This window comes from Heloderma suspectum, chromosome 10 (assembly GCF_057233095.1).
Source record: "Heloderma suspectum isolate Gila_16-S chromosome 10, 16-S_ref, whole genome shotgun sequence".
Classification (NCBI taxonomy): Eukaryota; Metazoa; Chordata; class Lepidosauria; order Squamata; family Helodermatidae; genus Heloderma; species Heloderma suspectum.
In genome coordinates, this window is record NC_139467.1 from 5,471,296 (window position 1) to 5,542,458 (window position 71,163).

Here is a 71,163-nt window from a genome sequence, read left to right on the forward strand (position 1 = left end):
TTGGAATTGGAATGTAAACTGACCTTTTCCTGTCTTGTGGCCACTGTTGAGTGTTCCAAATGTGTTGGCATATTGAGTGCAGCACTTTAACAGCATCATCTTTTAGGATCTTAAATAGCTCAGCTGGAATACTGTCATCTCCGCTAGCTTTGTTGTTAGTAATGCTTCCTAAGGCCCACTTGACTTCATTCTCTAGGATGTCCGGCTCAAGTTCAGTAACAGTACTATCATGGCTATCAGGGACATTCAGATCTTTCCTGTATAGTTCTTCTGTGTATTCTTTCCACCTCTTCTTAATCTCATCTGCTTCTGTTAGGTCCCTGCCTTCTTTGTCCTTTATCATGCCTGTCTTTGCACAAAATGTTCCCTTGAGATCTCCGATTTTCTTGAAAAGATCTCTACTCTTTCTCATTCTGTTGTTTTTCTCCATTTCTTTCCATTGTTCATTTAAGAAGGCCTTCTTGTCTCTCCTTGCTATTCTCTGGAACTCTGCATTCAGTTGGATATATCTTCCCCTTTCTCCCTTGCTTTTCGCTTCCCTTCTTTCCTCAGCTACTTGTAAAGCCTCCTCAGACAGCCACTTGGCTTTCTTGCATTTCTTTTCCTTTGGGATGGATTGAGTTGCTGCCTCTTGAACAATGTTACGGGCCTCTGTCCATAGTTCCTCAGGCACTCTGTCTGTCAGGTCTAATCCTTTAAATCTATTTGTCACCTCCACTGTATATTCATAATGGATATGATTTAGGTCATACCTGAATGGTTAACTGGTTTTCCCTGCATTCTTCAATTTAAGCCGAAATTTTGCAACAAGAAGCTCGTGATCTGAGCCACAGTCAGCTCCAGGTCTTGTTTTTACTGGCTGTATAGAGCTTCTCCATCTTTGGCTGCAAAGGACATAATCAATCTGATTTCGATATTGACCATCTGGTGATGTCCATGTGTAGAGTCGCCTCTTGTGCTGTTGGAAAACAGTGTTTGCTATGATCAGCGTGTTCTCTTGGCAAAGCTCTATTAGCCTTTGTCCTGCTTCATTTTGTACACCAAGGCCATGCCTGCCTGTTATCCCAGTGATTTCTTGACTTCCTACTTTAGCATTCCAATCCCCTATGATGAAGAGGACATCTTTTTTTGGTGTTAGTTCTAGAAGGTGTTATAGGTCTTCATAGAACCGATCAACCTCAGCTTCTTCGGCATCAGTGGTTGGGGCATAGACTTGAATTACTGTGATGTTGAATGGTTTGCCTTGGATTCGTACTGAAATCATTCTATCGTTTTTGAGATTGTACTCCAGTACTGCTTTTCCCATCCTTTTGTTGACTATGAGTGCTACTCCATTTCTTCTAAGGGATTCTTGCCCACAGTAGTAGATATAATGGTCACCTGAATTAAATTCACCCATGCTTGTCCATTTTAGTTCGCTGATTCCCAAGATGTCGATGTTCAATCTTGCCATCTCATGTTTGACCACCTCCAGCTTACCTTGATTCATTGATCTTACATTCCAGGTTCCTCAACAATATTGTTCTTTACAGCATCGGACTTTCTTTTCACCACCAGACACATCCACAGCTGAGTGTCCTTTCGGCTTTGGCCCAGCCGCTTCACTCTTTCTGGTGCTACTTGGAAATACCCTCTGCTCTTCCCCAGTAGGATATTGGACACCTTCCGACCTGAGGGGCTCATCTTCCGGCGTCATCTCTTTTAGCCTTGTGATACGTTCCATGGGGTTTTCTTGGCAAGAATACTGGAGTGGGTTGCCATTTCCTTCTCCAGTGGACCACATTTTGTCAGAACTCTCTGCCATGACCTGTCCGTCTTGGGTGGCCCTGCACAACATAGCTTATGGCTTCACAGAGTTACGCAAGCCCCTTCGCCACAACAAGGCAGTGATCCATGAAGGGGAAATCTTTAAATATACTTATTTAAATATACAGGTCTTAAAACAGCCCGCCCAGCCACATTGGTGGAATGGCCAGCACGCAAGGCCTGAGATCCAGGTTTGAATCCCGAAGTGGCTACACCCAAAGGGATAGCTGGGTTAGTCTGCTGCAGGGAAAACAACTGGGAGTCTTACCTTGAAGACTAAGATGTTATCGGAGCATTCTGTAGCATGGCCCTCAAGGTGCCACAGGTCTCCCTTGTTGTTTCAACTTATGACAGATTCCTTAGGTGGCCTCATTTACCCAAGCTGAAAAATGGGAACAAGCAAAGGTCCAGCTCTGCAAGGTTGTTATGAAGTACTAGAGTGATGGCGCAAGGCTGCAATCAAAATGACCACTGATGGAAGTGGGATTCAGACCACATCCTCCTTTTAGCTCAGAGCGCAGCATCTTCTACCGATCTGTGCCATTGTGTCATGCAGAGTGAAGATATCGCAGCTGGTTATACTGTTTTGAGCACCTGCAATGTGAGTTGATCAAACCCAGTTTTTCTGCAGCGAGGGCCAAATCCTATTTTTGCCTGGTAGCACACGTGTGGGAAAGGCAGAGAGCAGCATTCTGGATTTGCCTGGGGAGCTGTTGAGAATTTTGGGCACGAGGCACTCTGCACATGGGATGAGGGGACTCTCACAGCCTGTGAGCCTGTGCGCTTGTTTCTTCACCCCCTCCTGTACCTGCTGTCTTTGCACATTTGTAAATGAACAGATTATTACAGTCACCTGAAATATCCAGTGCTCCCTCCCCCAACGGAATTAAATCAAATAAGCAAACCAGTAATGGTTGAAGCTTATGTTGAGCCCTGCGACAGAGTTTAAGCAAGGGTGTAGAACCTCAGGCCTGGGGCCAAATCTGGCCCTCTGAGGCTCCCTGGATGGCCATGCCTCCTTCCTCTAGCCCCACCTCATTTTATTTGCTTGTTTACAGTATTGTTACCCGGGTCCTCAATTAAAAAAAAGGCTCCCAGAGTGGCTTACAATCAGTCATCAAAAAATACAGGCCCTGCCTGCAGCTTACAGTCTAAAAAGACATGACGCACAAGGAAAGAGGGATGGGGAGGGAAGAGGAAAAAATGAAGTGGGCCATCAGCAGGACTGATGGAAGGGCTCCACTTCCCCACTCATCTCCCAGTGGAGGACGAGTCCAGCTGGAACAGGCCCTGATGTCCCCTTAGCCTGCTCCTGCCTCTGTCATCAATTGCCCTGCGGGAAATGAAGTCAGTTAGCCCCAAGGGAGTGGGGAGAGTTCAACTGGAGCAGGCCCTGGTGTTTTCTTTGTCTGCTCCTTTGACCCACTCCTGCCTCCTTTCTCTTGACCACTCATTGTTTGCTGGTTTCCTGGCTTTTCTGCAATTTTTCCCTAATTCTAAGTTGTTGAAATGCCTCTCCTATCTGGCAATAAGCGCTTTAAGCTACCATATGCTGGTATATTAGGTATTTGGGCCATGCCCCTTTTGCCTCTGGCCCTGCCCACCACTGGAATGTGGCCCCCGAGAGCTTCTCTGAAATGGAATGCGGCCCGCAGGTGAAAGAGGTTCTGCACTCCTGGGTTAAGAAATCCCTAGTGCAGTCTTCCCCAACCTGGTTTGGACTTTAGCGCCCATGAGCCCCAGCCAATGGTCAGGAATCCTGGCAGTTGTAGTCCAAAATTTCTGGAGGGCACCAGGTTGGGGAAGACTGGCCAAGTCTGAAATGAAGACACAAGTCTGTGGCAACAGGGGGCTGCTGGCTGTTCACCCCTCACTCTTAAGGGCCCAGTGACATGGAAGTGCAGTGGCAGTTGTGATGCTCAGCAACCTCACATGCCCAGCTGACGTTTGGAACGAAGAAACCGCAGTCGCGACCTCCCCCTCACTTCTGCTGGTGGCGTCATTTTATCTGACACTCACCGCCCTCGGAAGTCTGTTTCCACAATGCAGCGGGTGCATGCATGAAAACCTCGAGACTGAGCTCCCCCTTCAGCAACGGACCCAAATATAGGAAGTGGAGGTAGCGGGGGGGGGGGAGGCCACAGAAGGAGGTCCCTCTGCCAGGTGCCCATCGCTGTTGAGCTGGGTGCAACTGCCTGCCGTTCACGTCTTGGCTAGTGAGAAGCCACGGGATTTCCTTGGTGCTGTATCCACTCAAGAGAGCAGGAGATTGGAAAGATGTGCCTGCTCTCCATGGCTGCCAGTTCTCCGTCCCCAGAGGGAGGAATATCCAGCTTCAGTCCACCTTTGCATGGTAAGTATCCAGGGTGCTCTGTGTGCCCATATAGATTCTTTTCTTTTAAGGAAAAACAAGTGTGTGCAACATCCTCATCCTCATAATTATTGAAGGCAATATTATGCTTGCCGAGAACAGAACATGGCAATTTGGCCCACAGCTTAGAGAGCTTTGAATGCAGCAACCGGCCAGGCACACCCAGGAAGTACATGAGCATGGCAGCCTTCCCCGAGATGTGTTGGTCGGTCATCTCTCACCAGCTGGCTGCTATAAACACTGCAATAGCCCCCTGTCTTGGGTGTGCTCCCCAAATGGTGTAAAACCCCTTGTTTAAAGAGAAAGAAAAAAGGAGGAGGAACTCTCTCTTGGACACACGTGGGTAACATTCCTAGAGTCTTAACTCTGATGCATCGGTAAGGAACCTCGGCTCCTTACCATTCTCCTGTGAAGACTAAACTTTCCAATGCAGCAGGGCAGGGGTACGGGGGCCGGGGCCGGAGCATAATGCAGGAATCCCGGCTTGGATGCCCATGTATTCCTCACCCTTCAGTATTCCACTGAGTCCCGGCCCTTTGGCTGCAACAGCTGGCACGGGCAAAGCAAGAGAGAGCAAAGGAATCTGACCTGCTGTTATTAATTCGAACAAGCAGTATTTAGAAAAAATGAGCCAGGAACAGCTCCCTCCCCGCCACCCCCAGTCTCAAGTTTGGAGTTTCTAGTGAGGGGTCACAAGGGAGTGAGGAGTAGAGAGGCCACTTGCAAATGGCTGGAAAAGAGGGCACTAATTTGCATAACATTGGTATATGCTGATGTGTATGTATAGAACATGTAGAAATGTAGAAGTAATCACTGTAATTTCAATAGAAGTACTATACACCTCACCATAGTGGTGGGAAACAGATCAGTGGAGGCGGGTGGCTCTGGTGTCAGTGAGGTGGTGAATCCACTCCAGGTTTCAGTCAGAACCAGTCAGAACTCTAACGGAGCTCTCCAAGGGGCAAAGTAGACAGAACGTTACAGTTCTGACTGGTTCTGACTGAAACCCGGAGTAATGCATTGCCCCACTGGCATCGGACCACCTGCCTCTGCTGACTGTGGCCAGATGAGCTGCTCAGCCTGCTGCGGTCCGGGGGCTCACTGCAGTTGGCTGCTTCAAGGCCCCGCCTGCTCTCCCTTCGTGTTATGCTTCCTGATCTTTAAACCGGACTTGGCCTGGACAGCCCTTCAAAGAGAGGACACCTTCACAAGCAGAGTGTCCCCTGGTAGCTCTTCAAAGAAAGGACTGTCCCCTGTAAAGCAGGTCACCTGGCCACAGGCCTGTAGCCATGGCGGGGGCTGTCCCCTTAAATTTTCTCTGCCCCCCCCTTTTTACAAACAATTAAAAAACAGTTTAGAATTTTGTTCTTAAAGGCCTGCAAACCAGATGAACTCCCCCCCCCTACTTTTTTGGCAGCCCCCCCCCCCCGAACTTTTAGGCTGGCTACGGGCCTGCCTGGCTAACCTGTATGAAGGGTTGAGCATGTACATTCTTGACATCTCCTGCGGCTGAACCTGAAAGGCATCTAAGCCGCCCCTTGGCCTGAGCGTGCATCTACCATGCTCCAATTTCCGCACATACGTTGCAAGGGTAACCAACTGTTTGAGGCGTGTGGAGCGGCATCAGCAGTGGAGAGGGTTGGCCATTGGCTGTGGCCTAGTGTTGTCACAGGTGGCAGCGGGACAACAGCATCAATCCTGGCCGCCACCTTCCTTGCTACCACGCGCGCGTGGGCTGGGGTCGCCCACACGTGCAAGCGGCAGGAGTTGTTGGCGAGGTCTACAGGCGCAGGTTTTGTAAATGCGTGGAGAGAGTCTGGTGTTGCCAGGAAGTCAGAGGCTCAGAGACCCCTTCCTGAAGCAGCTCAGATGTTTTGAAGCTAGAGCTGATGATGCAGAAAGAAGGGGATACACCGTGTGCGTTGATTCTCAAGGCGATGGGCTCTTTCCTTTTTTTGGCACATCTGGAGGAAAACAACCAGGGTGGCTCGCTGCTGAAGCCTCTTGCCCCTGAAAGGGCTCACTGAAATCTGGAGCAGGCTCTGCTTTCGGCAGCAATGTTTTTGAGGTGCCGATAAAGCAGCGCGTGCAATTGGGAAAGTTGCGCATCACCGTCCACTGTGACGTTGTGTCTGGGCCGGCATAGTCGGCCACCTCCTGGGGGCCCACACCGCGCAGGGACTCCCTGGCAAGAGAGCCCTGGAGCTGCGCCTTCTCTTCCCCATTGCAACCGGCTTGTTCACCTGCCTCTTGCTCTGGCCCAGACAACGGTGGTGGCAAGAAGGAGCAGCAGCAGATGCCATGGCCTGCTGGCTCCCTGGCTGTGGTCAAGGCCCATCTCTAATCTTGGCAGCCCAGATTCTTCTAAGCGCCAAAGCAGGGGGGCAGAACCTCTTTCACCTCGAAGGCCAGATTCAAGTTGGGAGAAATTCTTAGGGTCCTCATTCTGTGGTGGGCGAGGCCAAAGGCAAGAGAGGTGGGGCCAAGCAAGACATTTAAAGGCATTGTAGTCTTAAGGCGGAAGGCCATACGAACCTGCCATAAGGTTTTGCTTACATATAAGAGCAGCAAAGATGGCATACGATAGTATAGATAAGTATGGGAGGGATTGCTAGGACAGGCAAAGACTGGTTCTATGAGCCTGGTCAAAGATTGGTTCTATAGACCTAATTTGAGCCAGAGTTAATTTCAGGAAGTGATTATTGGGTAGCAGAGTTATTTGACTTTGCTAAAGAGAAAAGTTTACAGGAAAAAGCTGTGGTCGATGCACCTATTTTAGAGAAGTTGCCAACCGTGGGGTATAGAGACAAGATGCTTAAGGAGAAGTTGGGGGCTTTTCAGGTTTCTTTGTTATCAACAAAAAATGTCAGTGATGACATTGGTAGATGGGAGGCACTTAGATTTCAAGCAAGGGGCTTAGAAGGAGCTAGACCGCCTTATGATAATCAATCAGCAAATTTAAAAACGTAATAGTTACCAAGAATGGAAGCAGGCATGGAAATTGGCATAGTACAAGGTGTCAGACAAGGCCTTGTCCCAAATGCCATGTTCTGCTTACATTCAATATTCCTGGGGTCTTGTCCAGTCCCATTCAAAGGGTCTCTGAAATAAGACAGATCTGCCACCAGTGAATGTTGTAAGCTAATTCTGTTCTTTTCCAAGTATGAAAGGTGTGCATGCATGTCATTTTTTTCAAGTCAGTGGATCTAAGCATCAAGGCAGCCCCTTCCTCCAGCCTGTGCCAGATTTTAGTAGACAGGAACTGGGAACCTGCCATCACTTTAAGCAGGTGGTTTGAGGGGGGAAAATCACCAGTAAATTCAATTTCCCCACACCAGTAACTAAGCCTTAGGAGAGGCATTTCAACCTTGGGGGGGGGGAGGGGTGGAACCTGTGCAAAACTCAGGAAAGCATCACACAATCGGTGGCTGGGGAGAAGGTGTGGGGCCTGGCGAATTCCAGCAGGCCTGGGGCCCCAGGTGGCCCTGATTTAGCTCTCAGGGCTGAGGCTCAACCCCACTGCCCTAGAGGAAGGGGAGGTGTCCCTTTCTGGCCTCGATGAGCCACAATTGAGGCCTCCAGATAGAATCCCAAATGCCCACGTGTCTTTGTGGTACCCACTGCACATGGTTTTTGATGTGTGCGTGCGTTCCACATTTCTCGCCATACGATGCAGCCGTCACCCTCTTCCTTTTCCTTCTAGGCTCTTCCCTTGGTACTGTCAACGTCACTACCGGCACCCCCTGCCCAACCAACACATCCCGTTGTGGCGTGGACTTCAAGTCAGGCGGGCCCCTCGTGGTCTGGCTCTACGGCTCCATATTCCTGCTTGGCTTGGCCACCAATGGGCTGACCCTGTGGCCGCTGCTGCACCAGGTGCGCCTGGGCAACTTTCTGGCCATCTACCTGTTGAGCCTGGGGCTCTCTGACCTCCTCTACCTTTCCACCCTGCCTCTTTGGATGCTGTATGTGCTCCGTGGCCACCAGTGGACCCTCGGCAGCCTGGCGTGTCACGTGGCTGGCTTCCTCTTCTACTCCAACATGTATGTCAGCATCTTGCTGCTGTGCGCAATCTCGCTGGAGCGCTACCTGGCCGTGGTGCACCCTCTCCGTACCTTGGGCTTGCGTAGCCGCTTCTCGGCCGCCGTGGCCTGCGCGTCCGTGGTCCTTCTGGTCTTCCTGTCCCACCTGGCCATTCTGCTCCATGCGGGAGGCCTCCAGAGCAGTTCCTGCTTCGACAGCTACCCGCTGCAGCCCGGGGTGGCCAAATTCAACTATTTCCGGGTCGCGGCGGGCTTTGCTCTCCCTCTCTTCATTCTGGGGGTCTCCTATCTGAAGGTCACCCAAGGCGTGCGATCCAGTGAGAGCCTGCTGGACTGGCAGAAGGTCAAGATGAGGCGCCTGTCCCTGGGCATCATCTCCATCTTCTTGCTCTGTTTTGCCCCTTACCACCTTCTGCTGCTGGCGCGGAGCCTGGCCGTCTCCCTCTTGGACCGCTGCTCCCTGTGCACCTTTGAGCAGCACCTCCACCGCCCCTTCTCCCTCTCGCTGGCTGTGTCCAGTCTGAACAGTGCTCTAGACCCCGTTCTCTACACCCTGGTGAGTGATGGGGTCAAGGGAGACCTCAAGAGGGCCTTTGGCTGTAGGTCCAAATCTAACCGGACGCGATGCACCCCCTCCAGCCCCTGCACTGGTGGCGCTCCAGCGGGCTCGGACCGGCCGGCGGGAGACGCAGAGGCGCTGGTGTGAGAGCAGTGCATTCCCTGCCGTGGTGGATGGGTCCACTTTGAAGTGCAGGTGCTCAGAGTCCAAACAGCAGGCAGCTGCGGTGACCCATGTCAGCAAATTGGTTCTAGTGGTTTTCACCTCCACCAGAAACAGGTCTTCTGTGAAGTGAAGGGGTCTGGATTGCCCTACCTGGAGGTGCTGCCAGGGATGGAACCTGGGGCCTGCAGCATGCAAAGCAGGGCCTCGGCCACAGAGCCACGCCCTCCAGCCAGGTGACCCTTCTGTTCATGGTTATGCTGCAGCTTTCCTAAGCGGGTAGGAGGGGCAGCACTGACCCTCTTTATTCCGTTGAGCGACACCAAGATGGCTTTGGAATTGGGCGGTGGGAAGAAGCTGAGTGGCTGCTGGGAGAAAGGGAGACGATGTTGATGACCGGTGGCTGAAGCTCCTCGGGCTGGTGGTTTGCGGTGGTGTAGTGGCACATTATTGAAGTGCAGGCGTTCATCATGACAGTCCCCACAGCCACCCCCTCCCCCAAGGAGAGTCCAAAAATGCAGGCAACTGTGTTGTCACATACACCTTTAAAGATTGTTCAGAAGCTGCAGCTTGTGCAAAATGCAGTGGCCAGATTGATAACTGGGGCTAGAAGGTCCGCACATATGAGACTGACTCTGGCCCGCTTGCACTGGCTGCCTATATGCTTCAGAGATCAATTCAAGCTGCTGGTTTTAACCTATAAAGCCCTACACTGCTCAGGACTGCAATACCTGATGGCACATTTCTCCCAAAATGAACCTACCCATACTCTGTTCAGCGTCTAAGGTCCTCCTCCGAGTGCCTCCTCTGCGGGAAATGAATTTTCCCAGCAACAATATATTGTTCTGGGTTGTAATGCAAAGTATTTTGGGGTGGCTTGATCATAAGACCTTAAGAAGAGCCCTGCTGGATCAGACCAAGGGTCCACCTAGTCCAGCATTCTGTTCACACAGTGGCTAACCAGTTGTCGACCAGGAACCCACAAGCAGGGCATGAGTGCAACAGCACCCACCCACCCATGTTCCCCAGCAACTGGTGTACATAGGCTCCCTGCCTCTGGTACTGGAGGTAGCACATAGCCATCAAGCCACTGATAGCCTTTTTCTCCAAGTATTTGTCCAACCCCCCTTTAAAGCCATCCAAATTGGTGGCCATCACTACATCTTGTAGCAGCGAATTCCATAGTTTGACTTTGCACTGTGTGAAGAAGTCCTGCCTTTGATCTGTCCTGAATCTCCCGCCAATCAGCTTCAGAGGATGACACCGGGTTCTAGTATTTTGAGAGAGAGAAAAAATGTCTCCCTATCCACATCCTCCACACCAGGCATAATTTTGTAGACCCCTATCATGTCTCCCCTTACCCTCCATTTCTCCAAGCGAAACAATCCCAGCTGTTGTAACCTTCTCCATAGGGGAGATGCTCCAGCCCCTGGATCATTTTAGTTGCCCTTTTCTGCATTTTTCCAGCTCTACAATATCTTTTTTTAGGTGTGGTGACCAGAACTGTACACAGTATTCCAAGTGTGGCTGCACCATAGATTTGTATAGGGGCAGTATGTCCCTTTTTGTTTTAACCACCCTAAATAATTTGGTGTCATCCACAAACTTGGCCACGTCACTGCTCACTCCTAATTCCAGATCATTTATGACAAGGTTGAAAAGCATTGGTCCTAGTACAGACCCTGTGGGACCCCACTATTTACTTCCCTCCATTGGGAGAATTTACCAGTTATTCCTACTCTCTGCTTTCTATTCTTTAACCAGTTACTGATCCATAAGAGGACCTGTCCTCTGATTCTATGACTGCAAAGTTTGCTCAGGAGTCTTTGGTGAAGGACTTGGTCAAAAGCCTTTTGGAAGTCCAAGTAAAAATGGCCTTGAAGGGGCAATGAAGACCCATGAGCTTTAGAAAAGACCTGCTCCTGGTGGAGATGAAAACTCTTAGAACTGGTCTGTTGTTATGGGTCAGCCCAGCTGCCTGCAATTTTTGGACTCTCCTTGGGGGCTCTGGGACCGTCCTGAAGAGCGCCTGCACTTCAGAATCTCAGAAGCTAAGCAGGGTCAGCCCTGGCTAGTACTTGGATGGGAGACCGCCTGGGAATCAGGCTTCCTGCACTGAGCAGGGGGTTGGACTCGATGGCCTTGTAGGCCCCTTCCAACCCTACGATTCTATGATAGAAGTTACCACTACACCACTGAGTAAAACCCTCCTCCGGAAGCACACTAGGAGAAAGGTGTGGCCAGGGAAGTACAGAGAGGAGAAAGTTGCAGTAGCTGAGGAAAGGGATGACCAGAGCATGACCCCATATTTAGCCAAGAGGCAGATAAGAGAATTTAAATAACCTCCTTAATCACCCTAATCAAATCAATTGAAGTACTGGATAAAATATAATAGGACTTGATTTCCTGGCTTGTTTTTTCCCCGCGGTTCTTTTTTTGAAAGCAGGCTGTTTCTTCACTCCCACAGCAGTTCTAAGGAGAGCATGTTCCAGAATGTGACCATCCTATTTAGTGACCTGGTGTCAAGCAAAAGAAACTTGCAAGTGTTTGTTCTCCATTGTTGCTATAGGCATGGCTCAGATGCAAGCCACACTTCCTCCTTCTACTCAAGAGTAGCTGCATTGCTGCCTATGTACCCATTCCAGAAGGTCTCTGCAGATGGCAACCACATGATCTCAAGGGCTGGATCATCTCCTTGACACCTGGTTACTAAATAGGATGGTCAAAGAATATGATTGTGCTACTGCAACAGATCAAGCAGTTTATTGTATTAGAGAGATACTATTGCTGAATTCCAATACACGTGCACACACTGCTTAATTCCTAAAAATGAGGGGTAATACTATTCAAACCTAGTGGACACCCAGCCATCGAGCTGCACTTACATCACCAGCAATTCAAGATGTGAGGTTGCAGTTACACAATGGTAAGAGGGATACACTCTGCGTACGTTCAAGCGCTAGGCAGAACTTTCACAGTATACTTATAGTGGAAGTTACACCACATCTGTCTAGGCTCTTGAGGAGTAGTTGGATAGGTCAGGTGAGTGCCTACACTGTCCCCCACACTTCAGAAGGTCTCCCAGTACCGTCGTCCTGATGTTTAATGAAGATGGGGGGGCAGAACTATGTCTCCCAAGGTGTTTCTCATCAACTTAACATAGGCACACAAGATAGGAACCTCTCTTATTTAAAGGTCCATCTCGCAGCCATTCTCCAGGATTTCAGACCAGGGTCTTTCCCCCCTGAGCTCTACCTGGAGATATCAGGGAATGAACCTGGGATCTTTTGCATGCAAAACAAGCACTCTTAGTATCTACCTCTGTACTGGATTTGATTTTGGAAGAATGGTGAGGATTCAGGTGTGAACTTGCACAGAGTCATATGTATACTTAGTTAGTAGAGGAGTTGGCAACCATTATGAAGTTAGAGTTGGTTCACGTAGCTGTGTACAAACATAGTGAAGGTCAGGGATTTTTGCTATTAACAAAAGTTAGATAATGCACAGTACTTGTCTTGCACACTTTGTACTTCCCTTCTGATAAAGATGTTCCTTTCTATGCTGTGAGAAACTTTATTTCCTGCCAAGAGAGAAAGACCCCCCCCTTCTCCTCCTTGGTGAAGGGAGGGAGGTGTTTGTGTGCCTTGTGGCAGTCTGAAACTCAGTAAGAAAAGCCCAATAAAATCCTGGGCAGATTAGCCTGTTACCTGTTCTCACTTTGGGCAGAGGAAGGGTGCCTGCCTGCCCAGAGAGCCGAGGCCCTTGGAACGACACCCTGTTGCATCCAGGGAACAATGCAACACCAATTGAGGGGATTGTGATCTACCACTTCAGGGGCGTGTGTAAACTTTTCTTTGCTTTGCATCCATTTCCCATCAATAAACTATATCATTCTTTCACACAAGTGGACATGGGTCACATTGGTATCTTGGGATCTGTTTAGTGTGGGTCCTGGCTGGATCAGGCCCCAGGTTTTAGACAACTTCCTCAACCTGGTGCTCTCCAGACAACTCCCATCATTCCCAGCCAACACATCTGGAGGGCACCAGGTTGGGGAAGGCTGCTGGTCTATGTAATTGTGTATAAGAAATAGGGATGTCAAAGAAATCTGCAACAGATTCAAATGAGTTCAAATTTCTGTGAATCTGTCCTGCGAATTCTGCAGTGGACTGGCTTTTTCCAAGTCATGCAGATTCTGCGGGCTTGAGGACCAGTTTTTCACCTGGGGGGGGGGATTTGCACTAATTCAACATTAGTGCTAATGCCAATTAGCACTATGCAGATTAGCGCAAGTAGAAGGACATTCTGGTAAAAAATCAAAACCCTTTCTCGTCAATGAGCGAAAGATGGAACGAAAGATATCTGACAAGCCGCAAAACACAGATGGAATGGATTTAACAAAATCCCTGAAAAGAAAGATGGGAGGTAATGGTTCAGAGAGAGTGGTGCAGGGTAGGGGGGAAGTACATAGATCTGTAACGCATGCTGTCTAAGTATGTGTACAACTGTGGGTCTCCTCAAGGCCAGCAGCTGTTGTTTTTGGTTGAGCAGTTAAAGACTTTCTAAATTTAATAGCTTTAAAATTATAGCAATGTATTTAATTGTAATCGGTATTGCTTTGTGGGAGCTGTGGGGAAAGATCTTAAATGATACAGAGTCCTTTTTTAATATAATGAGAAGATCTATCCTATGCCCATGTGGCTAGAAGTCTCTTCTGAACTAACTGAGACTTGCATCCAATAAATATGCCATAGAAATAGAGGCTGCATGCACAATCTAGCCAAAGTTAAGCATCTTTTGGTTCCATTGATTTCAGTGGTAAAGTTAAGTACATACCAAGTCAACAGGCTTTAAAAGCATTTAACATAAGAACATCAGAAGCGCCCTGCTGGATCCAACCAAGGTTCCATCTAGTCCAGCATTCTGTTCCCACAGTGGCCAACCGCTTGCCCACAGGAAACCCACAAGCAGGACAGGAGAGCAACAGCACCCTCCTGCCCAGGTTCTCCAGCCACTGGTGTACACAGGCATCCTGCCTCTGATACTGGAGGTAGCACAGAGCCATCAAGACTAGTAGCCATTAATAGCCATATCCTCCAGGAATTTATCTATCCCCCTTTTGAAGCCATCCAAATTGGTGGCCATCACTACATCTTGTGGTAGCAAATCCCATAGTTCAGCCATGTGCTGTGTGAAGACGTCCTTCCTTTTATCTATCCTGAATCTCCCACCAATCAACTTCATGGAAATTCTAGTATTAGGAGAGGGAGAAAAATGTCTCACTCTCCACTTTCTCCACACCATGCAAAGCTTTGTACACCTCTCCCATGTCTCCTCTTACTTGCTTTGGAGGGATTGTGCCTGTATCCCATAGGATACAGATACGGTTATCTTCACAGTATTGCAGAAGGGGCGGGGCCAAGGCAACGGGGGCCGCTGGCCTAGGACTGTACCCACCTCCATCCACGCACATGTGTGTCTGAGCTGACTTTTGAACCTGGGTGTTCCCCGTTCATTCTCCTAACTGATATGCTCCACCATGGCTGGGGGACATGTGGCCCTCCAGCCATTGATGAACTACTGCTCTCATCAGCCCTTGCCATTGGCCGGAAGGTTGGGGCTGATGGGAAGTGGAGTCCAACAACATCTGGTGGGCCAGAGGATTCCCCAGCCCCGCGGTACGCCGAGCAAAAGGTGCCAACCGTTTTAAGAAAGACGTCCCACAGCCCTGGCGGCAGAGGTGGCTCTATCTTTGGGGCGCATGGGGTTCTGGTCCTCTGCCTTTTCCCCACCTACTTGTAGCAGAGAAGTCCCACCACAACCAGGCACATTTGCTCCAATGCATGGCATGCTGCTGCCGATTGTCTGAAGATTACGCGTGGCAATCCCAGTAGAATACCAACAACCTGCCCAGTCCCCTGTCCTCTGCCCCACCAGCCCCATTGGGCCCCAGACGCCACTGCAGCCGGTGGGATTAGTCAGAGCCACGTCTTCATCTGTCCTTAAAGCTTCTACTGGTCACCACACTACTGAATTAACAAGGGCTCCAAGCATTCCACAGCAGGGCGTGGGTAACCCCAGCCACAACGTAGTGGTGAAAAAGGACAGGTATTTTTCACCACGGCTCCCCAGAAGCCGCAGCTGGCCTTGTAATAGCTGCTGATCCCCCTCCCTCCAAGGCCAACGCTGCTATTCCTCCCGTCCTCACCACTGCCCACCCCCCTCCTTCTCCTATTGTCATGGCTACCATCCTCTCCATCACCATGGCTACCTTCCTCACACTATTATTATCACAACCATTTATAAACCATTGTTGCTATCCTTCCTCGTCACTGTCACTTCCACCAGCCCCTTTCTCACGGCCCGTTTGAACCATCGCCACACCCCCAAGTATTTTTAGTATGGTTAGTTTCACCATCGTGCCACCCTGAAATGGCTAATGTTATCCCCCCCCCCCCCGGTAAGAGCCATCAACGGCAATGACTCTACCCACCAACATCCATGGTCAGGATGGGAGCAGACCAGCCTCACACAAGTTCACTCCCCCTTTGGCCAGAGGGGGCTGTTGGAAACAATGAGGTAGCAATGGGTCCCTGGATACCAACACACTCTTTTCCAGACCCAGCCAAATTTGCTCAAAACTGTTCAGACAAATGAGACAAGATTTAGGCAAAGTTTGCAGCAGTCAGGAACGTGGAACTCAAGAAGGTGTGCTTTGTTCAGCGGAGCGTGCTTTGAGATGGAAGTCTCCTTGCGCTACCAGTCAACAAGCACTGTGCAGCTATTCTGTCTTTTCCGCCTTCATGGATTTTGGGGGTGCTTCCAGATATCCCGCTATCACCCTGCCTCATTCGCAGAATTTTACAGGGGGTCCAGACCATAGTGTCTCCCACTCAAAACCCTCCCATGTTTTCCTACCGCTTCTTCTGTCTTGTTTCTTACTGCAGAAAATTGGCTAAGGATAAAGAGACAGAATTGCTACACAAGGCCATCTAATTGGTGGTGCTAGGAGCCCTCTGAAGGAGCCCCGGGGTGGTAAGAAAAAGAAGGCAGGAGTGATGGGGAAACATAGGAGGGTTACAAACGGAAGATCATGATGTCTGCCCACCTCGTGGTTAAATGCCATGAACGAGGCAATGGTGGCACAGCAAAAGCCTCCTCTGGAACCAATCCAAGTGTCACCCTACTCTTGTTCCACCAGGGATGTTTCCCCAATGACATTTTTCAGAAATGACAGTGGAGGCTGGTGGCTCCAATGTCACTGGCCTCTACTGAGAAATAGTCAGATCCCTTGTAAAAGTCAGCATGGCATCTGCTGTCCAGAACAGAGCAGTAGCATAACAGAACAGCCGGATTCACAATCTCCCTCTTTGAGCCAGGATAAGAAAACTGGGGTAGATATATGTCATTTTATCTGGTTGTCCCTACTTCTTATTACATATATCAGGGGTGGGGAAACTCTTTCAGCCGGAGGAGCAAATTCAATTCCAGAGAACTCTCTGCGTTCCAGTGATGGGTGGGGCCAAAGGCAAAGGGGCATGGCCAAAAATACAAAAAAATCTACCCTAGCATATTTCAGCTTCAAGCCCTTACTGCCAGTAACTAAGCCTTAGGAGAGGCATTTTGACCTTTTAGAATGGGGGTGGGAGACCTGTACAAAAGCTGGGATTAATTGGTGGTTGGGGAAAGGAGGAGGGGCCACTGGGAGGGCCAAATTTGGCCCATGAGCCTGAGGTTCCTTATCCCTGACGTTTATGATCACGGCCCATACAGGAATCCCATTCTCTGGACACAAGTGTCACCATTTGCTGGGGTGCTGCTTTGGACAGCCAGGCTATCAAAAATTCAAGACCATCTCTCATCCGTTGTCCTGCTCTAGGTCGAGTCTTGGCTGTCTGCAAGCAAGTACAGGGAGCGAGGCAACAGAGCAGTCACTTGGCAAGCACACGGCGAGCACACAGGCTTCACTCCAGGGAGGTTTAGGCTAAGGCAGGAGTGGTCAAAACCCAGGCAGAGGTCAGAACACAGGAAGTCGGTCAGCCAACAAGGATCAGACAGCAGCAGGAGTAATCAAGATCACAAGCAGGAGGTCAAACACAGGGAGAGAGCAATCCTGTGGCCCGCTAGACACCGTCTAGCTAGCAGGCCATAGGATATGCTCATTTCTGGGAACCGACCTTGGAGCCTGTGCTCCGAGGTTGGTTCCCGGAAAACTGACTGCCCCCCTTGTCCACGCTGCCTCGGAGGCAGCACGGAGAAGCCCCGTCCTCCGCCCTCACAAGAGGAGCGCGGAGAGACTGAAAACGGGCAAGGCTGGGGGGCATTCCGGGGTGGGGAGATCAGAGCTGCGCGTACAACGCATCCAATGTGTCGTACGGCAGCTTCCTCTCCCAGTCGCCCCGCCGCCACCGCTAGACAGCTGAAAACGGCTGCCTAGCAAAAATAGCAAGGCAGGAGAGGCGCGGAAGGAATGATCCCCCCCATGCCTCTCCTGCCTTGCTTTGGATAGGAGGTCACCTCCGAGGTTGGAGGCAGCTGCCTATCTAGTTAGGATTGTGCCCTAAATCCGCCAGGTGCATTACGCAGTCCAGGAGCAGGGTCGTTGAGCGGTCCAAAAGGTCAGGAAACAGAGCATGCATCACAGGGCACAATTCAGGAGGCAAGGCGCACGGCGGAGGCTGGATGGACCGAGTTGCTCCAACCCTGGCTGAGATTCCAGTGGCGGCATTTGAGCCCAAAGCCAGCCAGGCCCACCCAGAGCTCAGCTGCAGCAACCAGAGCTCCCTTTCCAGAGCCTACTCCCGAGGAGCCCCTTTCTCCTGAGGAGACCTCTTCTGGAGGCGAGTGCTCCTTTGCCCAGGAGCCCTGCTGGCCTGTTGCTCGAGGCGCCCATGCTCCAGGGGACGGGGTGGTGGTGGTTCAGCCTCTGCCTCCGAGGCAGAGTCCCTCCCTCCTGCCGGGATGGCCCTGCAGCCACCTCCCCTGAGGGCTCAGGCTCCCGTGGGCCTGGAGGCACCCCTGGCCTGGGGCACCCTGGGCTTCTGGGGCCTCTGCTCCTCCTCTGAGGAGGGCTCGTCAAGGCAGGGCAGGACATCCCTTGGCTGCAAGTTCCCACAGTATAATGGACCAAAGATATAAAGTAGTATAAACCTGTCTCTCGTTTAAACTCAAAACGTTCTGTACTGATATTTTTTTTACCATTAACTGTTTCAAAATTGTTCAGGGCTAATCTGTTTGGATTTTTTATATATATAAAACTCTCCAGTTAGTCTTTGCAGCAAAGCAACAAAAAATATTGCGGCCTCTTTAAAGAGTATCTGCTAACTACTTAATACTCGTTAGCTCTGTAGTTCAGCTTGGTCTCCCCTAAGAGCTTTGAAAAGTGGGTACTCTTTGCACTGAAATCCTACTCTTCCTTCTGGAAACTCGGATTGGTGTACACGGGGCACAAAAGTAGCCTTCCAGCCAGCCGCTGCCTTGACAAACCTTCTTAATCGAAGTTTAAGAAGGTTGTCATCATGTTCTGGAAACTGCTGTGGTTATTCCTCCACAGGGATTTACAAAGGTATAATGGTGGATGCTTCATTATTAACATTTTTGCCAGCAGTTTTACACCACACAAAGAAATGTACACTTAGCTTCAAAATCCATATAGTGTAATACCTTTATCTGCCCTTTCTAAGAAGGTATTACACTAATATGGATTTTAGAATTTTTCTTACAGTCAACACGGCTATCTTTGTTCCTGTGTTTATGCTTAGCTTTCAGCCCTCTGCACATGTGTTTGGGCATAAGCACCACTGAATGTAGAGGCAGTTGCTTCTGAGTAAGCATGCAAAGGAGCGCATGGTTAGAAAAGTAGTTTTGCCACCTACATTTTCCCATACTTTTATTTACAAAGCTATACAGATACAGGATGGAGGAAGGGCATCTAGGTGAGATAAATTTGCCCATGCCTGCTCAACAGTGGTTGTCTGAAACTGCCATTGCTAGAATCTGTACAGGACCAGGCATGCTCTTGTGACGTACCCAATTCACACCACATTGGAAAAGTTCTTTGAAACCCAATTTGTCAAGTCAGCATTAAGAGTATCAATTAATTAGGGACTCGGTGCTCTCCATCCCATTAGGAACAGGGCATTTCTCTCCTTCACCACACACCCTTAAGGCAGCCTTCTCCAACTGGGTGTCATCCCCATCCTGGCTGGGGATGCTATGTCCTGGCTGGGGATGCTATTTCCAACACATCTAGAGGGCACCAGGTTTCTATGGCATAGATTCTATAGCATTAGAGCAGGGGTGGGGAACTTGCAGCCCTCCAGCTGTTTTGGCCTACAACTCCCATCAGTCCTCACCAGCATAGCCAAAGGTGTGGGGTGATGGGAGTTGTAGTCCAAAACATCTGGAGGGCCACAAGTTGCCCATCCCTGCATTAGAGTGCCACAGCTAGCTGCAGAATCTGACATGGGCTGGACAAGCCCCCAAATACACTTCTGATGAAGCAGAGAGTGTCCCTGAAAGCTTATGCCATGCTAAATATGTCAGTCTTTAAGGTGCCACAGGACTCTTTGTTGCTTTTCATATTAGGAGGGGTTTGTGTATGAGATATTGTCACTATCTGATATCCTGTTTGGGATAGATATTGTCACTATTGGATATCCCAGAAGTAATTCTTCCCTCACCCCATATCAGGAAAGGGGGATACTGGGTTCATAGAATCATAGAATAGTAGGGTTGGAAGGGGCCTACAAGGCCATTGAGTCCAACCCCCTGCTCAATGCAGGAATCCAAGTCAGAGCATCCCTGACAGATGGCTGTCCAGCCTCGTCTTGAACGCCTCCAGTGTGGGAGAGCCCACTGCCTCCTGAGGTCATTGGTTCCATTGTCGTATTGCTCTAACAGGCAGGAAGTTTTTCCTGATGTTCAGCCGGATTCTGGCTTCCTGTAACTTGAGCCCATTCTTCCATGTCCTGCACTCTGGGATGATCGAGAAGAGTCCTTGGCCTTCCTCTCTTTGACAACCTTTCAAGTACTTGAAGAGCGCTATCATATAGCCCCTCAGTCTTCTCTTCTCAAGGCTGATCATGCCCAGTTCTTTCAGTCTCTCCTCATAGGGCTTTGTTTCCAGTCCCCTGATCATCTTCATATTCATTGCATCAATGATGCTATCTAGCCATCTCATCCTCTGCCGTCCCCTTCTCCTTTTGCCTTCAATCTTTCCCATCATCAGGGTATTTTCCAGTGAGTTTTGTCTTCGCATTAGGTGGCCAAAATATTTGAGCTTCAGTTTCAGTATCTGTCCTTCCAATGAGCAGTCAGGGTTGATTTCCTTTAGGACTGACTGATTTGACCTCCTTGCAGTCCAGGGGACTAGTAAGAGTCTTCTCCAGCACCACAGTTCAAACAAGGGAGGTTACTTGATCAAAAAATGAGATCAGATTAGCCTGGCAGGATTTGTTCTTGTAATCACTGCATTGTTTTCAAGGTGCTTACAGATGGATTGCTTTATCATCTGCTCCAGAATTTTCCCAGGGATTGATGTCAGACTGACTGGTCTGCAGTTCCCAAGTTCCTCCTTTTTGCCCTTTTTGAAGATAGGGACCACATTAGCCCTCCTCCAGTCATCTGGCACTTCACCCGTCCTCCATGATTGCTCAAAGAGAATAGACAGTGGTTCTGAGAGTTCTTCTGCCAGTTCCCTTATTACTCTAGGATGCAGTTCATCTGGCCCTGGAGATTTGAACTCATTCAAAGTAATTAGGTGTTCCTTGACCATATGCCTATTGATCTCAAGCTGCAATCCTGCCCCATCAGCCTGTACTTCGCCTTTGCCAGGGGGGTCATAGACCCTCTTTTGGGAGAAGACTGAGCCAAAGTAGGAATTGAGCACCTCTGCCTTTTCTTGGTCATCTGTTATCATTTTGCCATCCTTATTTAATAGCTGAACCACCATTTCTTTCCTCTGTCCTTTACTATGCACATATCTGAAGAAAGCCTTTTTGTTGCTTTTAGCATCCCTCGCTAACCTCAGCTCGTTCTCAGCTTTAGCCTTCCTGATGCCATCCCTGCAATTCTGTGCTACCTGCCTGTACTCTTCCTTTGTTACTTGGCCTTCTTTCCACTTCCTATATGTATCCTTTTTTGTTTTCAGGTCATCTCTAAGCTTTTTGTGAAGCCACACTGGCTTCTTCTGTTGTCTTCCACCTTTTTTTCTTGTTGGAATTGTTTGTAATTGTGCCTTGAGAATTTCCTTTTTAAAAGCTCCCACCCATCTTGGACTCCTTTTCTCGTTAGCGTCGCTTGCCATGGGACCTTACTGATCATTGTTCTGAGTTTATTAAAATCAGCTTTCCTAAAATCCAGGGTACGTGCTTGACTACACTCGGCTTTTGCTTCCCTTAGAACCAAGAACTCAAGTACAACATGGTCGCTTTCCCCCAGAGTTCCTGTAACTGCTACTTGATCCACTACGTCATCTCTGTTGGTTTGGATCAAGTCAAGGATAGCCGATCCTCTAGTTCCTTCTTCTACTTTCTGTAGGAGGAAGTTATCCACCACACAAGTCAGGAATTTCCTGGAGGGGCCATGTTTTGCAGCATTTGTCTCCCAACAAATATTGGGGAAATTGAAGTCCCCCATTACTACTACATCATGCTTCCTTAAAACATTGGCTATTTGCTTTTCAAAAGTTTCATCCTCGTCTTCTCCTTGGTTGGGTGGCCTGTAGTAGACTCCGACCACCAGGTTCCTTTTATTCTTTGCTCCATTTATTTTGATCCAGATGCTTTTGATGGGGCTACCAAGCTCATCCTCCTGTATTTCTGTGCAGAGATATGTATTTTCACATACAGTGCAACCCCCACCTCCCTTTCTGTTCCTCCTGTTCTTTTTGAACAAGTTATATCCTTCCATTGCTGTATTCCAGTCATGAGAGTCATCCCACCAAGTCTCAGTTATACCTATCAAGTCATAATTTCCTTCTTGTATTAAGAATTCAAGTTCGTTCTGTTTGTTTCCCATACTCTGGGCATTAGTATATAGACATCGAAGACCATGTGCTTCATAGTCTGGCTTTCTTCTTACATGTGTCTGAAAACTATTACTGGGCACTATTAGAGCTGTTCTCTCCATTGCAGTGCATGCGCCTACGTCCATTGTTACCCCCAACTTTACATCTCCCTTCCCCGTAGGATTCAGTTTAAAGCCCTCCTGATGAAGTTCTTCATGCTGTGGCCAAACACATTCTTCTCATCCTTTGTGAGGTGCAACCCGTCCCTTGCCAACAGCCCATCTTCCAGGAAGTATAGCCCGTGGTCCCAGAATCCAAATCTCTCTCGTCGGCACCACCTTCGTAGCCAGTCATTCACCTGGAGTATTTTTCATTCCCTTTCTATCCCTCTTCTAACTACTGGAAGGATGGATGAGAAAACTATCTGGGCCCCAAAGTTCTGGAGTTTCCTTCCCAAAGCTTCAAAGTCTGATGTGATTTCTTTGTAGTTCCGCTTGGCAGTATCATTTGTTCCCACATGGATGAGAAGAAAGGGATACCTATCAGTGGGCTTTATGAGTGCAGGCAACCTTTCAGTCATGTCTCTAATCCATCCTCCTGGGAGACAACATACCTGGCGAGTCCACTGGTCTTCGTGACATACTTGGGTCTCAATCCCACGCAGCAAGGAGTCTCCCACTACTACCACTCTTCTTCTTCTTGTAGGCCTGGGTTTCATCGCCTCTATTTGACTGACCTTCAGCCTCTTGCTCACTCTCATGTAGGTTCCCCTGTGATTCTTCCTCTGCAGGCTGTCCTCCAGTCTCATCCTCAAGTACCTGGAATGTAGTTCCAGGTTGTAGGCCTCCTGGGGTTGTAGGCCCCCAACTTGTTCCCCATATATATCCCCCTCACTTTTAGAGAAATGATTAAAGGGTCATCCTCCCCCCACCCCAGGATTCAAGTTCTCACCCCTTTTTTGTAAAAGTGGGGCATGCATTCACTTGGAGTGGAATTTCACCTTATGCAGATGCTGGACAAAAGGGTGGGTAGGGAGGAACACCGAAGGAAAACAAATTTGGCCTTATCAGTATGTCATCCATGGGGGGCGGGGGGGGGAGTGATCCTAGGTGGACCACATGAAAAGCTTTCAGAGCACATGCTTCCGTTCGTGGGCGGGGTTACTATTTTATCAATGAGGAGACGGAACTTGGGAGGGCTGGTGATTGACTGCGGAGGGTGGAATCATGCATATTCCCTGGTAAGGCATATTCATGGCTGGGTCGGTCTAGGCCAGGCTTCTTCAACCTGGTGCCCTCCAGATGGGTTGGATTGCAACGCCTATCATCCCCAGCTACCATGATGGCTGGGGATGATAGGGGTTGCAGTCCAACCCATCTGGAGGGCGCCAGGTTGCAGAGGCATATGAAACGTGTCGATACAGAAGCAACTAGGGAAGTGGCAAAATGAGGCCAAGGAAAAGGAGGATATTCCTTAAAGCAGAATCGGTTTTAAATGATTGAATTTCAGACGTGGCGTAGGATGGAGCTCGAGAACGTCAGCAGCGGCTTGAATCAAGGGTGCGATCATTGAGATAAATTAGGACCAGAGAACCAATGGAGTCGTTGCAGGGCGGGGCTATGCAGATAACGTGGAAGGGTGGACCAATGGCTTGAATCAATGGCTTGGGCACGCAAATCGCGGAAAGGCCAGCCAGCAGCTTAAATTCCGGGGGCGCGGCTTATTATGCCAATAAAGCATAACAGGTGAGTCAATGGCTCGGATCCAGGGTGCGGCTGTGTAGATACATTTTTTTGCCACGCGGGCCAATGGCGCGGCTCAAGGGTGTGGCCAAAGCGGAGAAACCAAGGCCGAAGAGCCAATGGTTTGATCGTAGGGCGTGGCCATGCAAATATATAATCTCCGCTAGGCCAATGTGTCTCGTTTCGGGCGCGGCCCGCGAATCCAACCCCACGAAGGAGCGCCAATAGGGGGCGCGGCTTTGTAAATAAAGCGAAGGCGAGCGGGCCAATGGCTTCTCTTTAACAGAGATTATGCAAAACAGGCGTGCGAGAAAGGGACCAATGGTTTGAATGGGAGGTGCGGCCATGCAGCTACCAGGGCCAGTGAAGAGCCGGGCGTGCAAATCAGCTCCAGGAGGCTAGCCAATGGGCGCTGTTATGCAGATGAGGCGGTGACAGCGCCTGAGCTGCAGCGGCCGGGGCTCTTGCGCCGCTGCGCGTTCGCCGGAGCGGAGACTCGCCAGCGCCGTCGGCGGGGCTCGCCCCAGGATGATCCGGGCGTTCTCGTTCCCCGCCAGCCCCGAGCGGAGCCGGCTCCGCGGCTGGCTCGAAGGCACCCTGGCCGGCTTGTGCGAGCTGCATCTGCTGCGCGAGCGCCAGGAGCGGCGCGTGCGGCAGGCGCTGCGCCTCGCCGCCGAGTCCCCGAGCAAGCCGGGAGAGGGCGAGGCTGCCGCCGGCGGCGAGGCGGCTCCGGAGGACCAGCTGGTGAGTGCGGGGCACGGAGGGCGCCGGCCCCGGTGTCCGGCCGGACCGCAGGAGCGGCTCCCCCGCCGCCGCCTCTCTCCTGATCCGGAGCCAATTCGGAGTGGGGGGCGGCGCTGGATTTCGCGGGGAGGTCTTGGCCGGCTGGGGAGGGGGCTTTGCAGGAGGCAAGGTCCATCTGGGGAGCTCGACAGTGGGAGGCGGGACGCCGCGCAGCGATATCCCGCCCCCGTATGGACTAGCCTTGGGGGAAGCCCCGGAGAAGTCAAAGGCTGCGATCCTGCGCGCGTCTCCCTGAGAGTAAGCCCCGCTAAGACACCGGAGACTTCCTGCGGAGTAAACGCGGGAGGCTGCCTTTGGGCAGCGGGGCAAGCCCCCTGCAGCGTGACTGGGGGCGCCGCGGGGGCTTCTGAGCCGTCTGCGCCTCTTCCCCCTTCCCCGGGTCCTCGCATTTTCCGGCCAGGGCTCAGCACTGGCTTGTTTTTTCAGGGGACCGGGGAGGGGGCTTTGAACGAGCCTCAGGGGCTCGAAGGTTTGGGTGGTGGCGGGGCCGGCAGGGAGGCAGAGCCGCCGGGTTCTGTGCGCGGGTTTCTTAATGGGGCTGGGGGCTTGCAAAAATGCCGGAGCGTGCCCGCCCGCCCCCGCCTGGGGTTTTGTGGGCGAGGACCTCTCTCCGTCCCTGTTCCTCCTGGCTTGTGGGGCTGCGATGGGAACCCACCTGGGAGAGAAGGCGAAGTGGGGCCGCTTCTCTCTCCCCCCACCCCCCTTGCAAGACACGCCCGCCTCTCAGATCGTTGACTTGGCTTTTCCCGGGGTTTAGGCTCCCTTCCTCCCTCGGTTGCGCGAGGCCAGAGAGCCGGGTAGGGCAGGGCGCCCCTGGGGGGCAAAGGAAGTTCTTGGACTCTCAAGGGGAGGGGGAGGAGGGCAAGGGGCAAGCCTCCGACTCCTGGGTTCTCTCCCCAAGTCTAGGGGGGCTGTGTGCTGGAGGATCAGTGAGGAAAGGAGGCTGAGACCCGTGGGCTGCTGTGGGCTTCCAACCCCAATTTTGCTTTGGGTGAGGAGATGGTCTGCAGACTCAAGGGAGCGTGCTTGGTCAAGAGGGTAGGAGGACTTCTGAGTTGCATGAACCCATGATTTGACCAAAGCCAAGAAGCTAATGTGCATATGCATGTATGGGGGGACTGGATAACTTGTGGAACTTGGTGCCACAGGGTTTAGAGCAGGGGTGCAGAAGCACTGGCCTGTGGGCCAGCCTTGGCCCAGGTTTGGTTTGGCCCTCCCAGGTTCTCCAGATGGCCAGGCCCCCTTCCCCTGGCTCCACCCCTTCCCATCTCCCCCCAACATATGGTGGGTTCCCAGCTTTTGTAGTCCTCCTCCCCTTTCCAAAAAGTTGACCTGCCTCTCCTAAGGCTTAGTTACTGGCATTAAGAGCTTTAGGGTGCAATCCTATACATTTTTAGGCAGAAAAAAGTCCTGCAACTCCCAGCATGCCCCATCCAGCCATGCATAGGATTGCACCCTTAACCTACAATATGTTGGTATTTTTGTGCTTTGGCCACGCCCACCACTGGGATGCGGCATTGCTCAGCTTCTCCGCAATTGAATTTGGCCCACAGGCTGAAAGAGGTTCAGCAACCCTGGTTTAGACTGTATGATCAGTTCAGAAAGACTCCTTTTTCAAACATGTTGTCTTGTTAGTCCCCTCCCCCTGCCCACTGCTGCTGCCACCACCTCCTCTTTTCTCTGAGCAATAAAGAGCTTAAAGTTTGCAGAGAGTCTGGAGATTATTACCCTGGGAGTTCAATGGAACCCCCCCCCCATAATTCTGCTCTGGGTTTCAGTCAGAACTCTAAAGGAGGTATCCAAGGTATGAGCACCTTGGAGAGCCCCTTTAGGGTTCTGGCTGGTTCTGACTGAAACCTGGAGTGGATTCACCGCCCCACTGACATTGGAGCCACCAGCCTCCGCTCAGCAGGGTTTCTCCATCCTAGGCATCTGGTCTCTGCATACCTGCCTGGGAATAAGGGGGGGGGGGAACCACATTTGTGTCCAGCTCCATCTTGGCTCCTACTGGAAGCATAGAGCTGGCTTAGGTGGGTGCTAGTGGTCTAATCCAGCAAGGCGATTCTTATGCTCTGCTAATCCAAGCAAACCAATGTTGACTCAGGCCATGGAACTGCAAAACAGGGGGTGGGGTGGGGGGAGGAGGGGGGAACTAGGCTGCAATTCTGAATTAAGCCATTTGGGGAGTACTTGCGAAATCTCAGATCCCCAATTTAGGCTACCAGAGGCTGTATCTACATGACAAAGGTATTGCGACTTGACACCAGTTTAATTGCCAAAGCATCCTGGGAATTGTAGTTTCCTAGGAGGTGGTGAGATTTCCCTGTGGCTGGCCCCTCGCCATCCCTCCCCCCCCCCCCCGGCAGAACGAGACTTCCTGGGATTCTCTGGGCAAACGGAATTGCTGTTAAAGGAGCCCAAGCCTGTGGTGGACAGACCACGTCATGACGTAGTGCTCAGATACCCCATAAATTCTTACAGCTGCTCTTGTAAAAGGCGTGTTGTCCTCTAGTCAAAAGATATTTAATCCAGAGCCAGACTGGGGCCTTTGCATTCTGCGCTCCTGCTCTTCTATATTTTGCGGTTGCAAAACAGCAGGTCTGCGAAGAGAACTGTGACCCTCAGTCCTGTTGGCGTGGGACGGGTCAGTTCATCCATACAGTTGGCTTAGGCTGCTGCTTTGGGTGGCAGAACTCAAGGAGGTGCCTGTGTTGCCAGAACTGGCCTGCATGTCTGGGCTGTGGTGCTGCTACTTGGCCATGCCCAGAAGGCCAGCAGGACTGCCTGTGTGTCTTCTTGTATGGTTTGGAATTGGAACCAAGTGTTTAAAAGGCAGATCGCAGCATCCTCCCGTCATCTCGGTCTCCCCATGTGGTGGTGTTTTGTTGCCTTTTTCAGAGAGACGGAGAGCTGACTAATAGACAGGCCTTCTCTCGCCTACAATATTAAGACTTGTGGCAGTGCCAGCACCCGGTTCCGGAGGGCTCATGGGCAAGCCAGCCTCAGTGGGCCTCCTCCTTCCATGCGTCTCCTTTCTCACTGCCATTGTCACCAGCAGCTCTTGCTCCTCAACTCCTTTCTCCTCATTGCTTCCACTTGCTTGCTCAGCTAGCCAGGGAGCAAGGAGGCTGGGGCTTCTCCCACTCCACCTCGCCACCCCCACCGCTGCCTGGGCCAGAGCAAGAGGCAGGTGAACAAGCCGGTCGCAGTGGTGAAGAGGGAGAGCGACTCCAGGGGGCTCCTGTCAGTGGGCCCCTGCTGGGGTGTGGGCCCTGGCAAGTGCCTGACCAGGCCAACCCTTGGCGCCGGCCCTAGCTAGCAGAGTACTTACTGTGGCAGTCTCTCTGCATCTCATATGATGCCTGCCGTGGTGAGGGTGAAATGAGCTGATCTTGAGCAGACAGAGGAGTAGGTGGGGAGTCAACAGAGGCTGACGCGACAGAGGTTTATAAAATACTGAACAGTTTTGAGAAAATCAACACGCATTCTTCCACCTACATACCCCATCTTCGTCATAACTAACCGGAACAGCCTTTCCCAACCTGACGCCCTTCAGATGTCTTGGACTACAACTCCCATCACCCCCAGCTTGCATGGCCATGGCTGGGAGTTGATGAGAGTTGTGGTTCAATACATTTGGAGGCCGTCAGCTTGGAGAAGTTTGAATTTGAATCTGATCACCCAACAAAAATTATTGGCAAGTTCAGGGATGTCAGAGAAATCCGCAACCAATTCAAATGAGTTTGGATTTCTTTAAATCCAACCTGCAGATTCCACAGCAGACTGGCTGTTGCCTGAGTTGTGTAGATCCCACAGACTTTTATGCAAGAAGAACAAAGTTCTCATACATGCTAAACAAATCCGATTCTGTCAATGAGTGGCTGATAGAAGGAAAGGCGCCTGACAGTCCATGAAACACAGACAGAACACATTTAACAAAATCTGTACATCCCCCTGTCACACAATGGCTATTGGCGCAGACAGCTTTATATAAAAAGGTGGAGAAATCCATGGAGGAATAGACCTGTCAGCAGCTATTTGCCTCTCTAGCTAAGTAGAACCTCTAGGTTTTAGGCAGTATATCTTAAAATAGCAGATGCTGAGGACCAGCCTGTGGGTTTCCTCAGAGGCATCTGGCCATCCAGCTAGCTGCCATTGGAAACAGGGTGCTGGACTCAATGGATTGTCATTTCATTTCATTGATTACATTTCTATACCGCCCAATAGCTGAACTCTCTTGGAGGTTTACAGAGGTTAAAACGTAAAAAAAAAAAATTATAAAAACCATTTACATACAAACATATAAGCATACAACACACACAGAGACACACATATATCTAAAACAAGTTTAAACAGTCAACATAAGTAAAATCCAGGACTGATTAAAACCTCATCATATGCTGCCAAATGCCTGAAAGAAGAGGAAGCTCTGTACCTGGTATGAAAAAGATAACAATGTTGGCACCAGGCAGGGTTTGTCAGTGAGATCATTCCACAGTTCGGGGGCCACCAATGAGAAGGCCCCCTCTCCCTTGTTGCCACCTTCTGAGCCTCCGTTGGAGGAGGCACAAGAAAGAGGGCCTTAGGTGATGTAGTGGATGGGTTGGTTCATGCTGGAAGGGGCGCTCTGTCAAGTATTGTGATCCTGAGCCATGTGAGCCTTTATGGGTCTAAACCAGCACCTTGAATCAGGCTTGGAAGCATACAGGCAGCCAGTGCAAGCAGGCCAGAATCGGTGTCGTATGTACAGACCTTTGTTCTGATCTGGCAGAGGTTGGCTAATGTTCTGCCTACCCCTATCTTAAGGGAGTTGGACTAGGTCACCAGAGCCCACCGTGAGTGGCAGAGTAAGTCATGGAGGAAAAGAGCAGAGGCTTGCGGGACTAATTGGAAAGTCATGGGGGGGGGGTTATATGACCCAGATGCCACCCACAGAACAAGAAGGCACTACTCCAACCTGGCTTCCCACTCATGCCCCATTCTGGGGTAGTTTTAAGGGTTTCAGTTGTGGCCTGGAACTGGTTCTCTGATGTCTGGTCGAACAGGAGACCTTCCTGTTGATGCTCTGTCTGCTAGCCCCCCGAAATATAATCCCAGGTCCCTTGTGGGGTCTGCGTGCAGAAGCTTTCATATCTAGCCAGCCTGTTGAAGCTCTGTCTGCTAGCCCCCAGAAATATAAATGTGGGTCCCTTGAGGGGTCCACTCCGTACATGTGCAGAAGCCTACATCCCCAGCCAGCCTAAAGGAACCGAGAAAGAGGACCTGTTGTAGTAGTTCATTGCTGTTTTTCCCTCTGTGATGGCCTGAAACGGTAGTTCTGAAGGGCAGTCCTCCTGGGCAGAAAAGGTTGGCTAGAGTTGTCTTTTCAAAAGCAGCACCTTCCCTTATTTCAGTGGATACTGGTGGCTCTGATGTCAGTGGGGTGGTGAATCTGCTCCAGGTTTCAATCAGAACTCTAAAGGAGCTCTCCAAGGTGCTTGGAGAACTCCTATAGAGTTCTGGCTGAAACCCGGAGTGGATTCACTGCCCCACTGATATCGGAGCCACCAGAGTCCACTGCTTCACACAGAAGAAGCTGGCGTCTGCAAAGTAGGACACCTTTGATCCAAGGATCCTTGGATCAAAGTTCTGACATCCTCTACCACACGTTCTCTCCAAACTGGGCACCATAATTTCCAAGGGAACTTTCTATTAAAATTCTTCTTTAAAAAGCAGAGCAGGGGAAAGATTGCGGAGGACTCTGCTGGGAGTAGTCAAAGGCAGGAGAAGCATTGCCTGTGTAATTGGGGCTCTTCCCTCTCCATGGTAGATAAATGCTTATTTCTAAATGGGATTTAAAAAAATAAAGTATTTCACCTCCTGTGTTGAAATGGCAGCTATTCTGTGATTAAGCATGAAATATTAATGCAGGAAGAGAATTGTGCCTTATTTAAAATAAAATTTAAAGATCAAGACTTCTCTCTAAGTTGAAGATGTGGCAAATGTATAGCCCACCGCGTCTAGAATTCTGCACTGTGTGTGAGATGGAAATAAACTGGGCCAGCACTGCACATACCGATCTGTGCATAATTCTGGCTGTCAACTTGAGGGTTTTGCTTCTTCAGAGAGCGGTGTGTGCATGCATGTATGTGCCAAAGTCCCTGGGAGGCGGAGATGAAGGGACATAGATGCATGCACACACCTGGTATATTTGTAAATTGAAATGTTGGGAGTGGGGGGTTCAGATGCCTAGAAGCTATTTATTTATTTACTTGCCCTTTGTCCTGAAAGCCTTTCCTCCTAGTTGAGGAGAAGTACTCTGCATATATGCAGAGTATGTTTTTTTCACCCATGAGTAACCACAGCAGGTCCCTCTAATGCAGTAGACTTCAACTTTTTTCATACCTGGAAACCCACGTTCATGATTGGTTATTACATTTATATTTCACTTTTTCCCCCCTTGCAAAGAACCCAAGGTGGCATATTTGGTCCTCCTCCTCTCCATTTTGTCCTCACAACAATCCTGTGAGGTAGGTTAGGCTAAGAGTCGGTGACTGGCCCAAAATCACCCAGTGAGCTTCATGGTTGAGTGGGGATCTCCAAGTCCCAGTCCAACACCTAGCCACTACACCACACTGGCTCTCACATATTTAGCCAAACTTGCATTTGGGGGTCCACTTTTTAATTTTGTACCATATTAAAAATGTCTCCCCCTATATCAACCTCCCAGGCCACTACAATTTTCAGAGGAGTCCTTGTTGTTCATGCTGTGGCCTATGGACTTCCGTTTGGCAGTGACACGGAGACGGGCCTTCTCCCACCCTATTGAATGATCTCCCCTCTGAAGTACATCAGGCCTCAATGCTTGTCTTGTGGTGATGTTGTAAACAGCTTCAGGATTTGTGCAAATGATAAATGGTATTGCTAATATTGCTAACTGTATGGTGGCAGTACTGCGGCCGTGACCCGTTTTAGGTCATCCTGTAGCGCAGTAGTGGCCCTAAGCCACCAGTTGAAGACGAGTGCTGAATGTCTGGGCTGCAGGGATCCAAATGGGGTCACCGTACTGGAGACTTTGTGGCTGAATGGAGACAACAGGTCTCTCTCTTGGGGCTCCCGTGAAGCTTAGCCAGGTATATGCTGATTTTAATGAAAGGTTTTGCTCTATTTTCTCTCTTAAAAAACAAAAAACAAAACCCTGCCTGGTTTAATTAAAATTTCTGGCACTGCTGTCAAATACCCAGCACGCACATTCTGGTGTGGGGATTAATGAAGCAAGCAGCAACCAGCCCATGGGATGCTTCTGCTTTGCGTATCACAGTGTGTGGATTGGGACTGCAGGAGGGCTGGATTTTGCTCTTGGATCTGAGATTCTGCTCTTCTGGTCTGTGCTGACTGGTAGTGGCTCTCCAAAGCAGTTGGTGATCTTTGCCAGCCCATCCTGGTGATGCCAGTGATTGAACCTGAGACCTTCTTCATGCAATGCAGGTGCTCTGTAAATTGCACAAAAAGCAAAAGCTACAGCACATCACTTCAGTCCACTGCCTATTCTGCCCCTGGTTTTTTTCAGCCATCTTAGCACCAGGCCCTCTTTTGACACAGTTTTTGGGTCCTGCGTGGCAGAACATCCTGATAGCATGGACCCCTTTCTTTCCTGTTCCTCCACCCCTGTATGAAGTATATTCCTCCATTCAGGTTGCGTGTTCCCTTCCCTTGTCGAAACTGCGTGGTTTATCAATATTCTATTGACAACGCACTCGCCCCGAGCAGTTGGAATATTCGCAAACATTGCATGACAGAAGCTTGGCCAATGGTGAGTGAGCAGGTGACACAGCCTATTACAGGCAGATGGTGGTTTGCGTACAGATATCACAGTATTTAACTAGAACTCCATTGTCCATGAACAGTGACAGCCTGTATTCTCGGTCTGTTGAGTAGTGCTAAAGACAAGCAACATTCTCTACTGCTCTTCGTAGCCAGTAGACTCGTATTTTGTTTTTCTTAAGTCACGCTGCTTCTCATCTTGGCTAGCTCTGGTACAGGATTGCTTCCTCTCCCCCGCCCCCCATACACAAACCCCCTTTGCAGCAGGAGATGTATGCTGGTGTTGGAGTCTCCAGAGCATTTTGTGGGGCAGAACTACAGGAATCATCAGGAATTGACCAAACCAGAACCCATAGCTACCAAAGCAGACTTTGTGGCTGAGATGGTGCTTAGTAAGTGAAACGGGCTAGTGTGTGTATGTTTACGAGCTCCTTAAGGTGAAATAGCGCTGAGGAGTGTGTTTGGCTGCCCAGCTAGACGTCCACTAACCCTCTTTTCCCAAATCGATTGGCTCAACAGGCATGTTTTGAGAAGCGGAATAAATACCATAATAACCTAGTTTGCTGTCTCCACACTAAGCAATTGAATGACTCATTTTCACCCAGTGCAAAAATGTAGCAGAAGGCTCTCACCCATGCAGAGATGCAACAGACACACTCCTCTGGGTAACGACCATGGGCTTTCTCAGACAAATGAATCCTAGAGCCCTTCTCCTCAATGGTGGAGCAAGAACCCTAAGGCCTTAACCCAGGGCTCACATTATGGGTGGACGTGTGTGTGTGTGTGAACATGCTCACGGGGACTGATTAGATCCACAACGCCCACCCCAGATTCCCACCCATCATGCTCTCCTTAGCCTCCTAAAAATAAAAGCTGGCAGAGGGAGAAGCTATCACAAAAAGTGAGGAGGCCAGACCCCCTCTGCCCCTCCCCACCGGTAACGGATCACTGCCTTAATCCCAGCGGCCTTGCTTGTTTTCTTGCATGCCGGACCTCCCTGTCTGCCTTGACTCGCTGAGTCAAGACCCCGGTATGGGGATGACAGTGCTGAGACATCTTTCTCTGGCGATGTCTCCCAGGTTGTGTCTGAGATTGGGGGGGGGGTGTCATCTGTGTTTATGCCCCCAGCATCTCTTGTCATCACTTTATCCTTCCACACCGACCCACCATGACTCTGTGCATCATGGTGATGCCATACCGGTGGAGGAGCTCTCTCTGAACAGAAGCAGCCATTGTATAAATACGTCTGACTCAGGCTCTTAAACGTCCACTTTTGACATTTGGATTGTGAATAGGGGAGCCACTTGTCTATCAAAAACAGGACAAAAGAGGACAGCTGTCTCCATAAAATGTGTATATGCTAATGTATAGATGCCAACTTAGAGATAATTCATAGACTGTAAATAGAAATACGGTCCGTTTTGCCATAGTGCGGAACACTGCGGCCAGCAGGTGACTTCTGTGTGCCTTGCTCATTCTGCTGTCCAGGTGCTGCTGACAGCCGAATTCAAGGCAAAGCTCTCCCCTCGGATGGTTCTTTGTCTTTAAACTGGACGGCCCTTCAGAAGAGAGGACTGTCCTCTGTAAAAGAGGGCACACGGCCACCCTGCAACCTCTTGGGAGGAGTGGCGGTCTCTCCTTATTCCCCTCACACGGTCAGAGTGCCCTGCATGGCCACGTGCCCTCCAGAGGCGGGTGGGACCAGAGGCCGAAACCTGCTCGGTAAACATTGCTCTGCCCATTTCCCTGTGTTCCCTTGGGCGCGTCCCTTGACCTTTCTGGCCCTTTCGGTGCACTTGGGTCAGAAGTAGTTGGGAATGGCCGGCGGTGGGTGGGTGGCAGCTTACGGAGGAAGGCCAGGTAAACACAGTGAAGCAGGGGACGCTTTGCTCCAGCAGAGGAGGAAGTGAGATAAGTCTGGCGAGGTCGAGGGGGAGGGCATGGTAAATACCGAAAATATGGCAGGCACGCTGAAGATGGGGCTGGGAGCAGCTAAACGGGGGGTGGGGGGGAGAGGGTTGTCATGTGGCAGGCAGAGATGGTAAACACTGGGGGAGGGTCTTGGGCAATTCAGGGGGGGATGCAGTTGGGGCTCCAGGTTTCAGAGGCCCTTAGGCAAGACACCCCGAAGTGCCCCCACTCCCTCAGGGAGTCTCCCTTCTCAGTGCTGTAGTCCCCAGTCCAGGGGCTCTCGTCAGCCCACCGCTGGAGTGAGGGCCCCAGGAGCTTCCCCAACATTGGATCGGGGCCCTGGGCTGAAAGAGATTCTGCCCCCCCCCCCCCGCTCTAGGGCTTGGAAGAATTGTGGGCCCAGGCCACCTGGGCCACCAAGATTAGAGTCGGGGCGCCAACCGGAGCCAGGCCGGGAGCAAGGAGGCCGTGGCATCTCCTGCTCCTGCTCCTTCCTCACCATCATGTGGTCTGGGCCAGAGCGAGGCAGGTGAACAAGCAGGTTGCCATGGTGAAGAGGAGGAACCAGTCCAGGGGGCGCTTGTCAGTGGGCCCCTGCTGGGTGTGGGGCCTCAGCAAGTGTCTCTCCATGCCAACTGTTGGCCAGTCTGGCTGGGGATGATGGGAGTTGTAGTCCAACTGATCTGGAGACTTTGAAAGCTACTCACAGTTAGCAACGTAGTGTTAATGACGGTGGTAACTGCGAGTAGCCTACAAAGTCGTGGTTGAAGTTACTTCACACTAACCAACTGGGAGCCAAAATGTGTTGCGTGCATGTGTGTTTGTATTTGGCGAAACACACCCCTTTTAATAGTCTCATCCAAACTGGATAGAAGGGGATAAAATCCCCCCACGCACCAACCCCCCCCCCATAATTGATGGTTGGCTCTGAAAAGGTGCTAGTGCCTTAAGAGTGCTGAACTAAGAGGAGGTAGTTTATCCTGGATAAATTAATCCAGTGTTAAAATGTTTTAACTGTTTTAACCTGGTGTTTTATCCTTTTGCCTTTGCTGTTCACTGCTCTGAAATCTTCTGATGTGGAGCGATATATCAATATTGTAAATAAAAAAATAAAATCTGTGTGTGTCACTGTGGAAACCATAGGATGGGGTCAGAGTTGTAGAAGTTGTAAGCCGTATGCGCATTTGCTCATAAACTTGCTAAAAATCATTTTGTTATGTTTTGCAAATGTGGACTGTTTGGAATGGGGTAGGAAATAGGAGACTCACCCTCTCATGCTGGACCTGTGGGTCTCTTTGGGGAAGGAGGTAGGACCAGGGGCTGAGTGTTCCCCCAGCCCCATCAAACTACCATTGCATCCGGCTTTGGCTTGGCAGGGAGAAATTGATCTGATTGCTAATGGACAGTCCTGATTTCTCTCTCTCTCCCTGCCTCCCTCTGTCTGGATTCTCATCTTTGAATTTATTACTGGTGGGGTGGGCGTATATCTGTTCCAAACTGCCTTCCTGCTGGGAGTAGCTGAGGGAGGGAACTGGAGGCAGATGTGGGAGACCTAAGAGACCCCAGCCTCACTTGACCCTGGGATTTCACACTTCCCTGCATTTTGCCCCCTGCATGTATTGGGGGAGGGGGGTTTCTTTGTTTCTTTAGCTTAAAAAAACAAGAAGGTTGCAGCAAAAGGACTTGGCACTTCCAGAAAGTTTTTGGAGAATATGAATGGAAGCCTGGTCTTCTGGCGTTTGCGCTGGCTGAACTTCAAAACAAAAACTCAAACTCTGACTTTGGAGTAGTGGGGGAGGAAGACACAGTGATTTTCTTTCTTCCTTCCTCCCTCTCTGCAAAGTGGTAGCTGCTTTATCAACGCCAGCTTTGGTTCTGGAAGCCAGAGTTGCATATATACTCAGGCACATACTCAGTGACACTTGGGTCCCAAGGTGGGAGTGTGGATTGATTCACTTCAGACAACGGATGTTGTGGGATGCCTTTTTGAGTGTTCCCTCCATGTAAAAAACTTGCTAGGTAGTCATTAAAAACATATTCTGATTTTGAATGGAAGAATGATTGATTCTTCCAGGCTCCAAAATTATAACTCTGTGGATGGTAGTCTGCTTCTCAATGTCCAAATTTGGAATTTTTGCAAGAACTGCAGTCCAATCCTATGTGTTTATTCAGAAGTATGTTGCAATGAGTCCAGTAAGGCTTACATTGAGAATAAATGGGCATAGGATTGTGGTCTGGGTTGGTTTTCAGCAGCACGCGAAGCTTCATTTGCCTCTAATCGCAAGCCCCTTTGTAATTATAGTGCTCTCTGTTGACAAAGATTCTATTTCACATCTTGGGGGTGGGGAGGGAGAGAGAGTGCTTATATGTGTTTGCGCGCATCTGTGCTTGGCGTTTGTGATTATATTTAAACTTTTATCCTGCCTGGTCCTGAAGGCACAGCACGAGCTACAAGAAAACCTGAGAAGGCATATGACAGGAATACACTTCCAAAAATACATCAAGATCTGAAGCCTTTATCAATATGTAAAATCATAACCAACTGTAAAAAGCCAAACTCAGCTTAAACCTCTGTGTGGTGTTTCCCTGAAGGTACTGACTTGAAATGTCATTGCCTTTTTTCTTCTTTCTAATCTGCCATACCCACAAGCACATGTGATGGAAAACAAGCAGAAATGAAAAGGCTGTATAACAATCATACATTTTGCATGCAGTAAGGATTTAATGAACAGGCACGTTATGGATTGCCAACTCGGCAAATAAGTAAACACCAGCCAGTAATAAATGGGGCGGGGGGACACACACACAAAGGAGATCTGTTTGCTGCAAGCTTTATTATAGAAATAAAAATTATAAAGTGTGTGTCTGTGTGAGTGTGGGGTGGTGGTGGTGGGGAATCTGCATTTATATTTGTCATCAGCAGAAATCTGCTTATGCTTCTGTGCAGGTTTTAAAGCTGCAATTGCAGATGGCTCTAAGAAAGACTGCCACATGAAGTAGCCCTGTGTACTTCTCAGCAAAAGTAGCTCTGTCAGTTTCCTTCACTATATTTTTCTGGCCTACCTTCAGAGGGTGCTAGTCTTTGGATACAGCTGCTGCCCTTTTAAAACTTCCAATCTGATTCTCTCTCTGATCAGACCATCCTATAATAATGTCCTGTATTGAAGACAAACATTAAAAAAATTCCCAGTCCTGATGCTATCTCAAAATGATGGACATTTTTTCGAACAATGTTATGCCCCAAACAACACCACCACACTAAACCATGGTCCCTTATGGAAGGATATCTTGAGATCAGTGTGATGTCGAGCCAGTGCAGTGTTCGAGTGTTGGGCTGGGACTCGGGAGTTCCAGGTTCTCATCCCTACTCAGCCATGAAGCTCACTGGGTGACTTTGGGCCAGTCACCAAGTCTCACTCCAACCTACCTCGCAGTGTTGTTGTGAAGACAAAATGGAGAGGAGGGGGTCATGTACTCCGCCTTGGGCTCCTTGGAGGAAAAAGCAGGATATAGATGTAATAAACACATAAATCACCAACTCACCTGTAAACAAAGTAAAGACAAGAGGTAATACAAGATTTAGAAAAAATGCCACCCGCACATCTATGGTATACTTTGTATTGGTATGTGTGACTGCTGATTTTATGTACCTGTCACGTAATGTTGATGATAATGTATTGGGATTCTGAAAGAGCCATCAAAAAGAACAAGGCTTATTGCCTTTCCTGAATTGTCCTGGGCAACCCAGGATAGCTAGCAATCGTAGTGAGAGGCTATAGGTTAGTGCCAGGACACATACTTCTGGATGCAAACACACACTTTGGAGCCAGAAGGCTCCACGATTAATTCCTGGCACTACCATAAGAACCTAAGAAGAGCCCTGCTGCATCAGACCCAGGGTCCATCTAGTCCAGCATTCTGTTCACACAGTGGCCAACCAGCTGTCGACCAGGAACCCGCAAGCAGTACAGGAGTGCAACAGCACCCCCACCCATGTTCCCCAGCCACTGGTGTACAAAGGCTCACTGCCTCTGGTGGTGGAGGTAGCACATAGCCATCAGGACTAGTAGCCGTTGAGAGCCTTCTCCAGGAATTTGTCTAATCAGTTAAAAAGGATCTTTGACAGCAAGGCTGGATGACACTAGATTGCTGCCACTAGGCCGAGCAGGCAATGCTGGCCTAGGTGGACCTGGCCTGGGGGGAGAAGGCAGCGTCTGGGGAGGGTTCAGAGGAAGGCAATGAAGAGGATCAGGGGACTGGAAACAAAGCCCTATGAGGAGAGACTGAAAGAACTGGGCATGTTCAGCCTTGAGAAGAGAAGACTGAGGGGAGATATGATAGCGCTCTTCAAGTACTTGAAAGGTTGTCACAGAGAGGAAGGCCAGGATCTCTTCTCGATCATCCCAGAGCGCAGGACACGGAATCATGGGCTCAAGTTACAGGAAGCCAGATTCCAGCTGAACATCAGGAGAAACTTTCTGACTGTTAGAGCAATACAACAATGGGACCCATGACCTAGGGAGGTGGTGGGCTCTCCTGCACTGGAGGCATTCAAGGCGAGGCTGGACAGCCATCTGTCAGGGATGCTCCGACTTGGATTCCTGCATTGAGCAGGGGGTTGGACTCGATGGTCTTGTAGGCCCCTTCCAACCCTTCTATTCTATGACTCTATGATCTTTATACTTACGGAAAGGGCCGTAGCTTAGTGGTAGAGCACATACTTTTATATGGAGCAGCTCCCAGCTGTGACTGCCAAGGTCACCATCTAATAAGTTGAAGAAGAAGGTGTTGGGGAAGACCCTGGAGCAATGCTGATGGACCAGTGTTCTGACACATGGGTGGGAGCAGTGCCAGCTCCAGGTTTTTGAGGGCTTTGGGGCATGACCCCCTCCATGGGCCCCCTCCCTCAGTGAGTCTGCCTTCTCATCACCTTTGTCCCCAGCTGCTCTTACTCCTCTTCCTCTTTTGGTACCACTTGCTAGCTTGACAGGCAGAGAGCCAGGGAGCAAGGAGGCCATGGCATCTGCTGTGCCTCCGTCTCACCAGCACCACCCTTCTTTGGGCCAGAGTGAGAGGCAGGTGAACGAGCAGATAGCAGTGGTTAAGAAGGGGATCAACTCCAGGGGACTCTTGTAGGAAGGCCCCTGCTGGGATGTGGGCCCTTGGCAGGTGCCCAACCATGCCTACCCTTGACTTGGGTCCTGTATAGGATGGAGGCTTTGTGTGTGTGTTCCAGATTAATGTGATGGGCTTGCAGTGGGTGCTTATCTAAGCTTGCAATCCTTAACTTGTGATTTCATTGCAAGTTGTATCCCTCTCCCTGGCTATCGAAACTGTGAGGATTTCAGCCTGTGCACTTGGGTGTTACACTGTAAGCTTGCAAGAAGGGAGAAGGAGAAGAAGAAGAAGAAAGAAATAGGGATGCTTTCAAGATATGTGCTTTATCACACAATTCCACTTCAGCACGCAAGTGCCAGAACAAAGCAAGGTTTCTTCCACTTCCCAAAGATGATTCTGTTATACTGGGCCATCTCCTGGAATCTGATCTCAGAGCTTCCAGTAGGAAAACAGCTGGTAAGGAACAAAAGAATCTCTCTGTTTGCAAGAGAAATGGAAGCCTCCTCCACAATTAAGTAGAAAAGATGCAGAAAAGAGGAGGTGGGAAGCTTTGTAGAAGATGTTTCAATGTCTTGTTCTAATCTAAATATAGCCAGGACAATAAAATAAAATGAAATAAAATGGCTGTGGTGTAACTCCCTGACTAACAATGGAGGTGTTATCTGTCCCTGGATAGTTGTTATTCCAAGGGATGTTGATGGCTTTGTGCCAGGAGAAAGGCTTAGAGGTGCTGTAGTACTTTCATTAAATAGCATTTATTTAGAATTCTTCAGCTGTAAGGAACCTGAAATGTTTATATTCCAAAATGGGGGGGTTAGTAGTCTCAAGGTTCCTGTTGTCCCTTCCCCCTGGCCCCACAGAGGTCCAAATAGCCTTATAGGAATGCAAAGCATTTTGTATTTGCCTAAGGTAGTTTTTTCATGTTGGGCAATTTCATTGGGGTAACTAGTTCTGACTGAAGATGGTGGAGTATCTTCTCGTTATTGGTGCATCTAACTATCTGAAATGTGACCCAGTCTGTGTGTGTGTGTCTGTCTTTTCTTGTCTCCAAACTTGGCAACACTGGAGACAGCTTCCTTATGATCATAGAATCATAGAAGAATAGGGTTGGAAGGGGCCTACAAGGCCATCGAGTCCAACCCCCTGCTCAATGCAAGAATCCAAGTCAGAGCATCCCTGACAGATGGCTGTCCAGCCTCGTCTTGAATGCCTCCAGTATGGGAGAGCTCACCACCTCCCTAGGTCATTGGTTCCATTGTCGTATTGCTCTAACAGACAGGAGGTTTTTCCTGATATTCAGCCGGAATCTGGCTTCCTGTAAGTTCAGCCCATTGTTCCGTGTCCTGCACTCTGGGATGATCGAGAAGAGATCCTGGCCTTTCTCTCTGACAACCTTTCAAGTCCTTGAAGAGCGCTATCATATCTCCCCTCAGTCTTCTCTTCTCAAGGCTGATCATGCCCAGTTCTTTCAGTCTCTCCTCATAGGGCTTTGTTTCCAGTCCCCTGTTCATCTTTGTTGCCCTCCTCTGAACCCTCTCCAGTTTGTCTGCATCCTTCTTAAAATGTAGTGCCCAGAACTGGACACAGTACTCCAGATGAGGCCTAACCGGTGCTAAGTAGAGGGGAACTAGTATTTCCTGGGGTTTGGAAGCTATGCTTCTATTAATGCAGCCCAAAATAGCATTTGCCTTTTTTGCAGCCACATCCTATTGTCGAAAGCTTTGCTGAAGTCGAGGTATATTATGTCTACAGCATTCCCACAGTCCACAAGGGAGGTTACCTGATCAAAAAATGAGATCAGATTCGTCTGGCAGGATTTGTTCTTGACAAATCCATGTTGGCTTCGAGTAATCACTGCATTGTTTTCAAGGTGCTTCCAGATGGATTGCTTTATCATCTGCGCCAGAATTTTCCCAGGGATTGATGTCAGACTGACTGGTCTGTTGTTCCCAGGTTCCTCCTTTTTACCCTTTTTGAAGATAGGGACAACATTAGCCCTCCTCCAGTCATCTGGCACTTTACCCGTCCTCCATGATTGCTCAAAGATAATAGATGGTGGTTCTGAGAGTTCTTCTGCCAGTTCCTTTATTACTCTAGGATGCAGTTCATCTGGCCCTGGAGATTTGAACTCATTCAAAGTAATTAGGTGTTCCTTGACCATATGCCTATTGATCTCAAGCTGCAATCCTGCCCTTTCAGCCTGTACTTCGCCTTTGCCAAGGGGGTCATAGACCCTCTTTTGGGAGAAGACTGAGCCAAAGTAGGAATTGAGCACCTCTGCCTTTTCTTTGTCATCTGTTATCATTTTGCCATCCTTATTTAATAGCTGAACCACCATTTCTTTCCTCTGTCCTTTACTATGCACGTAGCTGAAGAAAGCCTTTTTGTTGCTTTTAGCATCCCTCGCTAACCTCAGCTCATTCTCAGCTTTAGCCTTCCTGACACCAACCAAACTGTGTAGGATGCTACCCGATTGCTATAGCTGTGTGTTAAGCAAGTATAGATTGTGGGATGCTAGATTAGCTCAGAATATTATTTTGCATAATTTAACTCTTGATTAGTTTCCCTGGAGGAAGGCCATCCATGTTTGAATGTTTCAGGGGGGTGAGGGGGCAAATGCAAGTATAGGATTGGTAAGACATCATTCTTACATTTTCTTTTTCATTCATTCATTCATTCATTCATTCATTCATTCATAGTACTTATATACCACTCCATATCTAGAACAGATTTCAGGGCAGTGAACACAAGAGATAAAACAGTAAAAGGATAAAAAAATTAGGACACAAGATTACAATTACTCTTTAAAAAAAACAGGATCTCTCTCTCTCTCTTTTGTCCTTTCTCATTTTTCTAATCTTTGACAGAATGAGCTTCCTTTGGAGGAGAGTGCCTCTAGGAAAGCTTTCCCCAACCTGATGCCCTCCAGATGTTTTGGACTGCAACACCTATCATGCCCATTAAAAATGGGTTTAGTTCATTGTTAGTCCTACTTAGAGAAGTCCCATTCACTTCAATGGGTCTAAAGTTAGACTAGGGTGCAAAATCACAGGCCCGGAATTCCCCAAATGGACACACTCCCTTTCCCCAATCACAGATTGTTTGATAGTATCCCGGGTTTTGTGCAGTTTTTTCCCCCATTCAAAAAGGCAGAAATGCCTCTTCTAAGGCTTCAGTTACTGGCAGTATGCTGCTGTTTTTGGTCCCGCCCCATCTGCCTTTGGTCCCATTCACCACTGAAATGTAGCCCCAGAGATCTACTCTGAAATTGATTTTATCCCTCAGGCTGAAAGATGTTCAGCACCCCTGAGTTAGACGAACACTGGATACAACCCATTGCCAGCTAGCATGAGAGGCTGGAGTTGTCACTCTTTGGGGCTCAGTTCCTTCTCTGAGGGTGTCTCTGGAATTGAAATCTCAGTGGGAAATTGATGTGCCTTGTCTCCTGCACCCATGCAGATAAATTCAGGTACATGGATGCACCAGCACCACACAGCGCAAAGCCTGTCATTGCCCACACTACAGTTGCAGAGGTATCATTTTAACTGGTGATAACATATTGTAGGATAGTTGTTTTTACCGGAAAGTCTTTTAATAAAAGAAAGAAAGAAAGAAAGAAAGAAAGAAAGAAAGAAAGAAAGAAAGAAAGAAAACCTCCACTGGCTGCGGAGGAACCCATTACAGCAGGCTGAGTCCAGTCCCTGTTAGGATTATGGGCCTGTTACAAGCGTCTCCCCTCAAGATTTTGCATAGACAGGGTCTATGATTCCAAGCTCCTGTTCTCTAGCCCACTTGAATAGAGAGAGGTTGCAAAAAGTGTTGCTGGGGAACACAAAATCTGTGATGTCTTTTTTCGCATGCACGCACATCTTTGCTGCCCTCTTTACATCCTCCCTCTTTCAGCTCAGGAAACCAGACGTAACAGTTCAAGCAGCACTTTCCTTCAGAAAAACAGGAGCTGAGCTTTCTAATTGACAAGATTTTACAGACTGTTTCCCCCCATCCTCCTCAACCCCCTGCCGCCTCTTGGCAAGTGGCTGGGGGAGGATGGCGGCTCCGTCAGCTTGGATGCCAAAGACTCTTTCATTAGGAAAAGCATGGAGCCGAAACCGGTATCGTTGAGGGGTGCGGGGTGGAATTGTGTGCAGCTAAATCCGTGAGCCTGTTGCATTTGCTCTTGCTGTGCAAGGCCTTGGGGCAACATGTGATGTCATGGAGAAGAAAAATCTCACTTTCTATTTAAAAACATACATTTTGGTCCCTCTTGATTGTAGGGAGCCATTTCAGAAGGTGCTCAAAACTGGGCTGCCAACATTTCATTTCGAAAATAGTGGTCCATGCTGAGATGGAAACTCTCAGGACAGTAGAGCAAAGGCAGAATGTTGGTAGACGTAGGGGCAGAGCCAGGGTGAGACCTGAAGATTTATGGGTGGATCCCTCTTCGAACCCAGTCTTTTTCCCTCCAGGGTCAAGCTCAGGCAAAAAATGACCCAAAACCCACTTGTGAGTTTGCAGCCAAAGCTGGCAGTGCACAGCAATGATTGGCTGCTGCCTGTATTATCATGGACCGGTTCAACCCATCCTTGGAGTAATTTTGCAACTGTTATTCTCCCCGCAATTGATTTTTCTTTTAAAATGATGATGGATTAATTACAAATGAATAAATATACATGCAGCACTTAAAATTAAATTAAAGGCAAACGGTGACAACTGAACAACGCTGGATTTGCTGATGTGAACATATGTCACCTACATTATGAAAGCAGGAGGAAGCTGGACTCACCCCAGGGAATAAAATGAGCTTTGATACTTGTTTTAATGTTATGTCACCCTTGGCAGGACTTCTAGTGACCACAAATGAAGCCTTTCTGGGCTGTTCAGACTATGCTTGCCCATCTGTTTCCCAGATTCAATTATTCTTACCTGCCAAGATTTGAAAATACAGGAAAGGGAGACAGAGGTTCTGCCCTATGAACTTAATGTCTTGCCCCATTGTCTGCACATACACCCATTCCAAAAGCACAAGGAGTAAGCCAGCATAGATAGTTTAATATTGCCACATCTTATTCTGAAATGTAGTCAAAAGCCAAAATAACATTAAGATATCCCCAATGTTCTTGTTGTTTTAAATGCTGGATGTTATTGTACTGTTCTGTAAACTGTAATGTAGCCAGCTCCTGCCTGACATGCTCGCAAAGCAAGCAATTAAGAGTCCGCTAAGAACCTCTGCTAAACCTGAGCAGCAAGTAGCTCACACCTAAGGCCTGGCAAGGGCAGCACAATAATATAATGGTATCTCTTGCAGCACTGGTAATGTGTATTTATCTGAATGGTGTGGGCCTTGCCTTGCCCACACCATCATGCCATCTCTCAAATGGGAGACATTTTGGACCCTCCCATGTAACTTAGGGATGCGAAGGTTACTAGAGCAGCAGCATGGGATCTTTTGATGAGAAAGTGGCTCCGGTGTACCACAAAGGTAATGTTTGAGTCACGCCTCAGTCTCTACTGCTGGCATATGGCCATTTGTAGAAAGAAATGGGTTTGTTTTAGGTGCAGGAAAAAAAAAAGAAGAGACCACCTAATACCAGCCTTGGCTTGCCAAAAGGAATATAGGCACAGCAGCACAAATAGGATTTTTTAGAAGTCTCTGGCTTTGAAGTTAGCTCCAGTCTGTTCCCCTGAGGGATGCTTGCCTGATGATAATAGCTGCAGCTGGAATAATCTCAACAACTGTGTCAGGTGAAAAGTAGGTTAGATTTAGATTTGATAGGCAGGCAAAGGATGGAGGAAAAGGGTCCTGAAGAGTTCTGCTTGCACACGCGCACACATACACACTGTATGCGCGCAGAATATTTTCAAACACAGTCTTTTGCAGTCAGGACATGCAAAATCTGTGATCACTAAATAGGCAACTCTGCATCACCATATTCCTTAATTCAATCTAATTTCAACATCTAAGTATTTCGCCCCCTCCCTTCTAGAATTGCAATACATTTTTGGAATGGGCTAGAACAGGATGCTGGAATAGGATGCTGAATTCTGTAACCAATCCCATTTTTTTTCCTGGGCATGTATGTCATTGCATCTTTAAAGCATCCACATGTTTTGTATTCTTCAATATATTTTCAACTAGATGAGAAATAAAGGCAATTCACACATTAGGCCAGGGATGCTGGTCCAAACCATGCTATCTCTGGTCTGGTGATGATCAGTCAGTCAGTCGGTCACGTGGATCTGATCACAGGTTGTGACTTGAACATGCACACAACCCTCTTGCAAAATCCAGCCAGAAATTGGCTTCTGTAAACCTCATTTGCATGGATTTAAATGTTTGTGGGTATTGGCCCTTATTATCAGCCAGATAGCTTTGAGCTTAACGGGATTCCAGGAGGGATTAGAAATGTATAGGCTTCAGAACAGCAGCCGGGGCTAGGCGAGAGAGGATCAGAAGAAAATAAATTTTCCATGGAGAGAAATCCATTCGCTATGGGGAATAAGGCAAATGGGAACTGATACAGGCGGGGCCTTTAGGAGCAGTCTTCATAGGGTTGTGGTTGCCTGCAGTGGCTGATAGGAGCCAGCATTGGCAGCAGGCGCAGATGTATTGGAGGGGCTTGAAGGATCCACTGGTCCTGTGGCCACTGACTGGTTTAGGAATTACAAAGGATTCCATGCAGTCTGCCTTTTTAAGCAAACTGATCTGATTCACACTGCTTGGAGTAATACGCAGATCAGAATGCAGTTATCCTGTAGGAACATAAGTGGTCTTATACCGAATCAGAACGTTGGGCCATCCAGCCTGGTACTGTTGACACTGACAGAAAGCGGCTCCCCAGGTGTTCATCCCTGGAAATGCGGGGGATTGAACCTGGGACCATTTGCATGCAAAGCATGTGTGCTCCCATTGAGCCGTGGCCCTCCCCTGCAGTTCAGTGGAATCCATTGGTTTTCACAGTTCGCTAAATCTTGCACTCTAGTTCTCTGCTCAAAAAGTCTGTATGAAAAACCATATTTTAGGGTAAAAACTTCACAAAATGCAGCTTGGGGGGGGGACGGGACACTGGTGTTCCCAAAACCACAACTTAAGAACTACTGCTGTAGTTCTCCACCGCATGAGATCAAACCTTTTGCCCCAAGGAGAGATAGAAAGTGTTGAGTGTCCTTTCTACAGCACAATTGCTCGGTTTACACTAGTAGTCATAGAAGTAGTTTTCTGATACTTTGGATAGTTGCAGTCCAATCCTGGGGTACATCTAAAGCACAAGGAATGAGATGGGACAGGAGCAGATTTAAAAGACCAATCGATTCAACCCCTAAGTTGGCACGAGCATGTTAGCTGTTAGCTGTTGCTCTTCTTTTACGTTTATTAGTGGTTATTAGTTGAGCTGCTGCCTGCCAGCGTTCACATCTCTTTAGAGTGTAGACCGCATCCTTTGCGCGTTGACTCTTCCAAACGCACCTTGGCATCAGTCACTTGTTTATACCATTTGCTGTGAGTTCTACAGCAAAAAAAAAATCCGTATTCCCATTCTTTTCTCCGTGTGTGTGTGTGTGTGTGTTGGGAGCGATCATGCTACATTTGTGATTTTAGGCAGCAGGGCAGGGGTGGGCCAAATCCAGCCCTCTTGGGTTCCCCAGAGGGCCAAACCCCTTTTACCCTACCACTGATTGTTTGATGGCTTCCTGGCTTTTGCACAGTTTCATTTTAAAAGACTGAACTGCCTCTCCTAAGGGTTAGTTACTGGGCAGGAAGAGCTTTAAGCTAAAAAAAAGGATGGTGTTTGGGGTGTGTTTGGGTTTGTGGCCCCAGAGAGCTTGGCCCTCGGTCTGAAAGATGTTCCCTGTCCCTGCTTTAGGGAATGGCTAAAATTGCCAAGCAACTGTTGTGTCGTTGATGATAAGAAAATGAGCTCGTTGGGAAAGAAGAGAGGGTTACTGGAAAGGGCCGAGGCGGAGTGAGGGGACTCGGCTAGTTCCAGAGGGGATCCAAGACCAGGAACACATCTGCTTCTCAATAGGGACCACTGATATTCCATTGTACCTGTTCCAAATTCCTCGGGCTTTCAGGGTGCAGGAGTGGGTTACTTGGGACAAGACTTTAGCTGTGGCACCAAGGCTGTGGAGCTCCCTTCCTGGAGAGGTCATTTTCACATTTGGTTCTTAGACAGTTTCCTAAGGCCAGCTGATTCATTTTCAGAGAGCCTTTGGGGCTCCCTGACTGTTCCTCACTTAGATCATTTTGGTTTTGTGACTTGCTCCTCACAGTGGAGGCTGGTGGCTGCGATGTCAGCGGAGTAGTGAATCAGCTCCAGGTTTCAGTCAGACCTCTAAAGGAGCTCTCCAAGGCGCGAAGCATCCCTTGTTCAACATGCAAAGCACCTTGGAGAGCTCCTTTAGAGTTCTGACTGGTTCTGACTGAAACCCAGAGCTTATTCACCACCCCACTGACATCGGAGCCACCAGCCTGCACTGGCTCCTCATCCAATTTGTTGTGTTCAGACATTTTTTGCCTTTAAAAATAGATTTGTAAGGACTTTGTAAACCCTAGGGGCTAAAGGCAAGGTGACCGTGTTTTTATAACAGGTGTTCTTGCTTTGCAAGGGGCACCTCCCATGAAGTTTGGGGGCACCGCGAAAGAACTCCCAAGTCTACTCATCCCTATTTCTTGCATGAAAACACTGGTGGGGTGTCTTGCTTTGCATGATGCATGCACACACACACACCAAATCCTGCAGCCAGCACATTCCACTGCACCCTCAAACCCTCCCTCTTCCCATTAGTGGCAGTGCCTAATGCTTACATTTATTAATGAATCTTGTATCTGTGCCTGAAGAATTCCCTGCAGAGAGAGGGGGGACATCTTGCCCTGTCCATAGCAAGCGATGTGATAAATGGTGGCAATGATGACTACCCCTGCCCACACTTGAACCATCATTGTGTGACCAGGTGTACTGTAACATCTGGGTTTTGGAGCGGGGAGGAATAGCACTCCCTTTCTGACTTGACTTCCCCTCCAAAAATAGGTTGCCAAAAGCATCATCAAAAGGTTCCCAAGCGGTTCGGCTTTGTGCCTGTGCATTTGCTTTCCCTGCCTCTGTATCTTCCTACTTCTTCTCCATCACACTGGAGTGCAATTTTCATTGCTACTTTTCTGCTTTTCTGCATTTTTTCTTATTTAAATTAATGATTTACAGTCAGGAGGGGAAAAAAGGGCTGGAATAACCGTGGATGCTAGCTATACGCCTTCAGTTTCCAGCATAAACAAAACCGTGGCCCCTGCTGTGCTGAAATTAGCCAGGATTCTCCCAATGCACAGAGCATATTCATCTTGTTCCTTGCGCTGGGTCCTTGTTTGAAAGTTTTCCTTGTAGCTCCAAGTTCTGTTATTCGACAGGAAAAGAGCAGTAAGGCCACATTCCCAACCAGAAGGAAATGTAAAACATTGGTACTTTAGGTAGGCTGGCCAGCACTCAAAAGCATTCTGAGAGTCTCTTAGCGTTTGCTTTTTAATAAATGGGAGTTTCTGGCCCTCGAGGCTGTGTAGATAGGCACAAGCCAAATGCAGGGGAGTGGGGGGGGGGAGGCACTGAGCAAGATTTCAAGCATCAGGAAGGCATGAGATTTTCCCCTCCTCCATGACCAGCAGAAACAGACTAGACTATGCACAAGCAAATTCTTGAAGCTAACAGCTATGCAGACCTCGCTGGTTAATTCAAATTAGTACCTGAAATTCCGCTCCTCTCTCTTATTAGCCCCTGTCTCCTTATCCTTTGCCTGCCTCCTTTCTTCCCCCACCCCCTCTGTTCCCTGCTCTGAACTTCCCTTCAGCCACCTTCCCCCTTAGTTTCCCTACATCCCCACATCTCTTCAGGCCTCAGCCTAACATAGTTTAGTTGCTATTAGCAAGAGTAGTTTAGCTCCTCTTGCCCTTACCCCTTGGAGAAGGGCCACAGCTCAGTGTGACAGAGCGCCTGCTTTGCATGCAGAAAGTCCCAGGTTTGATCCCCGGCTTCTCCAGGCAGGGTGAGCAAAGAATCTTGCCTGAAACTCTGGAGATCCGCTGCCAGTCAGTGTCGACAGTACTGGGCTAGATGGGCCAATGGTCTGACTCAGTGTAAGGCAGCTTCCTATGTTCCTATGTTCCCCTATGTGAAATTTTAATCCCAGCCAAACCAACGATTTCCCCTTCCCTCAGAGTTCCTGAGCTGCAAACATGCCATCAGCTTTCTTCCCTGGTGCATGGAGTTTTCCTGATGGGAACATTCTAACACTCTGAGGCATTCGGTCAGCTCAGCCAATCAGTGTTGGAAGGTTCTCTGCCTCAAGCACAATACAATGTAGATGTGTACATTTCCTTAACTTGCTCACAGGATTCAGGTTTTTGTGTGCAGAATTTGGGCTAATTGGGTACAAAATCGCCTTTCTTATTTTAAAGAACACAATATTGTTTGACTCTCATATGTGCCTTGAAATCATGATTTAAAGTCCGCCACTCCTCCTGTCTAGATTGCTAAAGGTTTACTCCTACACTACATGAAAAATGCCAGGGTTTTTTTGGAGGGGGCGGTCTTCTTGAGTTCAGCATGTCTTTTCCAAATCTGTTGATCAGGGAAAGAGATAAACTTAGAAAAGATTTTCACCATCACTTTCCACTGACCCACTTCACCCCTATTCACTAGGCTGTCTCTCTTTCCCATGTGCTAATTTATTTAAATGCATGCAGATTTAAAATTAGCCCTTTGGCTTGCCATATCTGTGACCTCTTCAGATTTACATCTGAGCTAATTTGCACCACATTCAAATGGGCTGCGCTAATCATGCAGATGTGATGGGCTACCTTAAAAACAAAACAAAAACTGACTTATGTTGTGTAGTGTGGCACACTTCACAACAACCTCTGTGCCCTTTTGCTCCTCGTCTGTATCTGGTTGAGCTGGTGTCCTTGTACATGGGGTGACATGAGAATATACCTCCAAATTATTTTTCTTATTAGCGTGGGGGAGCCCCAGCGAAGCTCACTTTCTCCCAGGCCATGCTCCCCAAAAAAGAACGCCATGGGTTATCTTCCCACAATCCCTTGCAGTCTCCCTTGACAATGGCTTGTAGGGATGGTTGGCAAGAGGAAACCACCATGGCCACTCACAGAGGCTACCCTTGAAGCCATTAGTTCCCCATACTCTCTTCTGTGTCTTATTTTCCTTTGGTAAGAATTTTGCCCCTTTGTTCCCAGACCAGAGCTTGAGTGATGCTCCTAAATGATCCTCTTTTGTCCTCCATACACCCATCTGTCTGGAGGTCAAATGTCATCCCATAGCCCACTCAATTCCCTTCTCCCAGTCCATGCTCCCACAAACGTGCCCCTCCTGGTGCTTAAGGTTCAAGTTCCAGCTGGCCACAATGGGTGTGTGTGTGTGTGTGTGTGCGCGCGCGCGGGCGCAGCTGGACTTCTGACCCCATCTGTCGGCAGGGGGTCCCCTCATTGGTTCTGCCCCTTGCTGCACAAATTCAGGAAAGCGTTTTTGAGAAGGGAGCATACTTTCTAGAAGACACAATCCCCTCTGGATCACAGATCTTCTTCCCTGGCTCCTTGTGCACAGAGATCTGTGTTTCTGATCTCAGCAAGAACATTTTCCACTTTGGGAAGAGGAGTAATAGAAAAGCAGGGTGCGCATTTGCTCAAGGAGGTACTCTGGGGCGCAAGCAGCTGATGCTCACCAACTCAGACCATTTCTCCGCCTAGCAGTGTCACCTATTCTCCAGATGTCTTGGGCTACAACTGCCATCATCACCAGCCAGTATGGTCAATGTGTTTCTTAATGCAACCTTTCCTCCTGGATGGACTAGCGCCAACCACACTGCCCCTCCTGTTCTCCCGTCCCCCGGCCAGGCCGCCTGGTTAGATTAGCAGGAATCAGCACAGTTGCCAGAGGCTCTGGGGAGAGCGGAGCAGTTGCACTCCTGAGACTGGCCAAAGCATCCTGCATGGAAGCGCCCCTGAAGCACCAGGAGACATGGGCTTGGGAGTGATTTTGCAAGTTGTGCCACATGGGGTGATGGGTCCCTCCAAGTCAGGCATTCTCTTCAGTAGCCTTCCCCAACCTGGCACCCTATGGATATGTTGGACTACAACTCCCATCATCCCTAGCCAGCATGGCAGTCCAACACATCTGGAGGGTGCCAGGTGGAGGATGGCTACTCTTTACTGTTATAGTGTGTTTGTGCGTGCATGTGCACGCATGCGCAGACACACACACACATCTGCAATAATGAGGACTACAACCTTGCATTCATGAGGACTGCAACTTTGCATTCTTTTTTCTTTTTCTCTAAATGTAAATTTGCTGTCATTATTGTTATTATTATATTTCTATATATTGTTGTTATTATTATTTATTGCATTTCTATACATTTCATGGGTTTCTCTGCACAAGCCACATTCTATGTTCCGTGCTGCCGAGTGTCGCATAACAGCAGGCATACAGATTTCCAGATTAAAAATTGGGGAAGAGAAGACTTGGGTGTTCCTCTGGAGTGGGTTGGGAGAAAACTGCATCCAGGCGAGGGAGGTGCCCGAAATTCCTGGTTCTTCAAGAGAGAAGCCGCTTTATTCTTCTGGTTTTACAGGATGCCCTTCCTGGCTTGATGTGGGAGTTGGAACAACAGCTGGGGCTACTGCGACTGTGCCCAGAAAAGACCTGTGGGGAGGCTGCTGAGACGGACAGCTGGCCCAGTTCAGGTAGGGAGAGGGGCTCCTGGCCTTGGTGACACGTTGCACGCCCTCGAATAAATGCTCTCTTCTCACCAGCAGGCTGCTTTTAGGGGAGTCTGCTGCTCTTTCCCTTCCCACCTGGGAGGCCAGGTGTCAGCTGAATATCCCGACCAGCTGCTGAAGGACGCAGCTGGGAGCGCGGTCTCCCAGCCCTTTTGCTAGCCTGCCAAACAGAAGGCGGGAACACTTGCGTCAGGGGTGTGCGTGCGGAACCTCCTTCAACCCAAGGGCTGAGTTCCATTTGGAGAAGCTTTTGGGGGCCGCATCCCAGTGGTGGGCAGGATCGAAAGGAAAAGGGGTGGGACCAAAAAGATCAGCGCTTTTAGCTGCAGGCGGTAACTGCCAGTAACTAAGCCTTAGGAGAAGCATTAGAATTGGGGGCGGGGGGCTGCACAAAAGCCAGGAAACCACTGAACAATCTGTAGCAGGGCCAGATTGGGACCCCTGCTCTGAAGCTCTGCACCCCTTACAAGAATAATCACTGCTGCCAATTCTCCTTCAGGTTTCTACGAGGGCCCTCAGTCGGCAGTGGCCTCCGACTCCCCCGCATCTGGTTTTGGGGATTCCTCTTCCAGCTTCCCGTCTGCCTCAGGGTCCTACTCCCGGATTGGCCGCCCAGAGTCCCGCCTCGGCTACGCCTGTGAGCGCCCCAAGTCTGTCGGTGAGTAAATGGGGTTGAGGTATCTTGGGGCGGAATCCGTGTGGAAGTTGGGATGGACTTGCTGTGAGGGGATGTGCCGCAGTCCCCAAGGGAGGGCGAGAGGAGACGAGTAAGTCGGGCGGGGGGCAAGGCCCCTTTGGTGTGTGGATCTCGCACCCCTAAACTGTTTTATAGCAAAGATACTGTGTTGAAAATGGCCTCTGGGAAGAAAGCGAGCCTCCTCCGACCAGCAAACGAGAACAGCGTCCTCCCCTCGGCCATAAAATTTCCAGGCTAGAGTGGCACAAGTCTTCTGGAAATGGGGAAGGTCCCATAGAGACGTAATTGGGTGGAGTGGGGGGGGAGGGAATTCCATAAGAGAGCTTCGACTATTGGGCGGTATAGAAATGTACATTAATTAATTAATATGTTGGGATAGACAACAGGGGAAAATAACTAGCAGTCTTGAGCAGTGGTGCAGTGGTAAATTTTGAAGTGCTTGCACTCATCACGATGGCTCCTGGAGCCCACAAGGACAGCCCAAAAACTGACCCGACTGTGTCAGTCCATATCAACAAACCCCTTCTAGCAGTTTCCATCTCCACCAGGAGCAGGTCTTTCCTAAAGCTTAGGGGTCTTCTTTGCCCCTTCAAGACCAAGCCACCCCAAAATACTTCACATTTCAATAGGGGACAAGATATTGTTGCTGGGAAGATCCATTTCCACCCATAGCTACTGTGAGGATTGCAGCTAAGCTCAGAGGGAACAGGGAATGGGGCGGGGGGGGGGGCGATGACGTCACTTTCCCTACTAATAAAAGGCCCTGGTGCTGCGTCCCTGTGAGCCCTGGCTTGGGCAGGTGTAAGAATGGGGGAGATGGATTATTTGTTTGCTTATTTGGAGGAGGCTGACGCGGGTGCAGTTGTAAGGGATGGGGGGAAATTAAATAGAGCTGTCTTCCAGATAAAGAAATTGTAAGCAATTAATCATATGAGTTTTAATTTGCATATGAGCAAAAGTGATAAGTGAAGAAAAAAAGCATGTTTTTTTTTAGCTGAGGCACATATTTGTTGGGGCAGACGCCATCTTAGAAGAGGTGAGTGAGAAAGAGAGAAGGGGAATGCCCCATCCAAAACAGCACCTATCACTCATGGTTTTTCTTTTCTGAGTACTTGTGTTAACATTTTAATTTTGAAATCTGCCTGATTAATCAGTGCAGCATCGATTTAATCTATTTTTCAATTGACTGAATGTGGCAGCCCTAAAAACCAATGGGAATAATTTAGCTTAGAATTTAAGGTTTGGCTTTTTCTTTGGGTACCCTTTCCTTTTTATCTCACTTGGACAACCCCGGTGGGTTCCAGTAATTTACCCACCTGTCCAGGCAGTGTCTCAATCAGTCTGTCAGTCACCCGGTCTTTCTCTCCCCCCCGCATTCCTCCCACTGTCCCCCTACACAGGTGATGTGGCTAACAGCAGCAAAGATGGGGCCAGCCGCAGCACAGTCCCCCGCTCCTTCTCTGCCCCCTACTCCAGTTCCCAGGACTACCCTGCAGAGCCGCTGCCCCCCTGCTGCCCCCCAGACCCTTTCTTGTACCCCAGCCCTCTCCACGCAGTGGCCCTGCAGAACCCTTTACTCCAAACCCATCTGTATGAGGACCCCGCCTTCTCCTCGGCTACTTCCCAGGCTTCGGCGTACCCCGCAGACCAAGAAGGGGGCCTGGACGCCTACAGCAGTGAGTTCCAGTTCTACTCAGAGGCGGCCTCGCACTGCCACAAGGTGGAGAGTTACATCTCGCGCCTCATCCGCCGCCGCAGCCAGCTGGTGAGAGGCAGCAAGCCTCGGACCAGCCTCGGCTCGGAGCCTCCTGCCAAGAGCAGCGTGGTCCGGCAGAACAGCCTCTGCAAGAGGCCCTTGGAGTTGCTCCCCGCACAGGCTGAGCGCAAACACCCCCCGGCCATGGAGAGAGGCAGCAGCACCCCCTCGCCCTGCGGCCATGAGGGTGGGGCTGCCACAGCCACACGGATCTGGTCCTCATGGGATGCTGCTGCCGAGAGGACACTGGTGGCCAAGGTGGCGGCAGCGGCCGTGGAGGACTATAGCCCCCCCCACTCCAGTCTCAAGAAGCCCCCAAAGCTGCAGGCTTTAGCCCACATGAGGCCTCCCTCTGTGGAGCAATACGAAGCTGCCTACCCGCCATCCCCTCTGCCGGACGGAGAGGATGCAGCCTCCCGGGGCAACAGCCAGGAGCCTGTCTCCTACGAGTCTGAGGACGGGACCTGCCTCATGGTCAAGGCTCACTACATCCCGGCTCAGCAGCCACCGAGGGCCCAGCAGGCTCACCGGGCTGGCAAAAAGAAGCCCCCGCCTCTCACCAAAGGTCGCTCGGTGGAACTGTCGCCAGAGCGAGTCCCCCTGCTGGCGAGGGAGCGGCTGCGCGTTTCGTCAGCCCCCAAGAAATGCCGCTTCACTGAAGAGGGTGGGGAGGCTGTGGGGAGGAAGGGGGCCGGAAGGAAAAGCTCGCCCCGGTCTAGGAAGGCTGCTCGGTCTCAGTCCGAGAACAGCCTCCTAAACAAACCGGGGGTCAAATACGGGACGACCGAACGGGAAGAAACGGCCCTGAAACCATCCCGTCCACGGCGGTCTCACAGCAATGCAGCCAGTGGTTACCGCAAGTGGCGCTCAACAGCAGAGATCTGCCAAGATGAGCCATCTCCAGGAAGTGCCACTGAGCCACGCCGGGGCCAGCGTGGAGTAGGCCCTGTGGGGTACAGTTATGCTGGCAGCGACTCTGAATGCTCAGGCGAGCAGGCCCGTCAAGCACCCATGTGTCGTTTGGAGGAAGGCCTGGTCTATGGCGATAGCGAGTCTAGCCTGAGCGATGGGGACTCGCCCACCGCCTACAGCAGCGGGGCATCCAGCGACACGGATGAGAGCGGTGGTCTGGTGTGGCCGCAACAGCTCTCCCCCCAGCTCGTGTCGGCTTCCGGGCCTGGGAAGGCTGCCAGTGGGCAACCCAAGGTCTTTGTCAAGATCAAGGCCTCCCATGCGCTGAAGAAGAAGATAATGCGCTTCCGCTCCGGCTCCCTCAAAGTCATGACAACCGTGTGAGGGACACCAGTTGAATCCTGTCGCCGCTCCTGCAACCTCCCTTCATCCCTCTTTTGGCTGAAAGTTCCCCCTGAAGGCATCTCATATCCCCTTCGGATTCCCAACATCAAATTTGGCTCCAACCCGGGACTGATCCGTGTCACTTTCGCCCTGAGAAAATCTACTACGGAGGGAGAAAAAACTGCCTTTGGCGGAGTCTGGAGTGTTGGTTATCCTACTCGCTTTCCCCAGCTGCACAGAAGTTGCTGATATCATGTGTGTCTCACTTCCTCTGGCCCCACCTGTCTTTCTAATCCAGTCCACTTTTAAGAGAGAGGTATTTATTATGGTTTTTGTACAGTTAACTTCTCAGGAGTCCAAGTTTGGGTATAAAACTGTGGAATCTGAATCCACGCTTCCAATCTTGTATTTCGATACAGATACTCCTTCTGTCTGTGTGCGTGTGCGCGTGTAAATAAAATTTCAGTGGTTTTGTTTTTGTGTTCTTGTTGGATATGTTGCTTAAAGCCTTTGCCCAGCAACTAGTTTTATAAGAAGGGGGTGAGGGGTGTCCCAGCTTACCCACAGCCAGAAAGTCCCAATCACCTCAATCAATGGTCGCTTCACACTTTTGCTTCTGTGTTGGCGGTTGGGGAGTCAGTTGGCGGTGCTTGTCGGTTCCAGTGGCTGATCCTTACTCTGCGTTTCAGAGACGCAAGTTTTCATTTCCTGTTTTGCCTTATATTTGCTGCAGCAAATGCTGGCCAAATCCTGGTGCAACCAAGAGTGAATCGGCCCTAAAGTTTAAGCACCGTGGCAGAGATCCAGAAATAAAGTTGAGAAGTCTTAAATGTTTAGTCCTGTTGATTTTTTGTGAGACCTCTAGGTGCACCTAACATTCTCTGAGTTTCATCTGTTGAGCCAAGATGATTCAGAGAGCTGAAGGCAGCTCTAAAAGAGGGTTTGTGGGTTGTGTGGGACAGGCTCATCCCACCGTTGCCTCTGGTCAAAGAGGTCTTGCAGGGTTTTGTTTTGGCTTTAAAAAACAAAACCCTCTGAAGCCTCTTTAACTGATTTTCTGTGTGAGTACTAAAGACTAGTGTCTGGTTAGCATAACACTCATATCAATACATTGGTGTGTCTTTTTAGTACGGGTTTGCACGAAGGTTTGACAGTGTGCAACGTGAAAGGATGGGAAAGGAGAAAGAATGAGAGAGTGTGAGCATCCCTATTTCCATCCTGGGAAAATAAATAAATAAATATGGGTTGAGGGATAAAGATGCTTCTCCAAAGTCTATTCTTATAGGAAGGAACAAGGGCTAAAATTGTAAAAGGAAAACAGATTGATTGATTGATTGATTGATTGATTGATTGAGGGCCTCAAGCCTGCTTAGAAGTTGGCTCCTGGAAGCCTTCCTCCTAATCCTGGATTTGTGGTGTGTACTCAGTGATGAAGAAGGCACTCTGCACATACTCAGAAGTAACACTTCATAGGTTTTAGAGCTAGGGCATGTCTAGTCCCTTCTTTAAAAAAAAAAAAAACTACCCCAAAGACCTTATTTTTGCCCCCATACTCTGTACATTTAGCCCAAGCACTGCATCTCTGGACACTCCCTTTTAAAAACAAAATATTTGATCCAGTGAGTGCATTTTAGTTCTTTTACCACTGGACCAGTTGTGGGGCTGAATTCAACTTCCTGCCTAGCTATCTAGAGTGCATCTCTCTCTCTCTTTCTCTTCCTTCCCTCCCCCTCTCATTCTCTTTTCCTCTGAGCCCCAACCGCCTGCCCAGCTCAGAGCCTCTTATGAAAACCAGATGCTCCGTGTGCAGCCAGGAAAGCGGCTGCACTTTCCAAATTCCTTCCCCAGGAACGCACAGCACTTTCCCCATCCCCCTACACCCCACCCACCCCAATATAAGGGAAGTCTGGGATACGAGGCCTCCCTCCCTCCCTCCTCCTCCCCCCTCCCTCCTTCCAAGCAGTCCTGGCTCAGCTAAAATATTTCACGATGCAAACATTCTCCTTCCCGAACAGCATTCGGAAACCGAAGGAATGAAGCCAGACGGCCTCTTTAGATGAACTTCTCCACCGGGTCTCCCTTCCCTCTAAGGCTCCGGAAGTCTCTGGTTCTGGGACATACTGTGTTCCAAGGGGCTCCGAAGGAGGCCTTGCTCCTCGCAGTCTGTTTTTTTTGTCCTGCTACCTCCCCTGGTCAAACAGGTCTCTGAACCAATTTTTTAAAAAAACCTGACAGACCTGTTTACCAAAGGCAAAAGTGAGTGTGCGCAATAGGAACAGCCAGCCCCTTGTCAAAGTCTTGTCTGTCTCTAATCTTGCTGTTGTTGCGCTTTCTCTTCTGCATTTGTTCCTAACGCCCCATGCTTCCTACCATGTACGCTCAGGTCCTATGTGTGCTTGTGTGAACACACTCCACACTTGAACTTTTTCAGCTCCCCAAAACTATGCCCGAGAGCCACAAGCACTCAAATTATCTGCTTAATCCCAACTCTGAGCTCATAAACCACTAGATTCTGACCACCTCCTCCCCACCCCACCCCAGCGTCTGCAAAATAAATTAGTCTTCTGTCTGCCTCCACTACGTTCCTCTCTGCTGAGCATCGTTTTGCACCCTATCCAGGTTAAGCCATTTTGTTGTTGTTGTTGTTCAGTCGTTCAGTCGTGTCCGACTCTTCGTGACCCCATGGACCATAGCACGCCAGGCCTTCCTGTCCTGCGCTCTCTCCCGGAGCGTGCTCAAGTTCATATTCATTGCATCCGTGATGCTATCTAGCCATCTCATCCTCTGCCGTCCCCTTCTCTCTAGCCATCTCATCCTCTGCCGTCCCCTTCTCATGCCATTTCCTTCTCATGCCATTTTAAGCCATTTCCTTCCCCCTAAATTTGAGTGATGTCTCTGGGGGGGCCCAACCCTAGCCTTACTCCATTATGCCTGGCATATATGGAAGAGCATGAGGGAGGTGTGTGTGTGTATATACACACACATGCATACTATACACACATGACAGTAAGAGCTGAATAAGTTGCACATCATACACAATGGCATTTTCAGGGTGACTTTTCTGACATGCCAGTGGGCTCACCCTTTGGGGGGGTGAAGTGCAGTTCTACCCTAAACCCCAGTTTTTCCTAATTTGGTGTTTCCCAGTCCCGAATAACTGAAACATGGTTCTTGTGAATTAAAATTGGAGGCACAATTGGCTAATGTACCTCCCCACAAAAAAATTGCTTTCAGAGGTAACCCCCTGGTTTATTCATATGACCCTCTGATCACTTACAAGAGACTAAGGCAGTTTCATATTGTTTATATGTCCTGATGAGAAGGGAGAAGATCTGCTTGGAACAGGAGCCGCTCCTGCAGAGATGCAACAGGTGAATTGCTCTGTTGTGCCTCTGCACGGGCGGTGATTGAATGATCCTTTTGGACCCAATACCAAGATGGGGCCAAACCACGTGTCCCCAGTGGAGGCCAATTGGAAGGAGTCAAGGCCAGTTCAGTGAATCATGCAGGGGTGCAACAAGGAGACTCTTCCCTGCGTGAGTAATCTGGGTCCATGGGAGCCATTCAAGATTTGATTTATTCATTTGGCCAGACCCGTGGTCTGAGAATTGCACGCAGCAGTGGGGGGGGGGGGCAGCCCGCTTCTTTTATGAAGTGTGTGTCTAATTTGTACCATCTGAATATCTCACCAGGTCATTGCAGTGGAAACCTGAGCAGGGAGGGAGGAAGGAGAGAGTTTTTTTTTGGGGGGGGGGTTAGTCACTCTGATCTAGATTAGGGCTGATTTTTCTTTTTTAACATGGGATGTGGACCAGGGCCTCTCCTAATGTTTTCCAGATGGGAGATAGTAGACCCCTTTCAAAAAATCTCTGTGGCTATGTGCTGCAGTTGCTGAGTACGATGAGGGCTGGGGAGGGGCGGGGGGGCACGCGTGAACCAGCGCTATCTGCCCTCCCACTCTTAGACCTAAACGATAAGGTGCTCTGTGTTCCAAGAAACCTTGCTGGCCTTTTAAGGCGCCACAAGACTTTTGTGCGCGCGCATGTATTGCAACGAGCAACGGTTGCAGTCCCAACCACACTTGGGAGGAAACCCCACTGAGCCCGGCGAGGCCTAATTCTCAGTAGAGGCTCATAAATTTGTGCTTCCCCTCGGCTATTCCTCTGAGCTTTCCCCCCTTCGTCCTTTTAAGCCTACTCTCTGGTCGAAGCTGTGGCTGGGTTGGATTTGCAAAGGTGATTTCAAGGGCTTCCTGTCTCTTGGAGGGAGGCGGGAAACCAAAAAGCCGCTCCTGGCTCATTTCATCGTAGCACATTTCGATCAGAAACGTTGTTTTTGGGGGGAGGGGGTCGTCATCGTTTCCATCCTACATAGATTTTGGCGGGTTTATTTATTTATTTCATTTCTATTCCACCCAATAGCCGAAGCTCTCTGGGTGGTTCACAAAAATTAAAACCAAACAACACACAATAAAACAATTTAAAATATATAGAACATTAAAACCACAATATAACAATACAACCACAATAAAACCTAGCAGCAGTGCAGGAGTTTAAAATACAGATTTAAAACAGCAAAGCTAAAAATTTAGAAAGCTAAAATGCTAAAATGCCGGGGAAAATAAAAAGGTCTTCACCTGGCGCCGAAAGGAATACAATGTAGGTGCCAGGCGAACCTCACTAGGGAGCTCATTCCAGAGCCGGGGTGCCACAGCAGAAAAAGCCCTCCCCCTAGTAGCCACCCGCCTCACTTCCTTTGGCAGGGGCTCACGGAGAAGGGCCGCCAGTGGTGGCAAAGGAAGGGTTCCTTTGCCACCACTAGAGGAAGGATCATGACCCTTGGCACTGAACTTGCCCCTTTGGATGACTGGAGCTCAAAATTCATTTGCATAAATCAGAACTGGGGTAGCTTATCACCAGTGGAGGCTGGTGGCTCCAATGTCAGTGTGTGTGAGTGAGTGTGTGTGAATCCGTTCCGGGTTTCAGTCAGAACTCTAAGGGAGCTATCCAAGATGTGGAGCCAAAACTGTATTCAGCTCTCGGGCTGAACGAGGTTCAACACCCCGTCCTAAAAGCACAGGAGCTCTGTCGAGGGGTAAATGTGGCAACTGTACTGATGCACTCATGCAATGTTAAGTCTGTGATTCTGTTTTCCAGGGACCGGGAAGGTGGGGTTTAGTTGGGTTTGGGGCAGCAGCTACCCAGACTATCTCTAACATACAGGAGGCTAGATGGACACCTGTGAAGTATTTTTAGCCAATTTGGTGGGGAGAGCAGCCTAGGCTCAGAATGTGTATTTCTGCCATTTTGCACAGCTTCTCCTGGCATGCAGGGGTGGATGATGGATGATGGCAGGACAGAAAAATGATGATGCCAGGGGGCGGGGGAGAGGCGGAGAGATGTTCACAGCTTCAGTTTGTAAGAGAGGTGCTGGGGCTTAAACCTGTCTGCATGCTCTGCCATCTGCCCTGGAAGCTTGTTCCTTAATATGTGGGAGCAGGTTGCAATTAGTGGTGTGGGAAAGGAACCCTGTAGATGCTCAGAGATACTCTCATAAGCGTATATATTCCGGGATAGAACAAGGGGAGGAGTGTACTGCAGTGAGGAAAGACAGGGACCTTTTCCATTCAGGTACCTTCTTCTCTGTCCCCAAATCTATATGAAGACGTTTTTGCTTCAAGAGCTGGCAGAACACACGCGGAGCAGGCCTCAGGTTTAATCCTTGCTATCTCCAGTGAAAAGTAAGGATGGACGAAAGTCCCTTACCTGGTCCCGCAGCTTGCTTCGCGGTGGGGGGGAGGTGCTCTGGTTCTCCCCCCGAAATTCTTGGCGGGGGGGAGGCGCCCCGCCTCTCCCGGCCAAAATTCAGGCCGTGGGGGAGGCGCCCCATCCCTCACCGCCGAAATTCAGGCCGGGGGGGAGCGCCTCGTCTCCCGGCCGCAAAATAAAAAAAGGAAAGTTTTAAAAAAAAAACGTGATAGGCTACGTAAGGATTTACGTAGCCTATCACGGCTGACTTTGAAAATCTAGCCGTGATAGGCTACGTAAATCGTTACGTAGCCTATCACTTTTTTTTTTTAACTTTACTTTGTAATGGCGGCGGCAGCAGCTGGTCGGAAGACCGGCCGCCACCCCCGCCGCCACACCGCCGGGACCTGCCGCCGAGAGGGACATTCGAAGGAGGTAAGTCCCATCCCGGAGGGGGGGGGGCGGAGAATTTCCCCAACAATTTCGGGGGGCCGAATGTGTTGGCATTCAGCCTCCCGGAGATTCGTGGAGAAATTCTCCGCCAGCCCTAGTGAAAAGTCTCTTGGGCCACAGGCCTGGCACTTTGAAGAGCCACTGCCAGGCATAACAGAATACTGGGCTGTATAGAGCAACAGTGTGACTCAACCGAACGCAGCATAATGTATATTATATTGTAGCCAGCGGAGGCTGGTGGCTCTGCTGTCAGTGGGGCGGTGAATCCAGTCTGGGTTTCAGTCAGAACGAGTCAGAACTCTAAAGGAGCTCTCCAAGGTGCTTCACAGCTCCTCAGACCCTCACAGCGCCAGGGCTCAGAATGCCTTACCTTGGAGAGCTGTTGCCAGGCGGAATACATAGCCCTGGCCTGAGATAGACGGGCGGTCTAACCCCAGGAAGGGCAGCCTGAAAGGTTCAAAAGGCCAGCAGAAGGCACGGCTGAGCAACATGAATGGGCCTCTACAGCAGCAGCAGCAGCAGCAGAAATAGAGGGCTAAAAATGGCCCGAACTAGCCATCTCCAAAGGCTCAGCAAATGAACAATAAAAAAAAAATGAAATTGCCCTTGCAAAAGTTTAAAGGGAGTGGACCTGGCAGGCCGATGCAAGCTGTGAACTCCCAAGCATAATGGAGCCCCTCTCCGGCCATGTTGGGTGGCCTAGCGGAGGGTCTTGGTACATTCTCCCCCCGCCCCGTTTTTCCAGCCCTGGCCGAGCCACTGTGGATGGCTAGTGGGCTGTGTTCGCCTTGACCGTTCACAAGATGTACAGGCCTGGTGCAGAAGGTTCCAGAATATGTGGACGAGGCTTTCCCCCTTGCACGCACACGTGTGTATACAACCCAGTGGAGGAGATGGACCGTACCCAGCATGGGTTAAGGTACTCATCTGCTTCACCCACTGCTTGGAAGATGCAGGCACTTTCAGGAGTGTCGCCATGGCGACGGCACCAGCCAGTTCCGATGCCAGAAGTGTGAGAGAAGAGACGGGCGCCTTGAATCGCCAAAGCGTCTGCTCGTGATGAGCTGAGCAACAGAGGTCTTGGAGGGGAGGGAGGGAGAAAACCAGCGAAATTTAATCCTGGATTCATCTCTGCCATGGACTCGTTGGGTGAGGGTGCTCTCTCTCTCCCTCAGCTTCATCACCCCACCCCTCACTCGTTAAAGAACCAGGATAATCAAACAGCTCTACCTTATAGGGTTGTTGTAAGGAACACCGGGGGAGCGTATGGGAAGCACTTTGAACAATAAAACTGCAATATACATGTGAAATAATACTGAGTAATTTTATGTATGGGTGACCAAAATGATTGTGAAGCTGGGAGTCCTGTGAGGATATATATAGGATATATATGAGGATATATATATATGAGGATATATATATATGGACTATATAGTCCAGCCTTCCCTGTGTTTGGCTACAGTTCTCATCATCCCCAGCACAGCCTGGGACTTGTAGTCCAACATATCTGGAGGGCACCAGCTTGCGGAAGGCTGAGCTATAGGATTTGGGGCTTTTAGTTTAGAGAAAAAGATGAGAGCTTTGTAGAATTGATACATGATAGTGTGGAAAAATGGAGTGGGGGTTCTTCTCCCTTTCTTATCCTGCTCGAACTTGGGGCCACCTAATGAAGTATGTGGACAATCGTTTCTGGAGAGACAAGATGTCCATCTTCCCCCAGCACAGACTTCAGTTGTGAAACTCACTGCCACAAGGTACCGCAGCCTAAGATGGCTTTAAAAGAGGAACAGCAGAGCTGATGGCTCCGATGTCAGTGGGGCAGCAAATCCGCTCCGGGTTTCAGTCAAGAACCCGTCAGAACTCTAAAGAAGATAGCTCCTTTAGAGTTCTGACTGGTTCTTGACTGAAACCCGGAGCGGATTCGCTGCGCCACTGACTTTGGAGCCACCAGCCTCCACTGAAGAGGAACAGACAAACACCTGGAGAAAGAGGAGAAGTCCATCAACGATGGCTGTTAGTTTGTGGGAGGGACCATAGCTCAGGCAAGGGCCATGAAGCATCCGCTTTGTATGCAAACAGCCCCAGATCCAGTCCCCGGCATCTCCAGGTAGGTCTGTAAAAGACCCCTCTCTGAAACCCGAAGAACCGATATCAGGCGGTAATGACTTAGGCAGGTCAACAGTCTGCTTCAGCAGAAGGCATCTCCTTACGATGACTCTGTGCAGCCTCCAGGTTCAGAGGCTGTATGCCACCAAATACTAGGTGCTGCAAGCCAACAATGGGGGAAGGCTTGAGTGCCTCGGAGCATGTGCAGATTGCCTTTCTCCTGAGTAAAGCAAAGCTTGCTTACATGGACCCACGGGCAAAGTCGCTCTGTGCGTATGGAGAGTGCCTTTCCGTCCTACAGCCAAGTGGCTTAAAAAATGTGTCAGTGTAAGGAGCATGTACAGAGTGCCTCTGAAAGCACCATCTTTTTTTGTTTTTAATCTCATCAAAGTAGGGAAATTAAAAACAACAACATTGTCTACATACTCTTTTTCTGGCTTTACATCCTCCTGTTCTGGCAAATGTTCAAGAGGGTAACATTCTGCTGGGTTGTCGAACCGAATGTGAAGTGATAAATAGGATGTGCATTTGAGCATGTGCAGAGCTGCCTGGGCCCCTTCTCTGCTTACTCCCCCCCCCCCATTTCCCTTGCTGTGGTGTTCCTTCAACTGCCTCTCCTTCAGGGGCTGCTGGTGGGGCCTGCCTTTGACTCTATTCTCACTCTGCCGCCGGTTTAAAGGGCCAGAGCTTCTACTTTCTCACTTTCTCTTGCCTTCTTCTGCTTACAATCCCTCCTTCAAATTGCACTGAACTATGCGCACCCTCCCTGCCGGCCGCCCCTCTCCTGGTCTCTGGAATAGCTCTGATCTGTTCCAGACGTTAGCCTGAGATTTTTCTGGGGTTAATTTTAGCCCCTTGGCATCCTTATCGCAGCTGCCGCAGTACAGAGGGGATGGCGAAATTGGAGTCGGGAGGTGACCACCTCACTTTGTGTGAGTGCGCCTTTGCGCGCACATGCACACACACGCACATGACATCAGGTCAAAAGAACTAGAATTCCATCTGGATTCGATCAGATGCCACATTGCACTGCAAAATTCCTCCAACAAAAGAAGCAAAGCCCTGCGCTGTGTACCAGGTTCGCAGAAGTAGCCACATTTTTCTGAAGTGGAGTAACATCTGCCAGTGTTAGAAGAGTGAATTGCTCCTCCTCCACCCCTTTCCTCAATAAGTGGGATGCCTCTGGAAGAGGCGGACTGCTGGAGGCTCTTATATCTTTGGAACCAAGCCCCCAAATCTAGGTATTATTTACCGGCTGGGAAGGAATTGTAACAGTGCAGGGGAAGCATTGCAAAGGGCCGTGTCCATGTAGACTTTGACGGGCCCTGGAATCCAGTAAGGCCACATCAGCAGAAGTCCTGAGGCAGGTGGTGGTGGTGGTCACAGGTTTCTGTCTGTGGTGTGTTCAAGTCCACCACCTATTACAGATAGCAGTAATGAAGCCCTTTTCCTATAGCACCTCAAAGACTAACACTTCATTATATTTGTTGTTTGAAACAGACGCTGCTGGCAAGTGGGCTTCCCCTTCTCCATAGCAACCCCCTGTGTGCCCCCCAAATCTGCTCTGGAGTTGGGGGATCCTCTGGAGCACATATGGGGGGACTACACGGGAGTTGGTGATGCTGACATTGTATTTAGTCTTAGGCACTCTCAGACAAGTAGTCTCCCCGCCTCCCCCCCCCCCCGAAATGCACAGCGGGGAGAGACAAGGAATCCACAGCCCTTTCTTGCCCCCCTGCAAAGAGGCTGCACATGTTCTTTGATAGCAATTGACTGGGTAGGAACCCAGATAAATTGGAGGAAACAGAAGAACGAGTGTGACCTACCCTGGGACTAAGTTGTAAGCTGGCAGTCCAGCCTACAAATAAGGGTTTTTACAACTTAAACAACAGTTTTCACTTAGACCAAGGTGAGCAACGTATCAATACCAGACGGGAGCTGTGGTCCTAAAAATCCCAACATTTTTGGTTTGGTGGGCACAATTGGATGTTGAGAACGTGTTGTGAGCACTCTCACAAAATGGCTGCCATGGGGTGGGGCTTGCCCATTCATAAAATGGCTGCTATAGTGGGCATGACCAGTCAAAAAACCTTCATAAGAAATAAAACATAAATCAGGAGGGGCAGGGGTGCCCCATGATATCCTGATGAGCAAACTAGCTCAAAGTGGGCTAGATGGAACAACGACCAGGTGGATCCACACTTGGCTACAGAATCGGACTCAAAGAGTGCTTCTCAATGGGATCTCCTCAAACTGGGGAGAGGAAACTAGCGGGGTACCGCAGGGCTCAGTCCTGGGCCCAGTGCTCTTCCACATTTGTATTAACGACTTGGGGGAGGAGGTGCAGGGAATGCTGATCAAATTTGCAGATGACACAAAATTGGGTGGGATAGCTAATAATTTGGAAGGCAGAAACAAAATTCTAAGTCATCTTGATAGACTGGAGCGCTGGGCAGAAAACAGCAGAATGACATTTAATAGGGATAAATGCCAAGTTCTGCACCAAGGAAAAAGTAACCAAATGCACAGTTACAAGATGGGGGATACGTGGCTCAACAACACTACAAGCGAGAAGGATCTTGGAATTGTTGTCGATCACAAGCTGAATATGAGCCAACAATAGGATGTGGCTGCAAAAAAGGCAAATGCTATTTTGGGCTGCATTAATAGAAGCATAGCTTCCAAATCCCGGGAAATACTAGTTCCCCTCTACTTAGCACCGGTTAGGCCTCATCTGGAGTACTGTGTCCAGTTCTGGGCACTACATTTTAAGAAGGATGCAGACAAACTGGAGAGGGTTCAGAGGAGGGCAACAAAGATGATCAGGGGACTGGAAACAAAGCCCTATGAAGACAGACTGAAAGAATTGGGCATGTTTAGCCTTGAGAAGAGAAGACTGAGGGGAGATGTGATAGCGCTCTTCAAGGACTTGAAAGGCTGTCAGAGAGAAAGGCCAGGATCTCTTCTAGATCATCTCAGAATGCAGGACACGGAAGAATGGGCTCAAGTTACAGGAAGCCAGATTCCAGCTGAACATCAGGAAAATCTTCCTGACTGTTAGAGCAACGAGACAATGGAACCAATTACCTGGGGAGGCGGTGGGCTCTCCCACACTGGAGGCGTTCAAGACGAGGCTGGACAGCCATCTGTCAGGGATGCTCTGACTTGGATTCCTGCATTGTGCAGGGGGTTGGACTCGATGGCCTTGTAGGCCCCTTCCAACCCTACTATTCTATGATTCTATGATCTGGGCAGGGGACAAGAGAGGCGCCCATGGGCACACTGGTGACACGGGCCTCATGTTGAAGACCCCAGGACTAGGGAGTAAGCCCTATTGAACACAAACTGATTTCTGAGTAAGCATGCACAAGCATGCTGAAAGGCTGGTCATTTATCCAAAGTCCCACGCTGCAGGGCTACCACTCCACCCAGAAGCCAGTGCTCCCACAGTATCACTGATGGACCTAACCTGACCATTACAATCAGTAATTTTCATGTGGCCATTGTACTGGAGTGGACTGTGTATCCCGTTGAGTCGCCTTCCAACCAGTAATCCTATATTCCACATTTGGGTTACTTTGGGGGTTTTGTTTTTAATCTTCTGGGCTGCAAATGGTGGATGTGAATAGAAACCCTACTGGCTGCTTTGAATTTTGGCTGGTCCCCATTTCTTCCATCAGTTAGTTGAATGCAGGGCCATTTGTGTGTTTGTGCATGTGCTATGCTCACAGATACAGGGAGTCATGGGCTTAGTAGTCAGAAGTTCACAATCCTGTGCACACTAATAAGCCTGACTTACTTCCAACAAGTCGTCATGCAGCGAGGACTGGGCAACTAAATCGGTGTGAACAGTTTCATACATCTTTGTGCTGCTTTAGAAAGCTTCTGTAAGTACTTATTAAAAGTAGAGCAGGATATAAATAAAATCATTTCTAACATTTCTAAACCACCCTTCACCTGCAAGGGATCCCAGGGCAGAAAATGCAATTAAAACAATATATTGCTGGCATCACACCAGTAAGAGCCTTTCTACACATATGTATTGTGTGCTCCTGATCCTTTACTCATGGTAGTTTGTGGGTCCTTTACACAACATCCTCCTCCTCCAGGGCCTCTCCCATGCTTTGCAACCATTTTAGGGGTGGGGTGGGGCTTTCTAATTAAAAAGTCTGGTATATCTTGAATGGCTGCATGAAACACACAGTGTATTTGTGCAATTCTGCCATACCACAGCACCACCTAGTGGTTCTGTAATGGAACATAAGGAAAGGCAGAGAAACACACACACACCCTGGGAAAAAATACATGTAAAGGAGTCGATCTTAATCCCACAATGAATCCACAAACAGAAGCTTCGGTAAAGTGGCAGGTTAAAAGCCTCATGTAGAAACGCCCTAAAACTCAGCTATATTTACAAGGGGAGCAGCCCCCAGTGCTGGAGAAGCTGCATTCAGAGAGGGGCCTTTAAACACATGTGGTGGCATTGCAAAGTCAGAGAGAGATTCTGGGTAGAGGTATTTCAGTTGGCAAGAAAAGTTACAGATCAGGACATGTGTAAAACAATGGAACTCGGACTCCTGTCCCTCTTTGTGGGAGACAGACAACACAAGCATCTACTGCATAAGGATTTACTACCATCTTCTGGGCTGCAGCAAGAATGGAAATGACGTCAGTCTGGAAATCCACAAGTGGACCATCAACTGAAAGCTGGGAAAGGAGAATGTGGGACATTCTTACTAGAAAAATTAACCAAAGAGCTAAGGGCCATGCACAACAATGCAATTGCCAATGACTTTTGCACGTGCTGGCAACCCTGGATTTCTTTAGCCAACCAGATGGGGGACTGAAACTTCCAGAATCACATGGAACCACCTGGAAAGACCTAATTAATACTCCCTAGTTAAATCTAGATCCTCAAGAGGAAGTTTAGCCCTACAGTTTTATATATCTGTCTTGCTATATGCAGGTCATTGCTGAGAGGTTATTTAATGCTTGGTGTTAGTGATCTTTTCGTGTTGTATCGTTTGTTCATGAAACAAACAAACAAATAATCAAAAAACAAACAAATAAACAAGCCCTCTACAAAAACCACACAATCGCAGACAAATTAATAATAATAGATTGCTCTACATCATGGATTTTGTAGCCTTGGGGCTGCATTCATGCTTTGTTATTTTTTCACATGCTTATTTCATTCTGTAGGATGTAGCTGATTTTGCAGGGGCTGGTGATACTTGCAACGTGAGAAGATGCCTTATACCGAGTCAGCCCACTTGTCCATCTAGCTCAGCACTGTCTGCACTGACTGGCAAAGGCTTTCCAGGGTTTCAGCCAGGAGTCTTTCTCAGCTCTACCTGGAGATGCCAAGGGCTGTGGTGGGCAGCTCAATGAAGATGTCAACCCAGTGTGCGGCTGCTGTAAAAAGGGCAAACTCCATGTTAGGCGGAATTAGAAAAGGAATTGAGAATAGAACTGCCAGGATGATACTGCCCCTATACAAATCTATGGCGCGACCGCACTTGGAATACTGTGTCCGGTTCTGGTCACACCACCTAAAAAAAGGATATTGTAGAGCTGGAAAAAGTGCAGAAAAGAGCAACTAAAATGATCCAGGAGCTGGAGCATCTCCCCTATGAGAGAAGGTTACGACAGCTGGGATTGTTTAGCTTGGAAAAAAGTAGGGTAAGGGGAGACATGATAGGGGGTCTACAGAATTATGCATGGCGTGGAGAATGTGGACAGGGAGACATTTTTCTCCCGCTCTCAAAATACTAGAACCCAGGGTCACCCCATGAAGCTGATTGGAGGGAGATTCAGGACAGATAAATGGAAGTATTTCTTCACACAGCGCTTAGTTAAACTGTGGGATTCGCTACCACAGGATGTAGTGATGGGCACCAATTTGGATGGCTTTAAAGGGGGTTGGACAAATTCCTGGAGGAAAAGGCTACCAATGGCTACTAGTCCTAATGGCTATGTGCTACCTCCAGTAAGAGAGGCAGTGAACCTATGTACACTAGTTACTGGGGAACATGGACGGGAAGGTACTGTTGCACTCATGCCCTGCTTGTGGGTTCCTGGTCGACAACTGGTTGGCCACTGTGTGAACAGAACGCTGGACTCGATGGACCCTGGGTCTGATCCAGCATGGCTCATCTTACGTTCTTATGATTGAACCTGGCGCCTTCTGCATGCAAAGCAGGGTCTCCACCGCTGAGCTCCATTTTGCACAAAACAGCTAAAATACTACAAGAACACAGATGGTTTGGCAGTTGGCACAGAAGCACTAAGATATTGTAAAAGGGCAGGCTACATAGAAATATGAGTCATATTTGTATCCTGCCATTCTTCCAAGGAGCTTAAAGCAGCATGCATAAGGCTTATGGTGTTTTATCTTCACAAGAACCCTGTGAGGTAGGTGAGGACTGGCCCAAATTCACCCAGAAACTGCCGTGGTGAAGCAAGGATTTAAACCCAGGTCTCCCCAATCTAATTCAAGCACTCAGTGCATGACACATACTGGGTCTCCCAGCATCTGACACGGGTGAATTTAAGGTTGCAATCTTATGCATATTTAGACAGGAAAAAAGTCCTGCAACTCCCTGGCTGGCTGGCTGGGGCATGCTGGAAATTGTTGGACTTGTTTTCTGTCTTAGCATGCATAGGACTGAGCCCTAAAATGTGATAATAGTAAAAACCTTCCTGGTCCATTTGGAAGAGGTGGTGGATTTGTTGAACGTAGGGCAGATTTCAATTCTCCAAACTAGACTTAAGGCACAATCCTGTGCACGTTTAGACAGAAAAATGTCCTACAACTCCCAGCATTGCCCAGCCAGCTGGCTGGGGAATGCTGGGAGTTGTACGACTTTTTTTCTGTCTAACCGTGCATAGGATTCTGGCCTAAGTGTCCCAAATTTGGGCACTGAGGGCAAATTGAAGTGGCAGGAAGGAACCTTCAAGAGTGTCTAGGATTTCTTTCCTCCACTGTGTTATTGTCTTGCTTAT

At 49.3% G+C, this 71,163-nt stretch overlaps 1 protein-coding gene across 1 annotated transcript; it reads left to right on the forward strand.

Annotated features, from left to right (window-relative positions):
- The first annotated feature begins 24,031 nt into the window (after positions 1-24,031).
- Positions 24,032-56,680, forward strand: DACT3 (dishevelled binding antagonist of beta catenin 3). Its single transcript, XM_084814775.1, has 4 exons — positions 24,032-24,436; positions 51,956-52,067; positions 52,603-52,761; positions 54,201-56,680. The coding sequence occupies exons 1-4, from the start codon at positions 24,221-24,223 to the stop codon at positions 55,850-55,852; spliced, it is 2,139 nt and encodes a 712-aa protein (XP_084670901.1). The 5' UTR covers positions 24,032-24,220; the 3' UTR covers positions 55,853-56,680.
- Positions 56,681-71,163: the final 14,483 nt, after the last annotated feature.

Excerpts from the sequence above, each read along its gene's own strand:
- DACT3 (XM_084814775.1), top strand. The coding sequence starts at position 24,221 with ATGATCCGGGCGTTCTCGTTCCCCGCCAGCCCCGAGCGGAGCCGGCTC. Across the intron at positions 52,068-52,602 it reads GGACAGCTGGCCCAGTTCAG|GTTTCTACGAGGGCCCTCAG; the intron begins GTAGGGAGAGGG and ends ATTCTCCTTCAG. Across the intron at positions 52,762-54,200 it reads TGAGCGCCCCAAGTCTGTCG|GTGATGTGGCTAACAGCAGC; the intron begins GTGAGTAAATGG and ends CCCCCTACACAG.